The sequence below is a fragment of the Eretmochelys imbricata genome, chromosome 6 (assembly GCF_965152235.1).
Source record: "Eretmochelys imbricata isolate rEreImb1 chromosome 6, rEreImb1.hap1, whole genome shotgun sequence".
NCBI lineage: Eukaryota > Metazoa > Chordata > Testudines > Cheloniidae > Eretmochelys > Eretmochelys imbricata.
Window position 1 is genome coordinate 380303 of NC_135577.1, and position 71098 is coordinate 451400.

Sequence of the window (71098 nt, forward strand, 5' to 3'; positions counted from 1 at the left end):
CCAGTGGGGTAGGCAGCGAGCTCCCTGCTTTCCTCACTGCATCAGAGCCAGCGGGAGCCCCCTCTCCGGTGTGCAAGGGGGGCGGGGAGCATCTCTCAGTCCCACCCAGCACCAGGGGTCTGGTTACAGGCAGGCAGGTAGCCTGAGCCTAGCCGCTCCTCCCTGCTGCCAGCCAGGTCATCTGCATTTTCACTGACCATTTCCCTCTCCGCCGATTGGTTCCCTGGATTCAAATTCAAACCCTCGGCCATTTCAGGAGCAGGGCCTGGATCCTGTCCCAAAGAGACACAGTCACCCCACAACAGGGTCTCGCAGCTCGTATCCTGGAGAACCCAAACGACCAGCCGGCCCCACCCCTCCTGGGTCTGCACAGGGATCTGGGCCATAGGCAGGGCGAGGGGCTTCGTCCCTGGGACCCTCACCCAGCTCACACAGCCCCTCGGCACCTGAAGCTGCACCACCCAGGGCCTGACACCAGTTCTCTCTGTCCCAGGATCTCGCCACCCCAGGAACGTCTCCCCATTGACCATCCCCTTCCGCTCCCACTGGGGGTCCGAGGGGCCTGACCGCAGGAAACTCCACCCAGACATATAGGTTGGGACCAGGAGTGGGAGCCTGTCCACCTCCCCACCCATCTGGCTGACGGAGTCTATGGCCTTGGGACCCAGCAAGGGAGCTAGACACTGGGGCTTTTCCGCAGGGTCCCCCTGGTTCAAATCACCACCCTGCTCAAAGGCAGTGAGGTGGCATCCACATCCCCCCCCTCCTTAACCAGGGGCAGCAATTTAGTCTCAAGGTTCCCTGCGGAACTGGCCCCCCGGGGTCTATCCTCACTCACCCCGGGTAGGTCCCCTAGGCCTCTCCGCTCCCCCACCGCCAGTTCATGCTGCTGCTGCTTCTGCAGCTCTTTCTCGGGCTCTCGCTGTCTCCCACGGTCCTCTTGCTCTCTCGGACTCAGCTCCAATCCCGTCCGTCTCCGATCCCCCGATGGGGAACCGATAGTGAAGACCCTCATCTGGTCGGGGACAGGAGTCTTGGCGATGCCTGGCTCCCACTCCAGCTGCTCCCAGATCCTGCTGTAGCCCCATTTGGGGTCAGGAATCTGTTCCTTAGAGCGGTCATCCTCCTCCAGCTGCACGATTAACTGTGCTTTGGTGAACTTTCCTCTGCTCAACCCTCTCTTTCTGCACCGGGTTACAATGTCCTTCTTAAGGAGACGGGGACAGGCCATCGCTCCGCTCTTCCCAAGTTGTTGTGGACTCACAGGCCTGTGTGCTCTCAGCTCCCCACGGTTTCCAGGGAGAACCCCTAGTGTGCCAGCCCTTCTCGAGGTCACCACCTCTTTGCCAGGGTCGAGCTGCAGACTCCTCCGCCCCTGGGACCGCTCGCTGCAATCCCCCGGGGGACCCTATTACTGCAAAAGTGCTTCTCGCTGGTCACACACTCCCAGGGGTTAACCGCCCCCCGAAACCGCTGCTCTCTGAGCCTTCAGCACACCTGGTCCTCGTCAATCCCACTTCGTTTTACTGCTCCCCAGTCACTTACTGCAGGAAGCGCCATCCACGGGGTGCAGTAGATCCCACCGCTACCACCAGTTGTCACGGAGTCCCCGGGCGATGCTCTGGAACTGCTCCCTACGAAGCCAGTCAGGACTCTGGGGCAGTTGCCTTTCTGTGAGCAGCCTGTCTGCAGGACACACAGCTCACCCGGCTTCCACCTTCCTGGGTCTGACCTCGGAGCATTCAGCATCCTCTGCCCCTCCGTGCGCTTTCCCCAGCGAGTCCACCCAGGCAGGCTCCTGGGGAAGCCAGAGGGTCCTGCACCCCAACTTCACAGTCAGACGTGACTCTCAGCCAGCCAGTAAAACAGAGGTTTATTAGACGACAGGGACATGGTGTAAAACAGAGCTTGTAGGTGCAGAGAACAGGACCCCTCAGCTGGGTTCATTTTGGGGGGACAGTGAGCCAGACAACCACGTCTGCTCTTCACTCCTTGTCCCCAGCCAGCCCCAAACTGACTCTCTCCAGTGCCTCATCCTCTGGGCTTTGTCCCTTTCCCGGGCCAGGAGGTCACCTTATTCCTTTGTCCTCCAACCCTTTAGCTCTCACCTTGCATGGGGGGGAAGGGCCAGGCCATTAGTTGCCAGGAAACAGGGTGTCGGCCATTCTCTGTGTCCAGACCCCTGCACACACCTGCCCTCTAGGGCTCTGCAATGATCATGCACCCTTATCCCACCACCGAGATACTTAAGAACTGCATCAGGGAAACTGAGGCACCTCCACTATACTCAGAGGAAACATTAAGCACAGTCCTGCTCCGTCACATTAATATCACTGTGAAATGTCTGTATTTAAACTACAGGAAGAATTATGGATACTCACTGATATGCTTTAAAGTGTATGTTGAAAGAAAGGGAGAAACAGGTCTCTCTCAGACAAGAGGGAAGGCAGCTATCTACCTGTCTCCAATGTACATGAAAACAATGGAAGCCCCGTTTACATAGGAATCAGCAGTGGGGTGGGAAGTTAACAGGAAGGGGAGAACAGGAGGGGATCATCCTGACTCTGGGGACAAAACGATGAGTTTTGGGAAACATAAGCAGAAGCAAAAAAACATTTTGGCATCTCTTACTGAGGCACCATGAGGTACAACACCCTGCAAGCCAATGAAGGTTGGGTCCCCTGGTCTGGAGCACTAGAGATCCTGATAACTTGATGTAAGTTAGGAAATTGCTTAGGCCAAGATTGTAACTTGCTCGAATTAAGTTTTAGTCACTTGCAAGTGTGTCTTGTTTTGTTTGTAACCAGACCCAGCCAGCTGGGCTGTCAAAGAAGTATCCGAGACACAGCAGAGAACATGAGTCTTTGTTGGCTGTGGCCATGCACGTTGCTCCATCCACACAGCAGGAAATTTGCCAGGTTGGTCAAGAGCTGCACTGAGACCAATCAAGTGAGCACTTCTTTGGGAAGCTGTCTCGCCTTGTTCCATCAGACATGGGGAGATATCGCCACCAACGAACGGGTGCTAGATGTCGTCACCCACGGCTAGATCATCCAGTTCATCTCGCTCCCCCTTCATCCCTCTTCAGGGGCCCTTCTCCCAGGAGCCTTTTACAAACAGAAATGGACTCGCTGCTCCAGCTGGGAGCCATGGAGGTGCTGGCTCAGGAAATCAGAGGAAGGGGTTTCTACTCCTAGTGTCTCCTCATCCCGAAGAAGAAAGCGGCGGGGTGGGGGGTCTTCAAGCCATCCTAGACCTGAGGAAACTCAACCAATACACGCACTTCCTCAGGTTCAGGACGGAAACGTTTGCCTCCACCAGTCCGTCTCCCTCCAGGCTGGATCGTGGCTCTCGACTGGCAGACGCCTGCTTTCCTATCCGCCATCCACCCGGCCCACAGCAAGTATCAGATTCATGGGGGCGTGTGAGCAGCCAGCCATCCAAGTACAGGTAGCCGTGAAGTCCCAGCTTCCTTAGATGCCCTGCCACCAGGCACTTCGTGAACACCCCTGCTGCCGCGGAGAGTCCAAAGGGCAGTAACCTGTACCGGTAATGGCTGAGCTCCCCTGTGGGTCTTCCTAGTTGCCTTCACGCTGGCATGCAGAGTCAGTGAGATCCAGGCCCTCACGGCTGGGTTGCTCTACACGTCACCCCACAGGGACAAGGTGGTGATGAGACCAACTCATCTCCCGGGTGGTCTCAGGATTCCCCTTGAATTCTTCCCAGAGCCGCACCTTTCTCCGGGGGAAAGAAGCTTCACACTCGAGATGTCTCCAGAACCTGCTCTACCCCCCGGACAGTGCGACAGATATTGCAACGCCAGGCCGTATCTTGGGGAACCACGCTAGGAAATCTATGACTGGTTTGTATGATTATCTTCTGCTCCATGGGGGAGGTTAACGGCTCCTCCAGGAACTAACACCAGTGTGGGGTGGTGATTACCCCGGGATTGTTAACAGCTCCAGAGAGCCACCACCCGCCGGAGAGGCTTGTATGGGCTGGCTCAGGCTAGGTTTTCCAGAGACTGAAGGCTTTTGTTATACAAGGCTGAGTTTATCCAGCCTGGTGGCCTCTTTCTGATCCAGCAAACGGACAGGACTTTTGGTCCAACAGGCCCAAGTAGTCTGAGGAAGGGTTGGGATTTTAGCCTCCCTGGTTGGGGGATTTCCGGTACATACAGTGTGCCTGTAAATCCATTTCTTGTCTCCGTGTTTTCCCTGGAGGCTTTTCTCCTGAAGAAGTGAGCTTGCTTTGGAGACACCGTCTGGGTCACTGGTCAATCGCTTGTCATGTCTGTGGAGAGTAACCACGGCACAGGTGCTGGCCTGATGGCAGACCGGCTGCTGGGGATATCCCAGTGAACTACAGGGGGCCACAGCCAAAAACCTCCGGTCAGACGGGAGTGGGTCACGGGCCCCTGCCCAGAGAGAGCTGACAGCTGGAGGCCTGAGACCCAAACAGGCATTTCTACAGCAGGCCACGGAGCGGATCAAAGGTGCAGTTACCCTGAGACTGTGCCAGACGGGACCCAGCTCTTCAGACTTTCTCCTCACCTCCTTTCACCCCAGAGACGCTCCAAGGGGATTGCTTGGCATGTCTCCAACTGTGACAACTGTACGCGAAGTGACTATTCCTTCTGGTTTTCAGCTCAGAAATTTCAGTTTAGATTTTTTTTCCCAAAATGTCAAAATATTCCACAGGAAAAATCCACCAATTTCTGACCAGCTCCATCAAAAACCCTTTTACCTGCCTAACACTTTGGAGAATTCTGGCCTTAAGTTTTTCCCTCTTCAGAGTCCAGAGATAAGATCAAGGCTGGGCCAAGAAGGAAAAATTAAAAGGGGATTTTTATGGGCACAGTAGCATTCGTGAAAGTGAAAGTGGATGAGAGTTGCAGCTTGTTAAATAGCCAGATTGTGAGATAACTACTGTCAAGATTTATTGACCACAAACTACCAAATATGGTATTGCTTGAATATTTTCCATGGTCTCGTGACTACGTGATTTGAGACGGGAGGTAGTGGGGTGGTTAGTTCGCTGATAGCCAATGAGGTAGCCGGGCTGGGACTTTCCACACTCAGTATAAGTACCGACAGACTGAACAGCGACATCAAACCTGGACCAGCCCCAGCGCTTCCGATCTTTACTCAGTCCTGCAGCTGCAGAATAGCCCTTGGCTCTCGGCGACTAAGGGCCTGGTTCTCGGCGGGTAAGTCAGTCCTCCTCCATGGGGGTGACCAGTCGCTAGATGAGAGAACGGGCCATGAGGGAGCAGCGTTGGCTAGTGACTAGAGCAGGAATGAAATATCTTGGGTTTCTCTTGGCTTTGACTTTAACTCGCTGGAGGAGTTTGGGCAAGTCGTCCTTGGGCCGGGGGCCGCTGGAAGAAAAGTTTGCCCTCGCGTCTGATGAGTGAACTTGGGCTGAACCTTGCCCCCTCCCCGCGCCCCCAGCCAGCCGGGGGCACCCAGCCACAGCCACAGGCAAGCGGGGCTTCCGTGCAGCCCGGCCCCGGGTGCGAGGAGGGAGATAGGAGGCGAGCGGCGGGTGGGGGAGGGAGGAGGGAGACAGGAAGTGGGTGGGGGAGGGAGGAGGGAGACAGGAGGCGAGTGGTGGGTGGGGGAGGGAGGAGGGAGACAGGAAGTGGGTGGGGGAGGGAGGAGGGAGACAGGAGGCGAGCGGTGGGTGGGGGAGGGAGGAGGGAGACAGGAAGTGGGTGGGGGAGGGAGGAGGGAGACAGGAAGTGGGTGGGGGAGGGAGGAGGGAGACAGGAGGGGGGCAGGAGGTGAGGACGTGAGCGGTGGGTGCATGGACAGCGGGTGGAGTCCCCCTTTTGGGATGCTAGCCCCGACTGCATCCCTTCCACCTGTGCTCCCACCCCTGGCAGCTGGAGCCCTGAGACCCCCTGCACCTGGAGCCGTAAGCCCCCAACCCAGAGAAGCCCTGAGTGTCTCCACCCCCCACGGCCGGAGGGACCCAGGGCTGGTCGAAGTCCTGAGACCTGCCCCCCGCACAGCTGCCCGGAGGAGCCCCAGGCCAGCCGCAGCCCTGCCTCCCTTCCCATCCCCTCCCCAGACCCAAGCCACCCAGATCCGCTTTTCATTAGTATTTGGACTTCTATTATGTCAAAGCATTTTTAAATGTACTTCAGAATTGTTATGCAGACAACCACGTTTACCGAAAAAGCAAAAGAAACAATAGTAAAAAAGACAAGAACGTGCAGAGCACCTGATCTGCATTTCTATTCTGTTAGGTCCAGTAAAGAATAGAGAGAACTGTGTGTGATTTTTATGATTGAGTCTGCAAAAAAAACCCCCCCAAATCTTACATAAATAAATCACAATGGTTTGGAGGTATATATGTGCATATTACTTTATTAACTTTAGGAAAATTAAATAATTTTAGGAAAAAGAGTTGGTGGCCGCACTCTGAGGCCACCAAAAAATTTGTTGCACGAACCCCTGGCCTAAGTTCCTGTTCACGCATCTTGGTGCAAAATTTGTGCCCTAATAGGTACAAATCTGCCCCCTGCCAGAGAGCTGTAAATCCCCTCCAAGGCCAAGTGCCCCTTAATCTACAGGCCCATCCTCTGCTCCTCCCCAGCCATCCTTTGTCATCGCTGCACACGGCAACTCTCCACCCCTCACCTCTCCCTGCAATGGGACCCGGCCAGTTACTGCTGTCGGCAAGTGGTTGTGTAACCCGCGGGCAAATAATGTGAGTGTGTGTGGGGGTGTGTACCCAGCACTGCCCCCTGCAGGCATCGGGGCTGTGTGTGTGTTTGGGTGTCTGCTTGCACAGTGCTGCCCCGTGGGAATTGATGGGGTGCACGTGGAATGCAGCCCCCTGGGAGAGGGAATCGGGCCGCGTGTGAGTGTTTCACATCCCCCTTTGTGGTCTACACAGAGGAGTAACAGTCACTCTTGTTACTGCACAAGTCACAGAAGGGGTTTGAAGATCTAGAGTTCAGACCCTGCTGACCACGTCACCGAAATGGGGCCAGACGGTGGCTTCAGCCCCAGGGGAAATAATGAGAAATGGCCGGTGACTTTTCTAGCCCTCTCCTGCCCCAGTGACGTGGCCACCTGTACTGAGACCAACAGCACAAGTCCCCACAGGGAGTTATGGGAAACGGTGCTTTTTGAGGAAGGGAAAATTGTGAATATACTGGGAAAGTTAGGGGACAAAGACAATGGACATACGCAGGGTGAAGGACGGAAGGCAGACACTTGTTGGTGTAAAAATCAGACCGAGTATTCTGGAAAAGTCCTACATTAAAACACACTTGAACTCCTAAACGAAGGAACGGATTACACTGAAACACCCAGACAGATCAGCCTCCCCCACAGTGATGTGCTGTGACCGGAGGGAAGATGTGCTGGGTTCTCAGGCCAAAAGAAGACGTTTCCCTGCCTGCCCTGAATAGTGACGCGAATCCCTTGGCCGAGGGGCTGGATCAGCCCCAGCGGGCAGTCAGATGCTGTCACAGAGTGTGGGGGAGTCAGGGCCCTACACCCCCCACTTCCTGCGATTCACCGGGACTCTCAGCCAGCCAGGAACATGGAAGGTTTATTAGGCGGCAGGAACATGGTCTAACATAGAGCTTGTAAGTGCAGGGAACAGGACCCGTCAGCCGGATCTGTCTTGGGGGGCGCGGAGCCCAGACCCTGATTCTGGGCCTCCCTCCGATTCCCCAGCCATCTCCAAACTGACATTCTCCATCCCCTGTGACCTTTCTCTCTGTCCCGGGCCAGGAGGCCGCCTGATCTCTTTGCTCACCAGCCCCTTCAGTTGGCACCTTGCAGGGGAGGGGACCAGGCCACCAGGAGACAGGGTGTCGGCCATTCTCTGTGCAGACACCATCACACTGGCCCTCTTGGGCTCTGCAACAATCTCACCCCCTGATCCCACTACCTGGATCCTTAAGAAATGCCTGGGGGAAACTGAGGCACACACACAGTATTCAGAGAAAACCTTAAGAACATTTCCACTTCGTCACATACGCCCACAGACGCCCCTCTGGTTCTCACTCCGCTCCTCTCTCCCCCCAGCACAATGCGGCGCTTTCCATGGGGGCACTGGGCCGCATTCCTGATCTCCGCAATCCAGGCCACCCTGGCCAGTGCCCAGGGTGCTGAGAGAGGAGGGGTAAGTACCCAATACCCCCCTGCTCCATCCCCACGCCACCCCACTGCTCCTCTCCGCCCTCCCTCCCTGCCCCTCCCCCCTGCTCCATCCCCCCCTCCCCACTGCTCCTCTCTGCCCCCTGTCCTGGGTCCTGCCCCCTCCCCCCTCTTCTCTTATCCAGACCCCCAGATCCCTCCCTCTCTTCATGGGCACCATGAATTCTCTCATTTCGTAGCTTTCGAGGGCTGGACTCTGCAGCCCTAGAATTACGGCTTTCGGGGTTGTAAGAAGTGACACGAAGTGATAATTAAAAACGATCCTTCCCTGTCCCTGGCAGGGCCCCAGTGAGGAGCACGTGACAAACGCTGCGGTACCTTTGATCTACTTCGGCTCTGTACTTGTCATAGCCCTGCTGGTGGCGGTCTGCGTTGTCGTAAGTACCTACTCGCCGGTCCGGACTCTGCAGCGCCGAGCCGGACAGATGAGGCTGAAAGTATCTGAGACAGCCCAGCCTCCACCCCGACCCCCACCCCCCGCCAGCCCAGCCCTACCCCCCCAGCTCTGCCGGTGCCCCTCACTCCCGAGCCGCAGCCCCCCGCTAGCCCAGCCCTGCCCCCTCCCCAGCCCTGCTGGTGCCCCCCACTCCCGACCGGCAGCCCTCTGTCCCCCCTCTCTAGGCTTTTCTCAGGGCTAATCTCCCAGGGCTTTTGTCTCTGTGTCTGGTACCTCCTTGTTCCTGAATGTCTCAGGTTCTGTCTCCGGATTGAAACTTTTCCCAGCAGTGTGTCAGTGTGAACGCAGCCCCATTCAGAGCTCTCTGACCCCGGCTAAATCTGTCCTCTTCCTATGCGGCAAACGGTCCTGGTTTTCACTGTGAAAATCTGGTCACCCTGCCACAGAGGGAAGAAGAAACTTTGTCAGCCCAATTGCAGAGTCTTCCATGAGAATAAAACACTAAAGATGATGGAAAATGTCATTTTACTTTTGCTAATGGAATTCCTCTCTCTTCCTCTGCCCGCCACGCCAACGGGGTGTGAATTCAAGAATTCCACGAACAGCCAAAGTCATGGAAACAGGTCCCAAAATCCACCTCCACACTCTAACCGTAGTGTCAACTCTGACCCTCCCCGAGACTCATCCAGCTCTGGCAATAGTCAAGTTCGAAACAGAAAAAAGAATTCACAGGCGGAGAGAAAGTTGGAAAAGGAAACTACGGAAGAGGAAAAGGCAGCTGCGGTAAGGGCTTTGTTTTATAGGTTCGAAGTAACAGCACATCCCTGGGCAGGTTAATCAGCAATGCCCTCAGCTGCCTCTCTAATGGTGGTCTGTTGCTTCTTCCCTCCCCCTGCTCCAATTCCAGTTTGCCAGATGATGGCAGATGCAATATAAGCCCCTGCCTAGATCTCTGGCTCCTGGAGTCATGTGATGACATTGGAAACTCAACCCTCATTAAAAATGACTCACTGTCCAAAAAACTTGGTGAAGGCAGAGTTAAGGTGGCCCAGTGCTGCCTCGTGTCCTTCGCAAACATGGGGAGTGGCTGAATTTAAACCTCTGGAAACCAGGAAATGTAAAGTGTGACACCCTTAACTCTGCCCCTCTCACAGCCCCCCATGTAGGAACAGGGATATGCAGGGGTCTTGCCCTTTCTGGGGGGAGGTCTGAGCCCCTCTCCTTTCTCCCCATGTGAGCCTGGATCTGGGGAAGCCCTGCTCTTCTGGGGGCCGGGGGGAGCCGAGAACAGGCCTGCTGGGAGCATGCCGCAAGAACAAACTGCTGAGACTGGGGTGGGGAGCTGAGAACGGGCAACTTGACCCACATCACAGGCTCTCCCGCACTGGGGAGGGGAACACCACTGCAGGGATTGGAGCGGTTCACACATCTCAGAGCCGTTGTTTCAGGCTGTATCATCTCCTTGGGTTGTTGCAACCCCTCCCAGCTTGGTATTGTCTGCAAACTTTAACAGTGTACTCTCTATGCCATTGTCTAAATCAGTGATGAATATCGTGACCAGAACCAGACCCAGAACTGATCCCTGTGGGACCCCCATTCGATTTGCCCTTCCAGCCTGACTGCAAACCATTGAAAACTACTCTCTGGGAGCGGTTTTCCAGCTATTTTTGCACCCACCTTACAGTAGCTCCATCTAGGTTGCATTTCCCTAGTTTGTTTATGAGATGGTCATGGGAGACAGTATCAAAAGCCTTACTAAAGTCAAGATAGACCACGTCTACTGCTTTCCCCCATCCACAAGGCTTGTTACCCTGTCAAAGAAAGCTGTCATGACTTGTTCTTGACAAATCCTTGCTCACTGTTACCTATCACCTTATTATCTTCTAGGTGTTTGCAAATTGATTGCTTAATTGTTTGCTCCATTATCTTTCCGGGTACAGAAGTTAAGGTGACTAGTCTGTAATTCCTGGGTTGTCCTTATTTCCCTGTTTATAGATGGGCACTAGTGTCCCGGGGTCCCGGGCGATGCTCTGGGACGGCTCCCTACAGAGCCAGTCAGGACTCTGGGGGAGTCTCCTTTCTGTGAGCAGCCTGTCTGCAGGACACACAGCTCACCCGGCTTCCCCTTCCTGGCTCTGACCTCGGAGCATTCAGCATCCTCTGCCCCTCCCTGCGCTTCCCACAGCGAGTCCACCCAGGCGGGGTCCTGGGGGGGCCAGAGGGTCCTGCACCCCAACTCCGCAGTCAGACAGGACTCTCAGCCAGCCAGGGAAACAGAGGTTTATTAGACGACAGGAACACGGTCTAACACAGAGCTTGTAGGTGCAGAGAACCAGACCCTGGGGGGCAGTGAGCCAGACAACCACGTCTGCCCTTCACTCCATGTCCCCAGCCAGCCCCAAACTAAAACTCCCTCTAGCCCCTCCTCCTCTGGGCTTTGTCCCTTTCCCGGGCCAGGAGGGCACCGGATTCCTTTGTTCTCCAACCCTTTAGCTCTCACCTGGCAGGGGGAAGGGCCCAGGCCATCAGTGGCCAGGAAACAGGGTGTCGCCCATCCTCTGTGTCCAGACCCCTGCACATACCTGCCCTCTAGGGCTCTGCAATGATCATACACCCTTATCCCACCCCCTAGATACTTAAGAACTGCATAGGGGAAACTGAGGCACCCCCACAATATTCAGAGGAAACATTAAGAACAGTCCCGCTCCGTCACATCTCTCCCCCCTTCGAGACCGAACTGAGCGGGGTCACTTTTGCCGGTGACCTGGGGAACTTCGAAGCCACCAACGTTCCCATGGATGCCCCAGCATCTTTCCCATTCCTTGGTAGGAGTTACACCAGGCCCTTCCAGTTTCACGCCCTCCCTTAGGTCGGGGGTGGTCAATAGCATTCGCAGGCCACATGTGGGAAGGTTAATGCGGCCCGTGCCCTTTGGCCACCCCAAAACCCCCGGGGGTCAAACTGTGATCGGGTCTTCTCCCAGCGCTCCAGTCTGGAGAGCTGCAATTCGGGTTCTCTTGGTTAAGAGCCCCATCTTCCCCCATCTTGACCTGGGCCACATACTGTTCACTTACAGAATCAGCATGGAGACATCCCTTTCTCCACAACCTTGTCACCCCAACAAGCTGGCCAAACACAGCCACTTGGTTAGAGGACTGTTTAACTTTCTTAACAGCTTTCACTCCATCTGAGACCTTCTCAAAGCTCTCCACGCTGGATCCTTCAACAGGAAAGTCAGTGGATCCATTCACAAACAAAAATTTCTGGCTGTTAGGAACTGAAACTTTCTTGATTAAATCACTTTCACACCCTTCAGTTGCAGTAAACTGCTTGCAAAGACTCCATGAGGAGGGAGAGCAATACAGTGGTGCATAGACAATCCAGGAAGTTTTTGGAAAGCGTAGGGGACAATTTCCTGGCGCAAGTGCTAGAGGAGCCAACTAGGGGGCGCGCTTTTCTTGACCTGCTGCTCACAAACCGGGTAGAATTAGTGGGGGAAGCAAAAGTGGATGGGAATCTGGGAGGCAGTGACCATGAGTTGGTTGAGTTCAGGATCCTGACGCAGGGAAGAAAGGTAAGCAGCAGGATACGGACCCTGGACTTCAGGAAAGCAGACTTCGACTCCCTCAGGGAACGGATGGCCAGGATCCCCTGGGGGACTAACTTGAAGGGGAAAGGAGTCCAGGAGAGCTGGCTGTATTTCGAGGAATCCCTGTTGAGGTTACAGGGACAAACCATCCCGATGAGTCGAAAGAATAGTAAATATGGCAGGCGACCAGCTTGGCTTAATGGTGAAATCCTAGCGGATCTTAAACATAAAAAAGAAGCTTACAAGAAGTGGAAGGTTGGACATATGACCAGGGAAGAGTATAAAAATATTGCTCGGGCATGTAGGAATGATATCAGGAGGGCCAAATCGCACTTGGAGCTGCAGCTAGCAAGAGATGTCAAGAGTAACAAGAAGGGTTTCTTCAGGTATGTTGGTAACAAGAAGAAAGCCAAGGAAAGTGTGGGCCCCTTACTGAATGAGGGAGGCAACCTAGTGACAGAGGATGTGGAAAAAGCTAATGTACTCAATGCTTTTTTTGCCTCTGTCTTCATGAACAAGGTCAGCTCCCAGATTGCTGCGCTGGGCATCCCAAAATGGGGAAGAGATGGCCAGCCCTCTGTGGAGATAGAGGTGGTTAGGGACTATTTAGAAAAGCTGGACGTGCACAAGTCCATGGGGCCGGACAAGTTGCATCCGAGAGTGCTGAGGGAATTGGCGGCTGTGATTGCAGAGCCATTGGCCATTATCTTTGAAAACTCGTGGCGAACCGGGGAAGTCCCGGATGACTGGAAAAAGGCTAATGTAGTGCCAATCTTTAAAAAAGGGAAGAAGGAGGATTCTGGGAACTACAGGCCAGTCAGCCTCACCTCAGTCCCTGGAAAAGGAGGACTTTAGTCATGGAGCAGGTCCTCAAAGAATCAATCCTGATGCACTTGCATGAGAGGAAAGTGATCAGGAACAGCCAGCATGGATTCACCAAGGGAAGGTCATGCCTGACTAATCTAATCGCCTTTTATGATGAGATTACTGGTTCTGTGGACGAAGGGAAAGCAGTGGATGTATTGTTTCTTGACTTTAGCAAAGCTTTTGACACTGTCTCCCACAGTATTCTTGTCAGCAAGTTAAGGAAGTATGGGCTGGATGAATGCACTATAAGGTGGGTAGAAAGCTGGCTAGATTGTTGGGCTCAACGGGTAGTGATCAATGGCTCCATGTCTAGTTGGCAGCCGGTATCAAGTGGAGTGCCCCAAGGGTCGGTCCTGGGGCCGGTTTTGTTCAATATCTTCATAAATGATCTGGAGGATGGTGTGGATTGCACTCTCAGCAAATTTGCGGATGATACTAAACTGGGAGGAGTGGTAGATACGCTGGAGGGGAGGGATAGGATACAGAAGGACCTAGACAAATTGGAGGATTGGGCCAAAAGAAATCTGATGAGGTTCAATAAGGATAAGTGCGGGGTCCTTGCACTTAGGATGGAAGAATCCAATGCACCGCTAGAGACTAGGGACCGAATGGCTAGGCAGCAGTTCTGCGGAAAAGGACCTAGGCGTGACAGTGGACGAGAAGCTGAATATGAGTCAGCAGTGTGCCCTTGTTGCCAAGAAGGCCAATGGTATTTTGCGATGTATAAGTAGGGGCATAGCGAGCAGATCGAGGGACGTGATCGTTCCCCTCTATTCGACATTGGTGAGGCCTCATCTGGAGTACTGTGTCCAGTTTTGGGCCCCACACTACAAGAAGGATGTGGATAAATTGGAGAGAGTCCAGCGAAGGGCAACAAAAATGATTAGGGGTCTAGAACACATGACTTATGAGGAGAGGCTGAGGGAGCTGGGATTGTTTAGTCTGCAGAAGAGAAGAATGAGGGGGGATTTGATAGCTGCTTTCAACTACCTGAAAGGGGGTTCCAAAGAGGATGGCTCTAGACTGTTCTCAGTGGTAGCAGATGACAGAACGAGGAGTAATGGTCTCAAGTTGCAGTGGGGGAGGTTTAGATTGGATATTAGGAAAAACTTTTTCACTAAGAGGGTGGTGAAACACTGGAATGTGTTACCTAGGGAGATGGTAGAATCTCCTTCCTTAGAGGTTTTTAAGGTCAGGCTTGACAAAGCCCTGGCTGGGATGATTTAACTGGGAATTGGTCCTGCTTCGAGCAGGGGGTTGGACTAGATGACCTTCAGGGGTCCCTTCCAACCCTGATATTCTATGATTCTATGATTCTATGATTCCTTTCCCTAGGGCTTTTCTATGCAACAATTCACCCCTCACAGAAATTCTGCCCTTACCCTCTTCACCTAGGGCTTGCTCTAGAGGAACACTTTCCTGAGCAACAACAGACTCTTTCTGGGTCTCCCTTACATCCAGAATCACCTCTGGCCCATCTGGCGGATTCCTACACAATCCCCTTTGAGGCAAACTCACAGACTTCCTAGATAAAAGGTCAGAAGCATTCTCCTTCCCTTTGCCACACACAAGTTCAGGAATCTTTTCCTTCTTGCTACAGGTTTCCACACCCTCAGTAGGTAACACAATCAAATCACCTTTCTGCTCTCCTTGTGGCCTGGCTAGGATCTCACCCTGATTAGACAGAGTTGCTGCACCCTTTCCCAACAACACACTAGCAACGGGCAAAATACAAGCACCTGAATTGTCTGGTCTCTGGGATTTTACCCATAGACCCTAACTGGATGCGACCTAGTTACAGGGCCATTCTCCCGAGCAGACACAAACTTAGGACCATTCCCTTCCTGGGCTTTAGCTGAATCCAGAACCAGCTCTGAGACAACGGCACGACCCTCGGCCATCACAGGCTGAAAGGCCCCTTCTGCCTGCTCCACAGACCAAGAAGAGCCGGACACACTTTCTCCTTTCCCAGACACACAGCTTGGGATCTCATTCCCCTTGTCCCAGCACACAGGGCTGGTCACAGACAACTGCTTGGAGACCAGGGTTGCTCCCTCCATGGGCAAGTCAATACCCCTGACAGACACAGACACGTTTCCTTCCCTGTCCCAATTCTCCACCCAGCTAAGAGGTAAGGTCCAGGGACTCTCATCTTCCACTCTCCTCGCCTTCCCACCCTGCTGACTAGACACAGCCATCAGCTCACAAGGCTGCCTAGGCTCATCCAGGCTCCTTACCAAGCACCTTGCCACTCCCCACAGATCCCCTGCCCTGCCTGTGTCTCCCCCCACTCAGCTGGGGTCTCAGCTCCCACTGTGCTCAGCGCTGCCCTTGCTGTCCCAGTGGGGGTAGGCAGCGAGCTCCCTGCTTTCCTCACAGCATCAGAGCCAGCGTGAGCCCCCTCTCCGGTGTGCAAGGGGGCAGGGAGCATCTCTCTGTCCCACCCAGCCCCAGGGGTCTGGTTACAGGCAGGCAGGTAGCCTGAGCCTAGCTGCTCCTCCCCACCGCCAGCCAGGTCATCTGCATTTTCACGGACCATTTCCCTCTCCACCGATTGGTTCCCTGGATTCAAATTCAAACCCTCGGCTGTTACAGGAGCAGGGCCTGGATCCTGTCCAAAGAGACACAGTCACCCCACAACAGGGTCTCGCAGCTGATATGCTGGAGAAGCCCAACGACCAGCCAGCCCCACCCCTCCTGGGTCTGCACAGGGATCTGGGCCATAGGCAGGGCGAGGGGCTTCGTCCCTGGGACCCTCACCCAGCTCACACAGGCCCTCGGCATCTGAGGCTGCACCACCCAGGGCCTGACACCAGTTCTCTCTGTCCCAGGATCTCGCCACCCCAGGAACGTCTCCCCATTGACCATCACCTCCCGCTCCCACTGGGGGTCCGAGGGGCCTGGCCCCAGGAAACTCCACACAGACAGATAGGTTGGGACCAGGAGTGGGAGCTTGTCCACTTCCCCACCCATCTGGCTGACGGAGTCTGTGGCCTTGGGACCCAGCAAGGGAGCTAGACACCGGGGCTTTTCCGCAGGGTCCCCCGGTTCAAATCGCCAGCCTGCTCAAAGGCAGTGAGGTGGCATCTACATCCCCCCCTCCTTAACCAGGGGCAGCAATTTAGTCTCGAGGCTCCCTGCGGAACTGGCCCCCCGGGGTCTATCCCCACTCACCCCTGGGGGGTCCCCTAGGCCTCTCCACTCCCCCACTGCCAGTTCATGCTGCTGGTGCTTCTGCCGCTCTTTCTCGGGCTCTCGCTGTCTCCCACGGTCCTCTTGCTCTCTCGGACTCAGCTCCAATACCGTCTGTCTCCGATCCCCCGATGGGGAACCCGATCGTGAAGACCCTCGTCTGGTCGGGGACAGGAGTCCTGGCGATGCCTGGCTACTACTCCAGCTGCTCCCAGATCCTGCTGTAGCCCCATCTGGGGTCAGGAATCTGTTCCTTAGAGCGGTCATCCTCCTCCAGCTGCACGATGAACTGTGCTTTGGTGAACTTTCCAATGCTCAACCCTCTCTTTCTGCACAGGGTTACAATGTCCTTCTTAAGGAGACGGGGACAGGCCATCACTCCGCTCTTCCCAAGTTGTTGTGGACTCACAGGCCTGTGTGTTCTCAGCTCCCCACGGTTTCCAGGGAGAACCCCTAGCGTGCCAGCCCTTCTCGAGGTCACCCCCTCTTTGCCAGGGTCCAGCTGCAGACTCCTCCGCCCCTGGGACCGCTCGCTGCAATTCCCCGGGGGACCCTGTTACTGCCAAAGTCCTTCTCTCTCCCAGGGCCAAGCCACAGGCTCCTCCGCCCCTGAAACTGCTCACCGCAGTCCCCAGGGGGACCCCATTACTGCACAGTCCTTCTCGCTGGTCACACACTCCCAGGGGTTAACCGCCCCCCCCAAACCGCTCCTCTCTGAGCCTTCAGCACGCCTGGTCCTCGTCAATCCCCCTTCGTTTTACTGCTCCCCCGTCACTTACTGCAGGAAGCGCCATCCGCAGGGTGCAGTACATCCCACTTCTGCCACCAGTTGTCATGGAGTGCCTGGGTGATGCTCTGGAACCGCTCCCTACGAAGCCAGGCAGGACTCTGGGGAAGTCTCCTCTCGGGGAGCAGCCTGTCTGCAGGACACACAGCTCACAGAGCTTCCCCCTTCCTGGGTCTGACCTCGGAGCATTCAGCCTCCTCTGCCCCTCCGGGCGCTTCCCACAGCGAGTCCGCCCAGGCGGGGTCCTGGGGAAGCCAGAGGGTCCTGCACCCCAACTTCGCAGTCAGACGTGACTCTCAGCCAGCCAGTAAAACAGAAGGTTTATTAGACAACAGGAACATGGTCTAACACAGAGCTTGTAGGTGCAGAGAACAGGACCCCTCAGCCAAGTCCATTTTGGGGGGCAGCGAGCCAGACAACCCCGTCTGCCCTTCACTCCATGTCCCCAGCCAGCCCCAAACTGAAACTCCCTCCAGCCCCCCCTCCTCTGGGCTTTGTGCCTTTCCCGGGCCAGGAGGTCACCTGATTCCTTTGTTCTCCAACCCTTTAGCTCTCACCTTGCAGGGGGGAAGGGCCCAGGCCATCAGTGGCCAGGAAACAGGGTGTTGGCCATTGTCTGTGTCCAGACCCCTGCACACACCTGCCCTCTAGGGCTCTGCAACGATCATACACCCTTACCCCACCACCTAGATACTGAAGAACTGCATAGGGGAAACTGAGGCACCCCCACAATATTCAGAGGAAACATGAAGAACAGTCCCACTTCGTCATACATGTGCAACTAACGAGGTGGCACCCACTCCGGGCACTGACAGTCATATCAGCATTCAACTTTGGAGTTATTTAGCCAAAGGCTGGTACCACGTAAGCAAGAATCTTGCTGCAGGAATTTTTCAAAATTAATCAACAGCATCTAGGTTTGTACTCATACAATCAATCCACCTTTCATGTGGACTGTTGGCAGCTGGTGGCCCTCAGAGTCCACACAGGCTATCCTGAGGCCACAGCTGCTCCCTCAGTTCCATACAGACATGACGAAAAGGAAACACGGCAGAGTGGGCCCATCTCGGGACTGGCTGCTCCCATACTCCAGGCAAGGGAGATGCTCTCCTGATGGGCAGTGACCTCCGTGAAACGGTGGATCGCACTCCCTCTGATGGGACCCACCATCAGATAGAGGTACTAGGGCTGATCATATCACATGCCCTGAGGAAGCTGTTCCAGACAGACAGAGGGGGCTTCCGGATCTCAATATGGAGCTGAGAAGAGGTTGCAAAGAAGAGGCCTGTGTTGCCAACTCTGTTTTTCTGAAAGCCCCAGCTCATGGAGTCCTGTGATCATGGGAGAATCTCCCTTTCCTCCCACTCCCTAACTAAAAGCTACATTTCTTAGCCGTCCGAGATGTGGAGAAGGAATTGAAAACGTGACCCCGAAAGGCTCAAATTCCAGAAGGCAAATAGAAAGAACCCCAAATTTATTATTTTTTTAACCACTTGCTGTCAAGCCGATCTCATGACATTTGAGTTAGGTACAAGCTGAGATCACAGCGGGAAGTTTTGTTAACTCAACGAGGTGTCATGCCAAGGAGTTCAATAAACACACCCACAATAGTGGCTCAGAGCAAGGGGCTTTCAAAGTGCAGGGACTTGCACGAGTGTAAGTTCCCTTTCATAGATTCCAAGTCCAGAAGGGACCCTTCCCCCCATCCCCATGATCATCTAGTCTGAGCTCCTGGATCACACAGACCAGAGAACAGCTGTCCTTTAATTCCTGGCTGAACTGCAGCAGAGCTTTTAGAAAAATATCCCGTCTTGATTTAAAACCTGCCAGTGAAGGAGAATCCACCACAGCCCTTGGTAAGTTGTTCCAATGGTGAGTTCCCCTCACTGCTATAACTTTGTGCCTTATTCCCAGTCTGAATTTGTCTAGCTCCAACTTCCAGCCACTGGATCGTGTCAGACCTTTCCCTGCCAGATTGAAGAGCCCCCTATTATCAAATTCCTGTTCCCCATGCCAGTAATTATAGATGGGGATCAAATCATCCCTTAACCTTAAAGTAAATAGATCGAGCTCCTGGAGTCTCTCACTCTAAGGCAGGTTTCTAACCCTTTAATCGTTCTCGTGGCTCTTCTCTGACCCCTCTCCAGTTTACCAACAGCCTGCTTGACCTGTGGACACCAGAACTGGACTCAGGATTCCAGCAGCAGTCGCAAAAGGGCGAAATCCATAGGGAGAATCAGCTCTCTGCTCCTACTCGAGACGCCCCTGTTTAGTGGTTAAACCCCACCTGCGGCACCCTTGCACAGAAAGATCATCTCTCGTCCCTTCTCCCTCCCCTCCTCCTTCCCCCCTCCTGCCACGCCCGGCAGTGCCTTCCCTTTCACTTTCTCCTTACGGGAAGTCCCGGCATGAGGGGAATCATTAACTCTAGCAGGTCATTTCCCCCTCAGGCCTGACCGGGATGCCCTGTTGCCTGCAGCAGGGTCATTTTCTAGCCCATGGCCTAGGAGAGTTGGGCCCAGTGACTTTGGCTGGGTCCCACCGTGGGCTGAGGCCGACAGTCCTTGCTGAGTGCTGGTTCTACCCACGCCGCAGGCTCCTCTCTCCTCTTCACAGCCGTCCCACGCCCGGCCCTAGAGAGCCAGCGGAGACCCCTGTCGCCTCCTTGACATTCTCCTGCTTGCATCCCTACTTGCCCGGGGGGAGCCCCCGACTCGTGGCGGATCCGTTCCCCCTGCTGTCCCAGACTGGATCGCCCTGCCGAGGTTTTCTGAAGGCGTCTGATGAGGAGTCACTCGGACTCTCCCGGCACCCCTATTTCATACAAATGCCTGGCACCTTGGGGGTCCTCGGCCATGATTGGGTATTACCATATTACACCTACCGTGCTACACATAATATATACGGTCTGGCTCCGGGAGGGGGGTCAGGGCTGGGGTAGGGGTAGGGGGTGTAGGAGGGGGTCTGGGATGCTGGGTCTGGGAGGGGGGTGAGGGCTGGGGAATGGGTCTGGGATGTAGGAGGGGGTCTGGGGTGCCGGCTCGGGAAGGGGGGTCAGGGCTGGGGCAGGAGTATGGGGTGTAGGAGGGGGTTCAGACTGCTGGCTCTGGGAGGGGGGTCAGGGCTGGGAGCCTGCCCCGCCTCTGGAGATCCACGGGGAGCCAGTGTCTCGTGGGCCTTGCAACTAAGAACACAGCTCGAGGGGGCCATTGACCTGGGGTCAGTGATCGGTCCTTTGGGCTCAGGAGGAACCTGAATGTTTTTGTGATTTTGGGGACAGAGCGTCCATCACAAAGGCAGGCGTGTGTGGGTGACAAGATACAGCTGCGTGCCCAGAGGGACTGTCTGTGATGCCATGTGACGGCTGGTCTAACTGTAGCACCGGAGGAATTCACACTTGGCAGCTGGTCGGTGAGATCGCAATGTCGAACCGACAGCCAATTTGGGGGTTCTGTCCCGCTCGTTAGCAGTCTGCCCTGAGGTTGGTGCTCACGCTCTTGAGCCGCTCCAGACAGCCTGCCAATATGAACTAGGGTTAGGTTCAAACAAGAACGAATTCAGGACAGTCCACTGGCCTGTGTTATACAGGACTTTTCAGCAGATGATCACAGGGGTCCCTTCAGATTACTACGAGTCTGTGAGCCTGAGAGAAGTGGAAGTTGTCTCCTAATGACTCATGCTTTCACTATCCTATTATCATTTCCAGTAAGTCAGTTGTGAAAGGTGCTTCTGGTATAAATAGCTGGCAAACAGCCTCCCCCAGCAGCTCAGCCCCGGGCAGGAAACGGCCAGGTTTGCAGGTACCTTTACAGGAAGTGCAGAGCTGAACGACTAGAGTTTCCCCCAGTGCCTGAGGAGGGCTCAGCCCTGCCAGGAGCCACCTGGGCCCCGCGGGGATGTCTGGCGAATCCCAGGGTGGGGCCCGAGGGTCAGGAGAAATGGAAAAGAACGAGGCTTTCTATCATATCTCCTCCCAGGCGGCCGTTGTCTATCTCATATGGCAGGAGATAAGGAAGCCGGTTGATGCTCTGGTCAAGAGGATCATCGCTGAAGTGAGTAAGTCCCATAACCTGTTCACGGGGGAAGCCATCCTGGTGGGCAGCCGAGCCCAGGACCTCCATGTCCAGGCACAGTCCTGCAGCCTCGACTACGACTTCCTGGTCCCCATCCATTACAACACCAACCTGATCCTTACGAGCTGCCAGTTCTGCAAACTGGACACCCAGAAAGGTTGTCTGCCTGTCTGCCGGAGCTCTAAGACCCCGGTGCCGGCGAATCTCTGCGGGGACAAGGTGATGGTGCACCAGACGGTAAGTGAGATCATATAGGAAATTCAAAACCTCACTCCCTGCTAGCCCAGCCCACGACCCCAGAGCTGGACTGTCCAGCCCCCTGCTCAGAAGCCTGATGCTATAAGTTTATGACCCAGTCTGCCACTTCTACAAAGGAAAACGGACGTGAATCAGCCTTTGTAAACTGAGCTGAGATTTCCCAGGCACGTCAACCAAAGCCCATTGGTTTAGGTAAAATATAAAACAGATCTTCAGCTTCCTCTTGATTTGGATTAAAGCATCTAAAGATGTCTTATTTCACCCCTTTTCAGCCAGAGCCGGAGAATAGCCTTTGTCCACATTATGTAATGACAGAATTCTGCCGGTGTGTCCAGGAAGCTCTAGCTGACGGTAAGTTTCCTTGTGAATATTAATTCACTATTACTGCGTCAATTGGTTAAACCAATCAGGACGATGGTAAATACTGCCACAGATTTGCTGTTTTTTCTATAAACTTTTTATTACATTTAAAATACGTAAATATATAACAAACAGAAGCTATCAGTAACCTTTTGCTACCTAATCTTAACTACACTTGAAATATTAAATTATACGTAGTACGGATGGTTAAAATCAGTTATTTGTATTACAGCTTTCTTCAGCTTCCCATTAACATCCCTTAGGGTTAAAAGTACATGGTAAGCTTGTTAAACAATGTTATTTGCTGGGAAAAATGAACTCTTCAATTAAGTTCTGCCCCAAGCCTACAGGTGTAGGAACCTTACCCTGGCATTTGGGTTAAGTTAGCTGAATCTCAGAGCCGGCATTTATCTGACTTAGCGGCACGGGTTCTGAACAGCCGGAGAAGGGTCCAGTGCATCCACTACACGATTTTCTGATGGATTAATCTTAACCGGGGCCCAAGGAGCAGTTTAGGGCACTTTGTTTGTTTCCATTGGTTAGCAGAGAATAATTGGCCTAGTTCCTCCTTCTATTTCTTTTTTAGGGAATCTGTTTAATTCGAATTTGTTGGCCAAACATCTCATGTTGCCGTAGGTCTTGGCATTCTGGGTAATATGTGGAGAAATGAAAGCAGTTCAGGTGGGTCAGGGCATCTGGGGAGACAGCTGGGAGGCGGCATGTTTGAGTTGAATGTATTGCTACTCCTTCTTAGTCCCCAGACCGGACCTTTCTTTTAATATTGTAAGAGAGGAAGGTGCCGTTTTCAATAACTTGACTGATGGTCAAAATCCAATCTGGCCAAATGATGGGGTTGCCCATTAGAGAGAGTTTTGAGGTACCTCAGATAGAGACCTTTCTATTTTTGAGAGGGTGATTTTTAAATGGAGTGGTCACCGTACGCCAAGGATGTCTGGCTGCCACAGTCGCTGGTAATTGTTCTTTAGGGGATCGGTAGTAATCTGAGTGCAGTGCATTGGAAAGGGGTAAAGAAACAACAATCCTGCTTCCCGCTGGAGCCAATCCGGGGGTCTACGGCATGGAGGGGATGAGCCACTGCGCTGCTTGGCTAAGAATTATTGCCAGGTGGTAACATTTAAAGTTAGGAGATCTAAAAGCACCTGTTTTGACAGGGAGCTGCAATCTGTGTAAGGGGATCCGGGGCTTGTTACCTGAACCCCACCAAGGGACCTGCACATGTTGTCGATTTGGTAAAAATAAAAGGGAGGAAGATGGCTAGGGAGAGAATTCCAAATAATAAGGCTCTGGGAAGGGCAGTCACTGTGAGTGTGTTTATTTCTCCCCAAAGGCAGGGAGGCACTGCCTGCCATCTCTTGAAATCTGCATGATCGATTGATGTTTTTAATTTCCTTAGGGAACAGGATGCCAAGATAGCCGAGGTTTGTAGGATATTGGAATAGGTTGATCTGGATTTGTAATAGACAGGAGGATGTTGTCTGCTTCGAGAAGGCTTTTTGTCTGCTGAGTCACTGATTTGATCCCTTGAAGACCTCGGTGTTCCCTAATTAGTACTGCAAGTGATTGTAATGCTGGATTGGACAGGAATGGGGGGAGGGGGCTTCCCTGTCTAGTCACCTCAGACAGATCCAAGAGGGGACGTTGTGCAGTTCGGTAGGGCAGGAGAGTTGGAATTGGAACATGACAGCTTTATCCAGGAAATAAAGGAGTTTTTGCCTCAACCCAAATTTATCCAGGGTATGAAAAGGCTTCTGCCAGCTCACTCTGTCATGGGCCGTCTCTGCACCCAGTGAAAGGGTTGCATGGGGATTGCTAGGGCTGATGAAATGCCGGAAGACGAGTCAACCGATGTGTGTGATCTTTTTCTATCTTTTTTAATAAATCCCACCTGACTGGAGTGAACCATCCCTCATGGCTCTGTCAAGCCTCTTAGCCCGTATTTTTGAAAGTATTTTTATAACCCTATTGATTAAAGAGATGGGTTTATGGGTCTTGCACTCTGGCACATCCTTACCTGTCTTGAGTAGTACAGTAATTGTTGCTACCACTGTTGTTTAATTGCTACAGAGCTGATACGAAGTGTATCGTGTAAGGTGTCTGTCGATGGAAAAGTTACGAGTCACTAAGTCTGAGAATCCCCTTTATAAGTATGTATCATCTCTGCACGGTGAGTTACAAAGATGGGTGGTATATTTGTATTTCAAACTCGTGCTGTGTTTCTGGGTGACACCCCCAGCTGGATTGGCATCAGCAATATCTAGCTTGCTTAATGGTCCATCAAGGGCAATCAGCTACATAATAAACCCAGGGAAAGAAGCCAGGGGCTTTGCCTAGGAGCTAGCAGGACACGTAGGGACAGGCCTGTGCACAGGGGACTGCGGGGCTTCTCCATGCCCCTGTGCCGTGAGCTTGTGTTGGGGACAGAGAACGTACAGACAGGGCCGCCCAGAGGATGCCGGGGGCCTGGGGTCTTCGGTGGCGGGGGTCCTTCTACTCCAGGTCTTCAGGGCACTTTGGCGGCGGGTCCTTCACTTGCTCCGGGTGTGTTTGGCGGCACTGAAGGACCCACTGCTGACGTGCCACCGAAAACTCTCGTGGGGGCCCCTGTGGGGCCCGGGGCCTGGGGCAAATTGCCCCACTTGCCCCCCCTGCCCCCCCGGGTGGCCCTGAATACAGGCCACATGGCAAAGGACATAAAAGGCAGCTGCAGTTTCTCCATTTTGTCTTCAATCCTACTTCCCACCTCTGGATTCACTTCTCTACACACTGAAGCTCTGAACAAAGGATTGACTGACCCATCTAAGCTTTGGATATGTTTCAGAGGGACTTTCAAGCTAGCAAACTCTGAAATCATATGTATGTATCTGACTGCCGTAACCATTTAACATCTCTCTTCTCTTTCTTTTCTTTTATAATAAACATTTAATGTTAGACACTAAAGGACTGGCCGGCAGGTTGGTATTTTGGGTAAGATCCAAACTAATATCGACCTGGCAATGTGGCTGGCCCTTTGGGGATCCAAAGAACATTTTATATAGTGAGCAGCAGTGTTCCCTCTAATTTTCTACGTCCATGTGCGGAATGAATTTTATATGCACCAGTATGGAGGTGATGGGTGGCTGGGGTGGGTTCGGGGTGGGCTGAGGGGTTTGGCGTGTGGGAGGGGCTCAGGGCTGAGGCAGGGGGTTGGGGTGCGGTGGGTGAGAGCTCTCACTGGGGGGTGTGGGCTCTGGGGTGGGGCTGGAGATGAGGAGTTTGGGAGGGGCTCAGGGCTGGGGCAGAGAGTTGGGAGGGGTGCTGGGAGGGGTGCGGGTTCTGGGGCGGGGGACGGGGGTGTGGGGTTTGGGGTGCAGGCTGCCCCAGAGCTGAGGCGGGGAGAGAGGACTCCCCCCCAGCCCTCTCTCGCTGCAGCAGCTCGGGGGTGGGTGAGAGGTGCCTCTCCCAGGCCTCAGCAGCTCTGGCGGGACAGGGCTGGACATATTTGCTGGTCGGGAGCCAGAGAACTGGAATGCAATAAGGGGGCTGTCCTAAAACGAAGCATCTTGTTTTCCCTTTTAATTTTGAAAGCATCCGGGAAGGAAACGAAGCCATCCAAACCCAACCCTTTGGCTAGGGCTCTTGATCTACTGAATTTATGCCTCTTTTCCACCGTGTCCTTGCTGTAATCTGGCGAAATCATCAACCTTCTATTTATTTCAAAAATTGTACAATTATGGCCAGGGTTTTGCATTTGGAGGGGGTTTTGGTGCAAGGGTGCAGTGGGCTCTGTCAGTGTCCAAGTTCTGATCGGGGGGTACAGACAAAAGTCTCCCTTTTTCCAGCCACTCTAGGAGACCCACAAATCTCAGATTGTTTCTCCTTGATCTTCCCTCAAGATCATTAACCTTCTCCTGCTGTGCTTTCATGGCCCTTTCCTGTTGCTCTTAGATTATATTCATAATCACTGTGTCTTCTAACAAAGAGATTCTGTTCTCTGCCTCCTCAAGTCTTGATGCCAATCCTTGCAAATCAGCTCAAAGTGTACTGGTCATATTTTTTTATCTCAGTTATACCTTTAGCTATTTTTCTCCAGACAGTCTGTTCACTTGAGACTTGTTTTAGCAAGTCCATAATTTCATCAGTTCTCAGAAAGGCAGCCTCTCCTGGTCAGCTTGTTAGGATTTTGTAGAAAGTATGGCAATGGAGCAACATCCATAATGGTATGAAATTAAAAGAAAAGAGTTGTAGAATATAAAAACCGCCATTCAGTTGCTGATGGCTATGGATTTTAAGAGGTGGGGAAGGGAGATGTAAAGTTATGGAGCCCCCATCCCTTTAGCGGCTCCCGGAAGCCAATACTGCCGTAGGGTTAACCACCACCCTTCATTTAAGATAGTTGTAAGATAGTCAAGCACATGTCACTGCCCAAAACAAAGGGATATGTGAATGTGGTCAGGAATTTGAACAACATGGGTGAAGGGGCTTTGCTGGCCATTGTTTTGGCTAAGGTTTGTGTGCGTATGAGTGACACAGCACAAGGAGGGAAATTGAGAGCTTGGAAAGGAAGCTGGTGACAGTATTGTGAGAAACGCCGAGAGAGCGAGCTTTTGGGCACTGTGCTGTCTGAAAGATTCTTGGGGCTCTGAGCAAGGAAACTGTCTCCGGTTGTTTGGTTCCTCTTGAGTTCAGTGGAACGGGACTTGGTACATTCCCAAAAATACCAGATTCCATCATCAATTTCTGCTCCAAACTGGAGCAACCCGCAGGACCCCGAATTTTGGCTAAGTGCTGTGGCAAAAGGGGGAACAACACTGGTTATTATCATTATTATTTATAAATGTGGCTGCAGCATTTTCCTTGCTACAGACTTTTGCCAGGAGATATTTGGTGTTTTGCAAAATACTTGGGAATGTTTCCACCAGCCATGGTCTATACATTTAGGGGAAATTCCTAGGGTTTAAGGCCAGAAGGGTCCAGTAGCTCATGTAGTCTGACCTCCTGTAGAACCCAGGCCAGAGAATTTCACCCAGTTCCTCTTGTACTGAGCCCCAATAACTTGTGTTTGGCTAACGCATCTTCCAAAAAGGCAGCCAGGCCTGGCTGGAAGCCATCAAGAGATGGAGAATCCACCACTGCCCTGTGGAGTCTGTTCTGTGGTTAATGACCCTCACTGTTAACAATTGGTGCCTTATTTCTTATTTGACTTGGTCTGTCTTTAACTTCCAGCCATTGGGTCTTGTTCTGCTTCTCTCTGCTACATTGAAGAGCCTGTTAGTACCTGGGATTTTCTCCCCATGAAGGTCCCTCTCCAGCCTCCTCCAGCAAAGCACACAGGCAGGGCCACCCAGGGCCATCCCTAGACATTGTGGTGCCCTACGCAGCCCCTCTCCCCCCCCATGGGGGTGGGGGCTGCGCCCAAGGTCTGTGGGGGGCAGGAGCAGGCTTGGGGGGCAGGGGGAGGAAACTGCCCCCCCAGCACGAGCCAGGGGCGCGGGTTGGGGCTGGGTTGCTCCACTTCTCCCAGCCCGGTGAGTGCAGGGCGGGCCTGACACGTGCTGGAGGCCCCCAGGACATAGCTCAGGGGAAGGGGTGGAGTGGGGGCGGGGCAGGCGTGGAGCAGGGGTGGGAAGAGGCGGAGCAGGGACCGCTTTCCTGGCCAACTCAGCCGGCCAGGGGATCGGGTTGGCCGCTGGAGCAACATGCAGCTGCGTAGGGCACCAGGACATTTTGGGGAATTTGGTGCCCCACATTTCCTGGTTCCCGACGCAGCTGCGTACTTTGCGTATGGGTAAGGATGGCCCTGGGGCCACTGCTAGCTGCAGAAGATACAGACACTGAGATCAGCTCTGGGAATGCTCAGCTTAAAGGACTTACCACAGCACCCAGATGTTCCCCCCCCGGGGGTACAAACCCAGAGTTATATGAAGTTTGCCTCCTTCCTCAATGTGAAGGAAGGTATGCACAGCTCCCCGCCTCCCCTCCCCCCAGTTAGAAATTACTACAGAAATTGGCTACAACGAATATTTCTCACCCTAAATATTGCTCCAGGCAGAATCTTTCACAGGCCAGACAAATCTTTCCAGCCTGGGTCAGCAGCGGTTCCCTCCCTCAGTCCAGTCTTTTGTTCCCCGGTGTTTTCCAGTGTCTCTTGGGTAGGGAGGCAGGGGTGAAGACAATGATTGTTTTTCTCCCCCGCCTTATATAGAATTTCCATAGGGCGGGAACCCTTTGTTTGATTCATAGAATCATCGAATATCAGGGTTGGAAGGGACCTCAGGAGGTCATCTAGTCCCACCCCCTGCTCAAAGCAGAACCAAGCCCCAACTAAATCATCTCAGCCAGGGCTTTATCAAGCCTGATCTTAAAAACCTCTAAGGAAGGAGATTCCACCACATCCCTAGGTAACACATTCCAGTGTTTCACCACCCTCCTAGTGAAATAGTGTTTCCTAATATCCAACCTAGACCTCCCCCACTGCAACTTGAGACCATTACTCCTTGTTCTGTCATCTGCTACCACTGAGCCAGCCGAGCTCCATCCTCTTGGGAACCCCCCTTCAGGCAGTTGAAGGCTGCTATCAAATCCCCCCTCACTCTTCTCTTCTGCAGACTAAATAACCCCAGTTCCCTCAGCCTCTCCTCATAAGTCATGTGCCCCAACCCCCTGATCATTTTCGTTGCCTTCTGCTGGACTCTCTCCAATTTGTCCACATCCCTTCTGTAGTGGGGGGACCAAAACCGGACACAATACTCCAGGTGCGGCCTCACCAGTGCTGAATAGAGGGGAACGGTCACGTCCCTTGATCTGCTGGCAGTGCTCCTACTAATACAGCCCGATATGCCGTTGGCCTTCTTGGCAACAAGGGCACCCTGCTGACTCATATCCAGCTTCTCATCCAAGGTAATCCCCAGGTCCTTTTCTGCAGAACTGCTGCTTAGCCAGTCAGTCCCCAGCCTGTAGTGGTGCATGGGATTCTTCCATCCTGAGTGCAGGACTCTGCACTTGTCCTTGTTGAACCTCATCAGATTTCTTTTGGCCCAATCCTCTAATTTGTCTAGGTCACTCTGGACCCTATCCCTACCCTCCAGCGTATCTACCTCTCCCACCAGCTTAGTGTCATCCGCGAACTTGCTGAGGGTGCAATCCATCCCATCCTCCAGATCACTAATAAAGATGTTGAAGAAAACTGGCCCCAGGACCGACTCTTGGAGCACTCCACTTGATACCGGCTGCCAACTAGACATGGAGCCGTTGATCACTACCCATTGAGCCCGACAATCTAACCAGCTTTCTATCCACCTTATTGTCCATTCATCCAGCCCATACTTCTTTAACTTGCTGGGGGGATTCCCCCCACTCCTCAGGGAAAAGTACAGCAGACCACAGTATTGGTTAGTATAACTGTCATTCATGAGTCAGTAGCAGTATGCAACGTCCACAAGGCCAAGCCTTTCCACACTCCATTGTCTTTGCTGACAGCCCATAGCGCTGTCTGGCTTTTCCATTGTTATACCTGAAATGTTAGCAGTGGGAGAGACCCAAAGCAGCAAATATGAAATACAGATACACAGGCCAATATTCCTAACTCCAGATACGAAAACGATACATTCATACAGATAGGATAATCATATTCAGTAACTCGTAACTTTTCCAATGATATCTTACATAAACCATCTCGCACAAAGCATATCTCAGTTATAGCATATTCATATTCTTAACCATATTTTCATACATCGGGGGGAGCCGTGTTAGTCTGTATCCACAAAAACAACGAGGAGTCCGGTGGCACCTTAAAGACTAACCGATTTATTAGGGCATAAGCTTTCGTGGGTAAAAACCCCACTTCTTCAGATGCATATCAAGGGCAACGTCACAACCTCTTAATCTTCTTTTTGATAAAGTAAACAGACTGAGGTCTGTACAGTCCTGTCTACACTTAAAAGTGTAGCTTAAATAGCTGTGGCACTCAGGGGTCTGAATACTCCGTACCTGTTGTGACCCGGGGTGCCCGGGTTAGCCCTCACTGGAAATGCCAAGGTCAGGGCAGGCTGCAAAAGGCAGAGCAGATACTCCCCAAAATGGTGGGTAACACTGAAGTTAAACCTCCCAACCAGTCACAAACTGAGCTTCTGATTCCGCCCCCCCACCCCGCACCCCCGACACTGGTTATCGAGAAGTAAAAAAATAAAAATAAAAAGCAATACACTGCATCCCAGTTCTCTGGCTCCCAATCAGCACCGAGGTCCAGTAAGGTGAGAAGTTATCTAAAAACTCTGCTCACATCTACAAAATGTTCTTCCGACCCCAAAGGGCCAGCCACGCTGCCAGGCTGATATTAGTTTGGATCTTACCCAAAATACCAACCTGCCGGCCAGTCCTTCAGTGTCTAAAACTAAATGTTTATTATAAAAAGAACAGGAAGAGCGATGTGATATGGTAAAGCCCTCAGATACATACAGAGATTTCCAAGTCCATAGATCAGATTCTTTGCAGCACTGGGGAGTTTGCTGGCTAGAAAGTCCCTCTGGAATCACCCACTGCTGGGATGGGTCAGTCAGTCCTTTGTTCAGAGCTTCATTTGTAGCAAAGTCCCTCCAGAGGTAAGAAGTAGGAATGAAGACAAAATGGAGAAGATGGGGCTGCCTTTTATATTCCTTTTGCCATGTGGCCTGTACTTCCTGTGTCCCAAACACAAGCTGCCCAGCACATGGCTTGGAGGCCTTAGAGTTCTGTCCATAGGCCTGTCCCTGCCTGCCTTGCTGAGTCATAGGTGTATCCCCGGCTCCTTTCAATGGGTCCATGGTACAGCTGACGACCCTGGATGGGCCATCAAACAGTCCAGACACGGCTGGTGCCAATCTGTCTGGGGGTGTCACCCTGACCCACAGCACAGATTTGGAAATACAGATCTACCCCACCTATCTATAACTCATAATACAAAGGTGATACAAACGTATAAACAAGATTATCATACTTGGCAAATTATAATATTTTCACTGATACCTTACATGGCATATCTGGTCAGATTCCTTGCAATTTTATAACACTGTATTGGTAATAACATCCTAAAATGTCTCCCATATTTCATACAGCGTCACACCCATGAGTGCCGTAGCTATGGCGAACTAAACCCCGGCAGATCTATTGGTGAACATTTTTTAGGTTTTTTTCTTTTTTCCACCTGCTGTTGTGTCACTGGCCAGAAACTCTTTCTGAGACAAACTTCAGATAAAGGGAAACTCATTCTTTAACTTCCCAAGCAGTTTGCCAAAGAGGTGCACCCGAGCGACCTTGGTAAAGGGCATAACACCACCTTGCACTGGGTAACCGTTGTGCTTTTATATCCATGTCCTGAGGATGTTCTTAATTCCATTTCCACCGGGCTTGTGTTGCTGTAGCTCCAGTCAATTCCTTGCCAAGCGCGACAGCCCTTTAATATTGGTAGAACAGCACCCATCCGAGCAGGGGTTGTAAGGATTTTCCTATACTGGCAGAGGCAGATTTACAATGAAACACACAAGTGCCCTTGCACGGGGCCCCCCAACCACAGGGGGCCCAGGGCCAGGCAGCCCAGCACCCCCTGCCGGGGGGGGCGCTGTGTGGGAGAGCAGGAAGGGAGCCATTTAAGAGCCGTGCTGGAGGCGTGGCGTGCGGTGTGCTCTCCCAGCCGGTGAGCCGGGATCCTGCTGGCTCCCGAGACTCCTGCTACAGGCTGGCGCTGGCAGCCAGGTGAGGCAGGCAGGTGACGGGCCGGCTGGGGGTGTGCTCCCCTGGTGGGGCGTCCGTCCGTGCCTGTCCTGCTGCCCTGCTCCTCTGGACGCCGGGCAGCGCAGGTGCCATAGGTGCCGACTCCGTGGGTGCTCTGGGGTTAGAGCACCCACGGGGAAGAATTAGTGAGTGCTCTGCACCCACCGGCAGCCAAGCTCCCCTCCTCTGAGTGCACCGTGTCCCTGCTCCTCTGCCTACCTCCCAGCGCTTCCCACCCGGCAGCCGCCAAACAGCTGTTTGGCAGCGTTAGCACGCTCCGGGAGGGAGAGGGAGGAGCAGGAACACGGCGCGCTCAGGGGAGAAGGCAGGGCCGGGGCGGGGATTTGGGGAAGGGGTTGGAATGGGGGCGGGGCAGGGGTGGGGCCTCATGGAAGGGGTGGAGTGGGGGCAGGGCCAGGGGCAGAGGAGGGGGCGAGCACCCAGGGGAAAGTGGGGAAGTCGGCACCTATGGAAGGTGCAGTCCCAGCCCCTAGAAAAAAGCCAGGGGAAGGACGCGGCAGGCCAGGGGGGGTCTCAACTCTCACCTGCTGCCTCCACAGATCCCTTTGGCAGAGAACAGGAGCAGTGGCAGGACAGGGACGTGTCCACCAGCCAGTCAGGTAAGGGAACCCAGCGGCCGCAACTGGGACTGCCCCAGCCCCAAGCCCCCCCCCACTCCCCACGCACTGCCCCCTACACACACATACCCCAGCCCCCTTCCCTGACTCCTGTACCCCCCACCCACACCCAGCCCCACCCGCACCCCCTGCCCTGACTCCTGCACCCCCCATCCCCACCTGCACCCCTCACACCAAACAGAAGCTGCCCCAGGTGAGCGCTCCGCAGCGCAACCCTCTGCCCCAGCCCTGAGCCCCTTCCCTCACCCTAACTCCTGTCAAGACCCTGCACCCCAACCCCCAGCCTGCTCCTGCACCCTAACTCTCTCCCAGACCCCACCCCCAACCCTGAGCCCCCTCCCACATCCTAACTCCTGTCAAGACCCTGCACCCCAACCCCCAGTCTGCTCCTGCACCCTAACTCTCTCCCAGACCCCACCCCCAGCCCTGAGCCCCCTCCCACATCCTAACTCCTGTCAAGACCCTGCACCCCAACCCCCAGTCTGCTCCTGCACCCTAACTCTCTCCCAGACCCCACCCCCAACCCTGAGCCCCCTCCCACATCCTAACTCCTGTCAAGACCCTGCACCCCAACCCCCAGCCTGCTCCTGCACCCTAACTCTCTCCTAGACCCCACCCCCAACCCTGAGCCCCCTCCCACATCCTAACTCCTGTCAAGACCCTGCACCCCAACCCCCAGTCTGCTCCTGCACCCTAACTCTCTCCCAGACCCCACCCCCAACCCTGAGCCCCCTCCCACATCCTAACTCCTGGCCAGACCCTGCACCCCAATGTTTTTTTACTTTTTTTTTTAATAAAGCGCTCTTATCCAGAGCACTTTACAATCGTTAGCTACCGGTACAAACAGTATTTGGAAAGATCAGTAAGTGGTCCTCCGAGACCCTCTGCGGTTTTCAAGTGGTCTGTAGAAAAAGAGTTAGACAATGAAAACAATGAAGGTACCTCACTTTATTTCCATTTACTTCCTATTGCTTATAATACAGGAGGAGGATGAAGAAAAAAAGAAGGAAAACCAGGGATGGGGGAGATAAGAGCGAATGTTCTTTTTCTTGGCTGGGTCCCCAGGGGGGCCCCAAAAATGAAGCTGAGCACAGGGCCCCACTAACTCTAAATCTGCCACTGTATACTGCGATAAAAATCATCCCCATAAGTGAAACAGTGGAACAGTCGAGAGTGGAACAGGGCTAACTGATCGTATTTCCAGTGTGTGTTGATTTCAGCACTTCCAACACCCATAGTTCTTACTATGAGTTAGCCAAGGCCTTATTAATATAGACACAGAGAAATCCGACTTCTTCCAACTCTCTTGCAAACTGATCATTTTCTTCCAGATTTGTCTGTTTGGTCAGTGTTATATACAAGAATTGGAGTGTCATAGATTTTAACTAACATTTCCTTGCCCCATCTCTGTTTTTAGAGAGAAGAAAATTTGTTCCCGGAGTTAGTAAGTAGAAATTACATCCATTAAGGGATTCTGTAAGTGGAGAAATTATAAGCACGAGGGAAATACAGAAGGGAAAACTGTTAAATTGCATAGGGTAAAATAGTAAATACATTGAAAAGGGGGCTGTGGGTCGGGTTTGAGGGGCATGACAGAGCTGTGGGGATGGGGGAGCCCCTGTCTGGGATAGTACGGGCTGCTGGTTGGGGGTTAGGGGCACCAGCAGAGCTGTGTGTTCGGGAAGCCCACAGCTGAGATAGCGGGGGGCTGCAGGTTGGGACTGAGGGGCATTGGCAGAGCTAAGGGGTGAGAAATTTTTCACTGTTCCTTCATAATCTCTCCCGCACAATGGAGTTCCCAAAGTTAGGGGTTAGGGAGTCAGGATTCCTGGTTTCTATTCTCAGTTCTTCCACTAACTCACCACGTGCCCATGGAGATGAAGTTAGTCACACAATGTCACAGACACTCAGAGCTAGAACCCAGGAGTCCTGGTTCCCAGCCCTTCCCCTGCTCTAATCATTAGACCCTGCTCATCTCCCAGAGCTGTGGAGAGAACCAGGAGTCCTGACTCCCAGCCCTGGTGCTCTAATCACTAGACTCTGGTCCCTTCCCAGAGCTGGGAGAGAACCCAGGCATCCTGGGATCTTGGCCCTCATTCCCTTGACCTTTGCCCTTCCATCATCTCAGATCTGCAAAGCTTTGACCTATGTCAGCTGTTTGCTTTTAACTCCGACTCCTCTGTCTTGCCCTCTCCAAGGCAATGTTAAACTGAGGGACATGAATAATAAACCAAAGTGTTCAGCCGTGCAGCTCAGTGCAGAGGTGAATGGCCGACCTGTGTCTATAGACCTGGTGCCCACCATCCGGAATAAAGTGGAGGTGTCCAAGGATTGGCTGAAGCTGGATCTGAGCTGGCTTTCCGACTGGTGGGACTGGGAGCAGGGTGCTAAGCAGAGAAAACCCACCTGGAATATCACGGAAATTGACAAAACTGGGACCGATCTGGTGGCCAAGGGTTCATTCTGGAGGTAAAAATGCAAATCTCATTTGTTCCCGCAGAAGGCAACACAAATACACACAGAGCAGGGCTCATCCCCTCCAGCAGGAAGGGATGGACAGACACACACAGACATCCCGGGGCAGGTTTGGGATGGGGGCCTGTCTGACCCTGTACTCCCATTCAGCCCTGCCCCATTTCCCTCCACCTCACTCCAGGCTGACCTTCTCCCTGGCTGAGACCCAGCTCCTCAAGGACATTGACGCCGATGGTGGGTGCAGGTGGCTGGCGTTGCGGCAGCTAAAGAAAATCAACATGAAGCAGTGGATACCACGCTACGGCAAAGTCCTGACCTCCTACCACCTGAAGGTCACTCAGACGGGGCAGCCAGGGAGGGAAGGGTGATGCGAGCATCCACAGTTGTAGGGGAGAAAGATCTAGTGGGTTGGGGGAGTGGGGGGCTGGGAGCCAGGATTCCACAGTTCTCTCCCCAGCTCTGGGAGGGGAGGGGGTTAGGGGAGGGGGGCCAGGAGCCAGGACTCCTGGGTTCTAGCCCTTGTTGTGGGAGGGTAGCAGTCTCTAGTGGTTAGAGCTGCATGTTTCTTTTGCAGACGGTTCTTTTTTGGGCTTCCTACCTCAACCCAGAGACAGAGAACTGGGCTACGGAGCTGGATGCTCTGGGGACCCTGCTAAAACTGCTGGAGTTCAGCCTGGAGAAGAGACACCTGCCCAGCTACTTCCTGCATTCGGTTAATTTATTCGACTGGTGCCTGACTGAGGAAGAGAATTCCCTGAAGAACCGGGTGCTGGAGGTGCTCAGATGGGAGGTGAGGCTGACGAGATGCAGCCCAGAACCGTACCTCCAGCTGACCGACAAGCCCGAAGTCTTGGGACCCTTCATCTAACGGGCGTGGGAGCTCAACGAGTTTAGAGGGGAGCATCAGAAAGACATTGATGAGTTGGACAGATTTAGACTTGAAATAAGGTGCATATTTTTAAACAGTGTTGGTAATTAACTATTGGATCAATTTAGAGATTCTTAGATTTGAAAAACAGAAGGGACCACTGTGATCATCTGAAGGCCTGAAAGCCTGACTTTGAAAATTGTTTTAAATGATCATTATTTTACATAGTAATATTTGTATTAATTTTTGTTAGTATAACGTGTTTTGGAATTAGTAAGAAGAAACAGTTTTTGGTCTTATTTTATTTTTAGTAGCAGTAAGAAGGAACTGTTTTATTAAGGATTGTTTAGCTCTGCTTTGCTCTGTAAGAAGTCTTGTTTTTGAAACTGTTCTGTGTGAGTGGAGGAATGTACGGTGTTAGGATACAGATATTCAGGCCTCTCTGTAAAGGCCCAGACTCTAAGAATTTAGGTGTATTCTTATCACTTGGCTAGTTCTAAAGGTATAAAAGAAAGAGAATCAAAATCACTGTCTGCCGGTGTAAGAGCATCCGATGAAGTGAGCTGGAGCTCACAAAAGCTTATGCTCAAATAAATTTGTTAGTCTCTAAGGTGCCACAAGTCCTCCTTTTCTTTTTTCTCTCATTGTGACAGTCTGAGGCCCTGTGCTTAGGCTCAGGCCTTTGGCTAAGCGACAGAGGCAGCCATAAGCTGGGAAGCGACCGGTCACCTCCTCACATTCCAAACTGGTCACATCGAAAGAAGGTGCCATTGGGCTGTTAGGATACAATCCTGTCCTGATAGTGCCCATCGCCTCCAGAGAAAGGGAAGTGCCTAGAAGATGTAAAAGGAAACTTAGTTTGATAGTTTTCTGTTCAGTAAGAACTCACTTATCAATAGACACAGCTGGGAAACCCTTATTTCTTTATAGATGTAGTTGCGAAATCCTCACTTCTGTAATGCTTTGTCATTATAGTTCCCACTTTGCTATTGTTTGTCTGTATAATCTCGGTCTGGTTCTGTGATTGTTCCTGTCTGCTGCATAATTAATTTTGCTGGGTGTAAACTAATTAAGGTGGTGGGATGTAATTGGTTACATAATCATGTTACAATACGTTAGGATTGGTTAGTTAAATTTCAGGAAAACGATTGGTTAAGGTATAGCTAAGCTGAACTCAAGTTTTACTATATAGTCTGCAGTCAATCAGTGTGTGGGGGGGTGGGGAAATGGGAACAAGGAATGGGGGTGGGGAAATTGGAATCATGTTTTGCTAAGGGGGGGAATGAGAACAGGGACACAGGTATAAGGCTCTGTGGTGTCAGAGCTGGGAAGGAGGACACTAAGGAAGGAAATTGGAATCGTGCTTGCTGGAAGTTCACCCCAATAAACATCGAATTGTTTGCACCTTCAGGTATTGTTGCTCTCTGTTCATGCGAGAAGGACCAGGGAAGTAAGCGGGTGAGGAATAAGCCCCCTAACATATGGTATGCTAATAGATAAGAGATAGGAGGCCCCAGTACCAGATGGACCGAACGGTCAAGAGGGGAATAAAGGAATGAGAGGCGCAGAATCTCTCTGATGGCTTGTGACCGTGGTCCTGGTAGGAGCCAGCTGAGGTCTCTCAATTAGGGTGAATTGCAAACAGACCGGGGGGACAATACCCAAAGCTGGCGGATATTCCAATATTTAGATTTACCAAGCCAGCATGAAACAGCTTCTGTATTACCTCACTGGTTACCCAGAAGTCCAAACAGCACAGTTCCCTTAAAGTACCCAGCCTCAGGCCTCCATCCAGGTATCCATGTCAAATATGATGACGATTACTGAAAATCTCTTATTCCCTCATATAAAAGAAAAGGTTCTTTTCATCCCAAAGGATCAGCCACACATCCAGGTCAATATATAACTTAAATCTTACCCAAAATACACGCATATAGCCAATTCTTATTAACTAAACTAAAATTTATTAAAAAAGAAAAGAGAGACAGAGTATGGTGAGAAGATCAATATACAGACAGACATGAGTTCAGTTCTTGAGGTTCAGATCCATAGCAGAGATGGTGAGCTTGTAGCAGACCTGTCTGTGTGCTCTCTCTCTTTTTAGGCAGCGAACTTAATAATTTCTAGGAGTGTCCAGTGGGAGGGTGAGAGTCTCTGGGGAGCTCTGGGCTTCGCTGCATGTTACCGGCAAGGCAAGGTTTGGGCTGGCAGAGTCCTGAGGAGTTTTTTGGGGCTGGCTGACAGGCTGGGGTGGCCGGGAGCGGACCAGCAAAGCGCTCTCTCTTGCTGAGGCAGAGGGCTCACGGGCTGAGGGTTCTGGGCTCCCTGAGGAGAGCATCGCTCCCGTTGTCCTGTGTCTCTGTTCCTGGTGTCCCAACGACAGCTTGGATAATCACGTCTTTTAAACACCTTTTCCTATTTCACCCAGATGTGTCCAGGACCGCAGCTGCTGCATTTTCAGCCCATCCAGTGCCCTTAACCATGCCCATTTGAACATAGCAGAGTCTAAAAACCGTTTAATTTATTTCCCCCTACTTGCTGTTGCAGCTTCAAGAACTTCCTTTGTTTTTCCTGGAAGCACGCTTAGCAAATCAATGATATTTTACCCCAAACTACCCCCCCTTCAAGATCAGGTCAGGGATCAAGTTCCTAGCAATGTTCAGCTAGTCTCGGAGGTGCCCTGCGCTGTCGTTTGGACCTCAGGGCTACCCCGAGACATCAGCACCATTGCTCTCAGGAGGCAGCAGGCCCATGTGTTCTGGTTTTACCCTGTCCTGCGGCTCTGTTGTCTCATTCTCTTGTATTTGTTGCCTGTCTGAGACCCTCTCAGGCAAGACGGCTGCTTTGATGCCCCTTATCTCCCTCCTTCCCTGGGATTTGGAGGTGTTGCCTATTCTTCTGTAGTATGTCTCCACCTGGGGTGACAGCCTCAAATGACCCCAGGGCAACCACTGCATCATTGTGAAGTGGATCCGAAATCATGCTGATTGCTTTGTTCTGCCTCGTCTGTCGGCAAGTCCCCACTGTCTTGCTGATGTCCGTGTCTGGCAGTGAAAGGATTTTTCTTCTCCGTTTTCTGTTGATCAGAATGGCAGCAGGGGACACCCCCTGCATCCCGGGGGCCAGTCTGTAATTTCATAGGGCTAAATACAGACCAGAGTCTGACTCGGCAGTCCTTTTCAGTCGTGGCTTTAGACTTTTGACACTGTTCTCCACCATCCTGTTTGATGGGGGATAGCATGGACGAGTGGCTACGTTCTAAACCCAAATTTCACTGCAAACTGCGTAACCTCATGGCCACCGAACTGCAGCCCCTGTCAGACATTACCGTGACAGGTAGACCATGTCTAGCAAAAACAGGTTTGATATGCGCCATCACCCGTTTAGCCCTAGTGTCTTCTCGTAGGGTTATCTCGGGGAGGTGAGAACTATAGTCTAGGACAAGTACGCTGTTTTCTCCTGCCTGTGTAAACAAATCTAGGCTTCCTTTGCCCCGGGGGCCAATCTTTTCCGGTTAACTACCTATAACCGTGCCTTTGTGGGTCACAACTGAGAATACCAAATCCTGGACAAACTGCTGAGCAAAGGGGCAGAGCCACCGCAAAACTGGTGGTTATTCTCCTATGAGATACACCAACGCAGCAACCAAAGTAAACTTCTGCTTCACCACACTGGCTAACAAGAAGGCATAAAAGCAGTTTCCTGAGGCATTCCAGACCTTGTATTACCCCCCAAAATGCTGGATTTAAAGATGAGCGGTTCTTTACAACCAGTCTCATCAACCAAAGGGTTCTTCTGTTCCCAAAGGATCAGCCACGCACCCAGGTCAATATAAAAGTCAGATCTTACCCAACAACCACGCCAATCCTTTAGTGTCTACTATCTAAAGGTTTATTTATAAAAGGAAAGAAAGAAAGGTGAAAATTAGTTAAACAAATCAAATACATACAGCAATGGCAAAGTTCTTGGTTCAGGCTTGTAGCAGTGACGGAATAAACTCCTGGCTTAAGTCAAGTCTCTGGCAGCTTCCAAATCATTGGACGGACCTCAGTCCCTGGGTTAGAATGTTTCCATTCGTCTAAGTCCAGAGATTTGAGCAAGAAAGAGGCCAAATGCAGATGTTTCCAGGGCCTTCTATAGCTTCTGCCATGTGGAGGGAAGCCCATTGTTCTCACTGTGGAAAATTACAGGTAAAGATGGAGTATGGAGGCCAGGGCCGGCGCAAGCTCTAGAGCACCAGGATTTCGGGGTTGGCATTTTGGGTCCCTCGGCGGCGTTTCGGCAGCGACGCTCCGACCTTCGGCTGCCCGGGTCCTCGGCGGTGTTTCAGCGGCAGCTTCCGTCCTTCACACCGCCTGGGGCACCGCGAAAGCTGGCGCTGTTCCTGATGGAGGCACATGGGCAAGTCACACGTCCATGCCTAATTTTCCTTCGTCACAGCAGTGGCCATTTCAGTTGGAACGTCCACAGGAAAGTCCATTCAGTGTATCACGGGCATCTCCCATAGTCCACTGTGAACTAAGTGTCCCTTGATGAACCACTTAATTTGACTAGTTCCTTTGAGATGTGCTGGCTCGCTACTTTGTGGGTGTTACCCCAGGAGCAAACATTTGAAATCCAGGTATACAGCCAATACTTCAAATATAAAAAGGATACATGTGTACAGAGAGCATAATCATAACCAGCAAATCATCACCTTGCCATGGACCCCTCACTTGCCACATTTTGTACAAGATTTGCAGTAAATATATAACAGTGGTTATAACAATGATCTATAGGATCATATTTTAATCAGATAACATCACACCACTAACAGGGGCTCTTTTGCGTGAGTTGGCCTGTATTTTTGGCATATATGGAACCCTCGACAGCTTTCTCAACGTCGCTGTTCATGTGAGGCCAGCATAAAAGGGCTCTGGACGTTCTCTGAGGGTATGTCTACACTACAAAATTAGGTCGAATTTATAGAAGTCGTTTTTTTAGAAATTGTTTTTAGATAGTTGATTTGTGTGTGTCCCCACACAAAATGCTCTAAGTGCATTAAGTGCATTAACTTGGCGGAGTGCTTCCACCGTACTGAGGCTAGTGTTGACTTCCAGAGTGTTGCACTGTGGGTAGCTTTCCCACAGTTCCCGCAGTCTCCGCTGCCCATTGGAATTCTGGGTTGAGATCCCAATGCCTGATGGGGCAAAAAACATTGTCACGGGTGGTTCTGGGTACATATCGTCAGGACCCCATTCCCTCCCTCCTTCCGTGAAAGCAATGGCAGACAATCGTTTCGCGCCTTTTTTCCTGAGTTACCTGTGCAGACGCCGTACCACGGCAAGCATGGAGCCCGCTCAGCTCACGGTCACCATATGTCTCCTGCGTGCCGGCAGACGCGGTACGGCATTGCTACACAGCAGCAGCAACCCATTGCCTTGTGGCAGCAGATGGTACAATAGTACTGGTAACCATCATTGTCATGCCCGAGGTGCTCCTGGCCACGTCAGCTGGGAGCACCTGGGCAGACATGGGTGCAGGGACTACATTAGAAGTGACTCGACCAGGTCACTCTCTTTAGTCCTGCAACCAGTCCTATTCTACCATCTTTTGGTGAGCAGACAGGCAATATGGATGGCTCGCAGTCCTATTGTACCATCTTTTGCCGGGCAGGCAGGAGATGTGGATGGCTTGCAGTCCTGCACCGTCTGCTGCCAGCCAAAGATGTAAAAGATAGATGGAGTGGATCAAAACAAGAAATAGACCAGATTTGTTTTGTACTCATTTGCTCCCCCCCGCATCCCTCCGTGAAGTCCTGCCTGAAATACTCCTTGATGTAAAGCCACCCCCTTTGTTGATTTTAATTCCCTGTAAGCCAATCCTGTAAGCCATGTCATCAGTCGCCCCTCCCTCCGTCAGAGCAAAGGCAGACAATCGTTCTGCACCTTTTTCCTGTGTGGACGCCATATCACGGCAAGCATGGAGCCCGCTCAGCTCACATTGGCAATTAGGAGCACATTAAACACCACACACATTATCCAGCAGTATATGGAGCACCAGAACCTGGCAGAGCCATACCGGGCGAGTAGACGACGTCAGCGCAGTGACGGGAGTGATGAGGACATGGACACAGACTTCTCTCAAAGCATGGACCCTGCCAATGTGGGCATCATGGTGCTAATGGGGCAGGTTCATGCCGTGGAATGCCGATTCTGGGCCCGGGAAACAAGCACAGACTGGTGGGACCGCATAGTGTTGCAGGTCTGGGACGATTCCCAGTGGCTGCGAAACTTTCGCATGTGTAAAGGCACTTTCATGGAACTTTGTGACTTGCTTTTCCCTGCCCTGAAGCGCAAGAATACCAAGATGAGAGCAGCCCTCACCATTGAGACGTGAGTGGCAATAGCCCTGTGGAAGCTTGCAACACCAGACAGCTACCGGTCAGTCAGGAATCAATTTGGAGTGGGCAAATCTACTGTGGGGGCTGCTGTGATGCAAGTAGCCCATGCAATCAAAGATCTGCTGATATTAAGGGTAGTGACCCTGGGAAATGTGCAGGTCATAGTGGATGGCTTTGCTGCAATGGGATTGCCTAACTGTGCTGGGGCCATAGCGGGAACCCATATTCCTATCTTGGCACCGGAGCACCAAGCCGGCGAGCACATAAACTGCAAGGGGTACTTTTCAATAGTGCTGAAAGCTCTGGTGGATCACAAGGCACATTTCACCAACATCAATGTGGGATGGCCGGGAAAGGTACATGATGCTTGCATTTTCAGGAACTTTGGTCTGTTTCAAAAGCGGTAGGAAGGGACTTTCTTCCCAGACCAGAAAATAACCGTTGGGGATGTTGAAATGCCTATAATTATCCTTGGGGACCCAGCCTACCCCTTAATGCCATGGCTCATGAAGCCGTACACAGGCAGCCTGGACGGTAGTCAGGAGCTGTTCAACTACAGGCTGAGCAAGTGCAGAATGGTGGTAGAATGTGCATTTGGACGTTTAAAAGCGCGCTGGTGCAGTTTACTGACTCGCTTAGACCTCAGCAAAACCAATATTCCCACTGTTATTACTGCTTGCTGTGTGCTCCACAATATCTGTGAGAGTAAGGGGGAGACGTTTATGGCGGGGTGGGAGGTTGAGGCAAATCGCCTGGCTGCTGGTTTCAAAGAGCCAGACACCAGGGTGGTTAGAAGAGCACAGGAGGGCGCAGTGCGCATCAGAGAAGCTTTGAAAACCAGTTTCATGACTGGACAGGCTACGGTGTGAAAGTTCTGTTTGTTTCTCCTTCATGAAACCCCCCGCCCCTTGGCTCACTCTGCTTCCCTGTAAGCTAACCACCCACCCCACCACCCTTCGATCACCACTTGCAGAGGCAATAAAGTCATTGTTGCTTCACATTCATGCATTCTTTATTCATTCATCACACAAATAGGGGGATAACTACCAAGGTAGCCCAGGAGGGGTGGTGGAGGAGAGAAACACCAGGAGGGGTGGTGGAGGAGGGAAGGACAAGGCCACACAGCACTTCAAAAGTTTACAACTTTAAAACTTATTGAATGCCAGCCTTCTGTTGCTTGGGCAATCCTCTGTGGTGGAGTGGCTGGTTGGCCGGAGGCCCCCCCACCGCGTTCTTGGGCATCTGGGTGTGGAGGCTATGGAACTTGGGGAGGAGGGCGGCTGGTTACACAAGGGCTGTAGCAGTGGTCTGTGCTCCTGCTGCCTTTGCTGCAGCTCAACCATATGATGGAGCATATTGGTTTGATCCTCCAGCAGCCTCAGCATTGAATCCTGCCTCCTCTCATCACACTGCCACCACATTTGAGCTTCAGCCCTGTCTTCAGCCCGCCACTTACTCTCTTCAGCCCGCCACTTACTCTCTTCAGCCCACCACCTCTCCTCCCGGTCATTTTCTGCACTTTGACATTGTCTGCCTCCATGCATTCGTCTGTGCTCTGTCAGTGTGGGCGGACAGCATGAGCTCGGAGAACATTTCATCACGAGTGCATTTTTTTCTCTTTCTAATCTTCACTAGCCTCTGGGAAGGAGAAGATCCTGTGATCCTTGAAACAGATGCAGCTGGTGGAGAAAAAAAAAGGGACAGTGGTATTTAAAAAGACACATTTTATAGAACAATGGGTACACTCTTTCATGGTAAACCTTGCTGTTAACATTACATACACAGCACATGTGCTTTCATTCCAAGGTCGCATTTTGCCTCCCCCCACCGTGTGGCTAAACCCTCATCCCCCCACCCTCCCCGTGGCTAACAGCGGAGAACATTTGTGTTCAGCCACAGGCAAACAGCCCAGCAGGAACGGGCTCCTCTGAGTGTCCCTGAAGAAAAGCACCCTATTTCAACCAGGTGACCATGAATGATATCTCACTCTTCTGAGGATAACACAGAGAGATAAAGAACGGATGTTGTTTGAACGCCAGCAAACATACACTGCAATGCTTTATTGTACAATGATTCCCGAGTATGTGCTACTGGCCTGGAGTGGTAAAGTGTCCTACCATGGAGGACGCAATAAGGCTGCCCTCCCCAGAAACCTTTTGCTAAGGCTTTGGGAGTACATCCAGGAGAGCCGCGAATGCCAGGGCAAATTACTCATTAAACACACTTGATTTTAAACCATGTATAGTATTTTAAAAGGTACACTCACCGGAGGTCCCTTCTCCGCCTGTCAGGTCCAGGAGGCAGCCTTGGATGGGTTTGGGGGGTACTGGCTCCAGGTCCAGGGTGAGAAACAGTTCCTGCCTGTCGGGAAAACCGGTTTCTCCACTTGCTTGCTGTGAGCTATCTATAACCTCCTCCTCCTCATCTTCCTCATCCCCAAAACCTGCTTCCGTGTTGCCTCGATCTCCATTGAAGGAGTCAAACAACACGGCTGGGGTAGTAGTGGCTGAACCCCCTAAAATGGCATGCAGCTCATCATAGAAGCGGCATGTTTGGGGCTCTGACCCAGAGCGGCCGTTCGCCTCTCTGCTGGTAGGCTTGCCTCAGCTCCTTAAGTTTCACGCGGCACTGCTTCAGGTCCCTGTTATGGCCTCTCTCCTTCATGCCCTGGGAGATTTTGACAAATGTTTTGGCATTTCGAAAACTGGAACAGAGTTCTGATAGCATGGATTCCTCTCCCCATACAGCGATCAGATCCCGTACCTCCCATTCGGTCCATGCTGGAGCTCTTTTGCGATTCTGGGACTCCATCATGCTCACCTCTGCTGATGAGCTCTGCATGGTCACGTCTGCTGATGAGCTCTGCATGGTTACCTGTAGCTTGCCATGCTGGCCAAACAGGAAATTTAAATTCAAAAGTTCGCAGGCCTTTTCCTGTCTACCTGGCCAGTGCATCTGAGTTGAGAGTGCTGTCCAGAGCAGTCACAATGGAGCACTCTGGGATAGCTCCCGGAGGCCAATACCATCTAATTGTGTCCACAGTACCCCAAATGCAACCCGGCAAGGCTAATTTAAGCTCTAATCCACTTGTCAGGGGTGGAATAAGGAAATCGATTTTAAGAGTCCTTTAAGTAGAAAAAAAGGGCTTCATAGTGTTGTCGGGTGCAGATTTACATCGATTTAACGCTGCTAAATTCAGCCTAAACTCCTAGTGTAGACCAGGGCTGAGGTTTTTCAATCCCCGACTGATCTTCATGACTCCTTTCTAATGTATTTTTCTGTAACCCCTTGGGGATCGCCCTCCTGTGGCTTTAAACAAAATGCCATCTAGTGCTGAGAGCTCCCCTTGTATTGACAATAGGGGCTGGGAATCTGCTCTCCCAGCCACCCTGTGCTAACAGCCTCAGTTACTTTCTGCAGGCTTTCATCCCGAGCAGGAGCTCTGGCAATCCCGGTCCGCATTTTGCCTGAGACCGGAAGGGATTTTTAAAATTCTGAGCAACGTACAAAATCTAGCTCTGAACTTTGCTCCACCGCACTTGTGTCCAGTGCTCCAGCGAGTGTGTTTGCAACCAGCCAACCAGCCAGCCAGCCTCTCCCAGGTTTGGGAGCAATGGGCAAAGGATGCATTTGGAACTGAACATCTAGCCTCTGTATTCTGGGGGGAAGCGGGAGCTGGGAGTGGCAATGAGTGTCTTATGGTCAGTTTCAGCTACAGGGTCTTCCCATAAATAAAGATGTGAAACTCTTTTATGCCCACGGACTAGGCCCAAAGCCTCCTGCTGTATTTGAGTGTATTGGCACCCAGTTTTTGTGAGTACCCATGGCACACAAGTCACTGGTCTCCAGTTGGGACCTTGGTGCTGTAAGAGCCAGAATGGGAAGAGGGGCTTTGTGGGATAGCGCTCTACATCTGCAAGTGTAGCCAAGCCCTGAGAAAAAAACACTTACGACGTCTTAACAGCATCATCTGGTGGCTCCTGCCCTAACAACATTGAACCTGTTTCCCTGAACTATTGAGGGTTTTCCCAGCCAGTCCTTCAGAAGACCCTCCCTTCCAAACATCATCCCTGTGTAAGCCCTGGTCTACACTAGGACTTTAGGTCGAAATTAGCAGCGTTAAATCGATGTAAACCTGCACCCGTCCACACAATGAAGCCCTTTATTTCGACTTAAAGGGCTCTTAAAATCGATTTCCTTACTCCACCCCTGACAAGTGGATTAGCGCTTAAATCGACGTTGCCGGCTCGAATTTGGGCTACTGTGGACACAATTCGATGGTATTGGCCTCCGGGAGCTATCCCAGAGTGCTCCATTATGACCGCTCTGGACAGCACTCTCAACTCAGATGCACTGGCCAGGTAGACAGGAAAAGAACTGCGAACTTTTGAATCTCATTTCCTGTTTGGCCAGCGTGGCAAGCTGCAGGTGACCATGCAGAGCTCATCAGCAGACGTGACCATGATGGAGTCCCAGAATCGCAAAAGAGCTCCAGCATGGGCCGAACGGGAGGTACGGGATCTGATCACTGTTTGGGGAAAGGAATCCGTGCTATCAGAACTCCGTTCCAGTTTTCAAAATGCCAAAACCTTTGTGAAAATCTCTCAGGGCATGAAGGACAGAGGCCATAACAGGGACCCGAAGCAGTGCTGCATGAAACTGAAGGAGCTGAGGCAAGCCTACCAGAAAACCAGAGAGGCGAACGGCTGCTCCAGGTCAGAGCCCCAAACACGCCGCTTCTATGATGAGCTGCATGCCATTTTAGGGGGTTCAGCCACCACTACCCCAGCCGTGTTGTTTGACTCCTTCAATGGAGATGGAGGCAATACGGAAGCAGGTTTTGGGGACGAAGAAGATGATGCTGATGAGGAGGTTGTAGATAGCTCACAGCAAGCAAGCGGAGAAACCGGTTTTCCCGACAGGCAGGAACTGTTTCTCACCCTGGACCTGGAGCCAGTACCCCCCGAACCCACCCAAGGCTGCCTCCTGGACCCAGCAGGTGGAGAAGGGACCTCTGGTGAGTGTACCTTTTAAAATACTATACATGGTTTAAAAGCAAGCATGTGAAAGGATTACTTTGCCCTGGCATTTGCGGTTCTCCTAGATGTAGTCCTAAAGCCTTTGCAAAAGGTTTCTGGGGAGGGCAGCCTTATTGCGTCCTTCATGGTAGGACACTTTACCACTCCAGGCCAGTAACACGTACTCGGGAATCATTGTAGAACAAAGCATTGCAGTGTATGTTTGCTGGCATTCAAACAACATCCGTTCTTTATCTCTCTGTGTTATCCTCAGGAGAGTGAGATATAATTCATGGTCACCTGGTTGAAATAGAGTGCTTTTCTTCAGGGGACACTCAGAGGAGCCCATTCCTGCTGGGCTGTTTGCCTGTGGCTAAACAGAAATGTTCCCCGCTGTTAGCCACAGGGAGGGGGGAAGGTTGAGGGGGTAGCCACGCTGTGGGGGGAGGCAAAATGCGACCTTGTAACGAAAGCACATGTGCTATGTATGTAATGTTAACAGCAAGGTTTACCCTGAAAGAGTGTAGTCACAGTTTTATAAAATGTGTCTTTTAAAATACCGCTGTCCCTTTTTTTTTCTCCACCAGCTGCATGTGTTTCAATGATCACAGGATCTTCTCCGTCCCAGAGGCTAGTGAAGCTTAGAAAGAAAAAAAAATGCACTCGCGATGAAATGTTCTCCGAGCTCATGCTGTCCTCCCACACTGACAGAGCACAGACGAATGCGTGGAGGCAAATAATGTCAGAGTGCAGGAAAGCACAAAATGACCGGGAGGAGAGGTGGCGGGCTGAAGAGAGTAAGTGGCGGGCTGAAGAGAGTAAGTGGCGGGCGGAAGACAGGGCTGAAGCTCAAATGTGGCGGCAGCATGATGAGAGGAGGCAGGATTCAATGCTGAGGCTGCTGCAGGACCAAACCAGTATGCTCCAGTGTATGGTTGAGCTGCAGCAAAGGCAGCTGGAGCACAGACTGCCACTGCTGCCCCTCTGTAACCAACCGCCCTCCTCCCCAAGTTCCATAGCCTCCACACCCAGACGCCCAAGAACGTGGTGGGGGGGCCTCCGGCCAACCAGCCACTCCACCACAGAGGATTGCCCAAAAAAAAGAAGGCTGTCATTCAATAAATTTTAAAGTTGTAAACTTTTAAAGTGCTGTGCTTAAAGTGCTGTGTGGCATTTTCCTTCCCTCCTCCCCCACCCCTCCTGGGCTACCTTGGTAGTCATCCCCCTATTTGTGTGATGAATGAATAAAGAATGCATGAATGTGAAGCAACAATGACTTTATTGCCTCTGCAAGCGGTGATTGAAGGGAGGAGGGGCGGGTGGTTAGCTTACAGGGAAGTAGAGTGAACCAAGGGGCAGGGGGTTTCATCAAGGAGAAACAAACAGAACTTTCACACCGTAGCCTGGCCAGTCATGAAATTGGTTTTCAAAGCTTCTCTGATGCGTACCGCGTCCTCCTGTGCTCTTCTAACCGCCCTGGTGTCTGGCTGCGTGTAACCAGCAGCCAGGCGATTTGCCTCAACCTCCCACCCCGCCATAAACGTCTCCCCCTTACTCTCACAGATATTGTGGAGCACACAGCAAGCAGTAATAACAGTGGGAATATTGGTTTCGCTGAGGTCTAAGCGAGTCAGTAAACTGCGCCAGCGCCCCTTTAAACGTCCAAATGCACATTCTACCACCATTCTGCACTTGCTCAGCCTGTAGTTGAACAGCTCCTGACTACTGTCCAGGCTGCCTGTGTACGGCTTCATGAGCCATGGCATTAAGGGGTAGGCTGGGTCCCCAAGGATAATTATAGGCATTTCAACATCCCCAACAGTTATTTTCTGGTCTGGAAATAAAGTCCCTTCCTGCAGCTTTTGAAACAGACCAGAGTTCCTGAAGATGCGAGCATCATGCACCTTTCCCGGCCATCCCACGTTGATGTTGGTGAAACGTCCCTTGTGATCCACCAGAGCTTGCAGCACTATCGAAAAGTACCCCTTGCGGTTTATGTACTCGGCGGCTTGGTGCTCCGGTGCCAAGATAGGGATATGGGTTCCGTCTATGGCCCCAGCACAGTTAGGCAATCCCATTGCAGCAAAGCCATCCACTATGACCTGCATATTTCCCAGGGTCACTACCCTTGATATCAGGAGATCTTTGATTGCGTGGGCTACTTGCATCACAGCAGCCCCCACAGTAGATTTGCCCACTCCAAATTGATTCCCAACTGACCAGTAGCTGTCTGGCGTTGCAAGCTTCCACAGGGCTATCTCCACTCGCTTCTCAACTGTGAGGGCTGCTCTCATCTTGGTATTCATGCGCTTCAGGGCAGGGGAAAGCAAGTCACAAAGTTCCATGAAAGTGCCCTTACGCATGCGAAAGTTTCACAGCCACTGGGAATCGTCCCAGACCTGCAACACTATGCGGTCCCACCAGTCTGTGCTTGTTTCCCGAGCCCAGAATCAGCGTTCCACGGCATGAACCTGCCCCATTAGCACCATGATGCATGCATTGGCAGGGCCCATGCTTTCAGAGAAGTCTGTGTCCATGTCCTCATCACTCCCGTCACCGCGCTGACGTCGCCTACTCGCCCGGTATGGCTATGCCAGGTTCTGGTGCTGCATATACTGCTGGATAATGCGTGTGGTGTTTAATGTGCTCCTAATTACCCAAGTGAGCTGAGTGGCCTCCATGCTTGCCTTGGTATGGTGTCCGCACAGAAAAAAGGCGCGGAACGATTGTCTGCCATTGCTCTGATGGAGGGAGGGGCGACTGACGACACGGCTTACAGGGTTGGCTTCAGGGAGCTAAAATCAACAAAGGGGGTGTCTTTACATCAAGGAGTATTTCAGGCAGGACTTCACGGAGGGTTCCAATAAGAAATGGTGCACCTAAGTTATCGTTCTTATTGGAACAAGGAGGTTAGCCTGGCCTCTGATTGACACATGGCTAGATTTACCCCGCTGCACCTTCTCTGTGAGTGACTGCAGTGTGACCTAGAGGAATGAGTCCCCTAGACAGGGGAGGAGGCAAATGAGTACAAAACAAATCTGGTCTATTTCTTGTTCTGACCCACTCCATCTATCTTTTACATCTCTGGCTGGCAGCAGACGGTGCAGAAGGACTGCATGCCATCCACATCTCAGGGCTGCTCGACAGAAGATGGTACAGTACGACTGCTAGCAGTCTGTATCGCCTGCCCGCTCACCATAAGACGGTTCAATAGGACTGACTGCAGGACTAAAGAGAATGACCTGGTCAAGTCACTCCAAATTTAGTCCCTGCACCCATGTCTGCCCAGGCGCTCCCAGCTGACGTTGCCAGGAGCACCTCGGACACGACGATGACGGCTACCAGTTGGACTGTACCGTCTGCTGCCAGAAGGCAATGGGTTGCTGCTACTGTGTAGCAATGCCGTACCGCGTCTGCCAGCACCCAGGAGACATAGGGTGACGGTTACCTGAGCGGGCTCCATGCTTGCCGTGGTATGGCGTCTGCACAGGTAACTCAGGAAAAAAGGCGCGAAACGATTGTCTGCCCTTGCTTTCACGGAGGGAGGGAGGGAACGGGGGCCTGACGATATGTACCCAGAACCACCCGCGACAATGTTTTAGCCCCATCAGGCATTGGGATCTCAACCCAGAATTCCAATGGGCAGCGGAGACTGCGGGAACTGTGGGATAGCTACCCACAGTGCAACGCTCCGGCAGTCGACGCTAGCCTCGGTACTGTGGAAGCACTCCGCCGAGTTAATGCACTTAATGCACTTAGAGCATTTTCTGTGGGGACACACACACTCGACTATATAAAACCGATTTCTAAAAAACCGACTTCTATAAATTCGACCTTATTCCGTAGTGTAGACATACCCTAAGTCACTGTCAGGGTATTTCATTGTCTCAGCTCTCTGCATTTTGCTGGTGAATTCGAGCCCGAGGGGGAGACATGACCAAAGAGCGCTCAACACCACGGTGATGGGCATGGGATAAAAACCAGAACACACTAGAAAAAGAGGAGCGAACAGACCGTCCCCAACCTTCCGTTGCCCGGCATTTCTTGCTACAGGACCTGCACCAGACCCCCTATAACACAGAGACCAGGGCTAGGGTTTTCCAAAGCGATGAGTGATTTGGGGTGCCCAAATGGAGAGAGCTGATTTGCTGAGCACTTTCTGAAATCCCAGCACCGTAACTTACTTGTCAAAATCTTGGCCTAATTGTGAGCGGGATCCCAGGCCCCCCAGGAAAATGTCACATTTTGGGGGGTCAATTCAGGGTGGTGTCACCACCCTCCTTGTAATCCTGAGTGTCTCAAGTGCTTCTTTGCTGTCCCAGCCCAGAAACCCACAGCCAGCCGATGGGTGTGTAGTTCCCCGAGTGCCGTGCAGCCCTCTCCCTGCCCAGAGAGAGCTGACAGCTGGAGGCCTGAGACCCAAACAGGCATTTCTACAGCAGGCCACGGAGCGGATTAAAGGTGCAGTTACCCTGAGACTGTGCCAGACGGGACCCAGCCCTTCAGACTTTCTCCTCACCTCCTTTCACCCCAGAGACGCTCCAAGTGGGTTACTCGGCATATCTCCACCTGGGACCAGCTGTATGCTAAGTGACTGTTCTTTTTGGTTTTCAGCTCAGAAATTTCAGGTTTCCATTTTTTTTCCCAAAAAGTCAAAAATATTCCACAGAAACAATCCCCCGGTGTCTGAGCAGCTCCTTTAAAACCCTTTTACCTGCTGTTGGACATTTGGATCCTTTTCTATGAATAAGGCTCTGAATTGACATTTAGCCGAAAGCATGTTTCTTTCCGAAAGGCTGCTCTGCTTGGCCAGAGTAATACATCACATATGTGCTATTAAGCATAACTATAAACCCAACAACACATGATATAAACCAGGGGTCTCAAAGTCCTGGCCCGCGGGGCATCTGCGGCCCGAGAACCGCCCAACTGTGGCCCACGGAGGAGAGACTCATGGAGCCACGCTGCGGTCAATGTCTGCTGCAGGTGCCTTCCCCCGCAGCTCCCATTGGCTGGGGGAGAGGGACAGAGATACCATCACTAGTCGCCGGGCAGAGTCAGCCATGGAGGGGGGGTCACTTTTTCCCACAATGAATATAAACAAGTCAAAATCCCGAACACAACTGTCTGAAGCCCACCTTGATGCAAGCCTGAAGGTTTCAACTGCTCAGTCACTGAGGCCAAACATCAACGAAACACTGAAAACTCTCAGGCAGGCGAAGAATTGTATCAAGTTTTATGACAGTTTTACTATTTCTGAGAAATTTCAAATAAAAAAATACAATATAAACGTTTTCTTTTCTGAACACTTCTTCAGTGACATGATTGGCCCGCTGGGAGGATTTGAGGAGTGGAGCTGGCCCTAAGGTAAATGGAGTTTGAGACCCCTGATATAAACTAACAGCTGATTACTTAAAGTAGCGCTAAGAGAGGACCCACCATATTTACTAGGTGTTCTGTCATCTTGGGCTACCGACGGACCTGCTCAGCGAAAACTTCCTGCTTTTCATCCTGTTCGCATTGTGTGCCTTGGGGCACTTGTTTGTCAGCAAGGAACTGCTTCTCTCGTCTATTTCCTCTCAGCAGTTTCACTAGCTCAAACCAGGTCTGTGGTTTTAACTAGCAAGAAAACAACCCCTTCTATCTTACACAGACACCTTTAATCTGCCTAAAACGCCAAAGCTAATCATAACAAACTGGACTAATAACTAATTACCTGATTACTCTTATAGCAAACACCAGTTTGAATGATCTAGGCCATGTCTACACTACAAAATTATGTTGACCTATGTTATACCAAGAAACAGCCGCCACAGTAATTAAATTGCTTTTGCGTGTCCACACTGTGTTCCATGGATCGACGGTGCGCGTCCTCAGAGAGCAGTGCACCATAGCTAGCTATCCCACTATGCAACTCGGCACCATCTAGTGCAGGGTGCTTTGGGAAGGTTTTCCAATGCCTCATGGGGCCAAACAAGTCACACAGGAATGACTGGGAACATGATTTTAACGTCCCATAATGCAGTGCTCTCCATCCCATCATTTCATCTGCATCCCATAATGTTTCACACCTCTTTTCAAAACTCCCTGCACACCTGCATGTCCCTCCTTGCTGTCCGCCATCTGCGTGAGAAGCCTGGATCCCCCACAGCTATGTACTATTGGGGTAAGCCTTGTGAGCACGGGGCTCCTGACCCTGCTGTATTTGCAGAGCCGCCCGAGGAGCTGCGGGGAACATGACGATTCCTTGGAGGACAGGTTGCTGCAGGACATAGAAAGAAACAATTCAAAGTTGGTGGTGGTGTTCACGGAGCAGCTGCAGATGGCAGATCATCAGCTCTGGGCCCGAGAAAAATGACTGACTGATGGGATCGCATCTTCAGGCACGTTTGGGATGACGAGCGGTGACGGCAGAACATTTGGATGCACAAGGCCACATTCCTAGATCTGTGTGCAGAGCTCGCCCCAGCCCTCTGGCACAGGGACACCAAACTGAGAGCTGCCGCGACAGTGGAGAAGCAAGTGACGATCACTCTGTGGAAACTTGCAACTTGCAGACTCTCTCCGGGAACGTTTCATCGGGATCTCAGTGGAGGAATCACGGGACATCCCTGTGCACATAAACAAAGTGTTCCGTGTGGTGCCCGCTGCCTAACTCTGCAGGGGAACGAGAAGCAGAGAGCTGCTCTGCCGCTACTGGTGGTTTCACTACCTCTCGTAGCCTGAGTAAGAAAGAGTAAATCAACAGACGTGTCCTGCTACTTGGGGGGTTCCATCCCTGAAAATTTCAAAGCAAACTCTCATATTTACCAGAAGTTCCTGCCCCAGCAGCAGGTTCACCCATGCTGGACCATAAGGACTGGCTGGAGTGCCCAGGAGTTAAAAACATGTCCTGGCTCACGGCACCTCTGGATCCCTGTCCCCTATGCTCCTCCTCCTCTTCCATTGCCTCCTCCTCGCTGTTCACATGCCTGTGACTCGTGCTCCCCCGAAGTACCCAGGGGGCTCTTGGGGGTGGTGGTGAGGTCTCCATGGAGGATGGCAGCAGCTCCGCAGCTCCACACCGGAGCGATGGTTGGCCTCCCCTGCCCTCTGGTACACCTGCCGCAGCTCCTTGGCTTTCACGCGGCACCGCTGCGGGTCCCTCTTGTATCTTCTCCCCCATGCCCCAAGCCGTCTGCCTGTAGATGTCAACGTTTCTACAGCTGGATCACAGCTCTGCGTGCACAGCCTCTTCTCCCCACAGACGTCTGCAGCGTGGAGCCGGCGTGCTCAGCTGGGCAGGTGCTAGGTGTGCTCGAGAGTGGCTAGGCGGAGCTCTCCACACTGGGCAAACAGGAAATGCAATTTCAAAATTTCATGGCGCTTTAAATGGGCAGGGGCACGTTCCTGCGTACCTGGGGGTTAAAGTAACTTAAATTTCTTACGGGTACTGTCCACTTTGCAAGTTTGGGGGAGCTCAGCGCTGGTGAGGGTGGCAAGGACCACGCTGCCCGGCTGCCAGATCCTCGGGGCTGGAGCCTGGGTGTGCTGTGGCCGCGCTGCCCAGGGGCTGTGGGTGCTGGCTCGGGCCCACCCGTGTACAGTGGCCAGCAGCATCCAGAGCCCCGCCCCCAGCTGGCTACTCTCTTACCGGGGCGCCACACCAGGGCGCACTGGCTTAGTTTCACCTTTGTGCGTACCTGGCCGCTGGGCAGTGAAGATCAAAACTGTGATCAGAGCGGTCAAGGTGGGGCATTGTGGGACACCTCCTGGAGGCCACGAAAGTCGATGTAAGTAACACAGTGTCTACACGGACACTGCCTCGATCTAGCTACGTCGACTAAACTCCACATTGCTCGTGGAGGTAGAGTTATCAAGTCAGTGTAGCGGGTGAGTTACATCAGCAGGAGCAAAACTGTAGTGTAGACATTTGTTTAGTGAGGTCAACATAAGCTGGCTTGCATCAACCTAACTCTAGTGTAGACCAGGCCCTATATTCGTTCACCTGCCCAAAGCTTTTGAAAAATTTGGCCCTACGTTCTTCCCTCTGTAGTATCTAGAAGTAAGAAAAAGACTGGATCAAGAGAGAAAAGTTAAAAGAGGATTTTTATAGGCAGGGTAGAATTAGTAAAAGTGAAAGTAAATGAGAATTAGTAGAACAAAATGGCCCAGGAAACCCCTCTGAGCTGCTTCTTAAATAACCACATTGTGAACTAAAGACACCCCAAGAAAACCACTGTCAAGATGTATTGGCTGTAAACTACCAAATACCTAACCTTCACCTGTCTGGGTTTCAATATTTTCTGGTGACTACGTAACTTAAGGCAGAGGGATGGCTCATTCTGGCGACAGCCAATGAAATGGCAGGGATCTGCCTGCTGTACAGCATTCCTGTGTTCCTACTGGCTGAGCCTTGAGAGTCAATATAATTACAGACAGACTGAACATCTACATGAAATCCGTAGAAGCCCCAGCTCTTCAGATGTTCAATCAAACCTGTAGCTGCCAAATGTGTGCTTCTCTGAGAGTAAGTCCTTCTCCACTGGTGTTAACGAAATCATTAGATGTGATAACTTGGCTTGAGGGAGCAGTGTTGGCAAGTGAATAATGTAGGAATGAAAGATCTTGGTTTTATTCTCTGCTTTTAGTTTAACTCCCTGTGAGAGTTTGGGTAAGTAATGGAATCTCTCTGTGCCTCAGTTTCCCTTTCTATAAAACAGGGATCAGGATACTGACCTCCGTTTGTAAGGCCTATCTGAGAGATTGACACTGCTTAGAATGTTTTTCAAACACATTTTTAAAATGTCAGAAATTTCGCCTGTTTTGAAAAACAGAATTTTTGGTGAAAATGTTTAGAATTTTTTCAAAAATTTTCCTTAAAAAAAATTAGACAGAAACTTTCCATTAAAAACGCTGGTTGTTCTGCAAAATGGGTTTGCTCTTTGTTTTCAGTTCCCTTCTTTCCATGCTGTTTGTACCACCGCATTGTAACCGAGCATCAACTTTCCAACAGAAATGTTAAAATTAGTCTCACTGCAGGGACATGCAGCAGCACGTTGTTAAAGTGTCACTTAAAATATCATTATTCATATTGCATCACTTGTGATATCAGTGGGTGTTGAGGCATCTGCCACACACTGGCCCATAAGGGGTTAATAGAGCCCTAGGCAGGCTGCGCAGAAGGCAGCCAATCAGAGAGGGGGTGCGAGGAGCAGCCAATCAGGGCCCGGCTGGACTATATAAGAAGAGCTGCAGGGCAGAGCAGCTACAGTCACTTGCTGGAGCTTGAGGAGGGAGGAGAACTGGCTGCCTTGCAGGCTGAAGGCAACAAGCACCCTGGACACCATGGTTCTTGGAGCGACTTGGGTCCAGGAGCAGAAGTGCTGGTGGCAAGACATCACCGGAAGAGGGCACACTGCCGAACAGAGCTAATCCCCAGGACAGCCAGCAGGGGGCACCGCAGTGGTGAGTCGAACCCCGCCGCACGTGGTGGAGAATGCGGGCATTCGGTTGCCCCTGAGGGAAGGGGACTGTCCGAGACTGTCTGACAGCTACCCTGATACAAGGGGAATTTGAAAGACTGTTTGAGACACAGTAAGTGTGGAGAAAGAACAGAGCCGCAATATGTGGGAGCAAGTTTTTCTGAGGGCTTATATACCCTCCCGGACTGGACTGGGTGAATGTTATGCCTGTGGGCAACAGGGACATTGGAAGGGTGAATGCCCCTATCGGGATGGGGAACAGAAGCTTCACCCCCAAATATCACCCCCATATCTCTCCATTGCCTCCCCTTAGAAAGCCCATATCCCCTCAGTACCTCCCTAAGAGACCCCAAAAGGGGGCTATTGGGGGTCTTTGAGGGAGGATTGGGTGGGGATATTTAAACCAAAAATATCATTTAAATTTTCTCTATCCCTATCAAAAAACAATTCCTCTTTTGTCTACTGGGAGGAGCCTGAGCAGGTAAGGGAAACCGTTTCCCAGAGTTATGACCCAGACGGGGGCAGGGACCCGCTTTTCACACCATCTGCCACCAGGAAAAAGGCGTGAAAAAGTCCAGTTTCCACACCCCATTTCCCACACTTGGCAACTTGTTCCCAACTGGCAAAAATTTGAAGAGTCAGAAAGTGGCAGGGAAAATCTATGTTCTGATCCTTCCCCCTCAAAAAGTGGATTCATGCAAACCAAGCCTCCACCCTCCACTGCCCTTGCCTGCTTGGTCCCGAGGCATCCACCACAATATAAGTGTTAAATAATTAAGCGTTCGCCTCATGTTATTGCAGCAGTGCAGCCAGGGCAGGAGGACCAACCCCTGGCTCTGCCATCGCCCTTCCCAGTCCCACAGCTCACAGCACATTACAGTGGAGATCAGTGTCATTATCCCCACTCTACATAGAGGGAAACTGAGGCACGGTGACATGAAGCAACTTCCCCAAGTCACCCAGGAGGCGGGTGGAGGATCCAGAAAGAGACCCCAGGTCCAATGCTTTACCCATCCACACTGGGCAGTGAGGGGGAATGCTCCCAGTGCTGTTATCCAGGATGCCCAGTGCTGGACAAGGCTTGTCCCTGTGTGTGCTGGGACATGCTGCCATGAAAAGGGCCCCATGTGTATCTCTACCCTCCCCCTGCCAGCCAGCTCCCCATTCCAACAACAGCCAGGTCAACAAGGGCTCATTGGCACTCAGGGACTCATGAAGGAGCTTGTGGATACCCTATTAGCCATGGTGGAGAAATACCCCTGCCCTGCCCTGGGGGATTTCAACACAGCTAGTGACAAAGCTCCAGGGGCCCCTGCCCCTTGAGCCCTCCCGGACCCCTCCTTTCTGTACCCCGAGCTGGCTGTGTGAGTTGCAGCCGGTCCGATTTCGTATCTTCGCTGCGCCAGGCTGCATCCCCTCTTCCGGCTCCTCCAGAACCTCTCATTGCGGTTCTGGCTGCACTTTTCCCCGTACTTGTTTGCGTATGCACACCCCATCCATGGCCCCACGAAGTCCAGGGACCTCCTCGTCCACCTCCTCCTGGTCATGGCCAAGGTGGCCATTTATAACACCAGGGAGAGGCTGTTGGCTGAGGGGTCCCTGTGACTGTGGGGCCTGTTTTTTGTTCTTCCATCAGCTCACATATCCGGGCAGAGTTCCTCTGGCCGCATCCGCTGGCTCCTTGGATGCTTTCGAGGAGCAGTGGGTGCTGTCCGGGGCTCTCTGCTCAGTGTCCCCCTCAGGTTCCCTACTTTTGGGGAAGGTTTCAGAGTAACAGCCGTGTTAGTCTGTATTCGCAAAAAGAAAAGGAGGACTTGTGGCACCTTAGAGACTAACCAATTTATTTGAGCATAAGCTTTTGTGAGCTACAGCTCACTTCATTGGATGCATTCAGTGGAAAATACAGAAGATGTTTTTATACACACAGACCATGAAAAAATGGGTGTTTATCACTACAAAAGGTTTTCTCTCCCCCCACCCCACTCTCCTGCTGGTAATAGCTTATCTAAAGTAATCACTCTCCTCACAATGTGTATGATAATCAAGGTGGGCCATTTCCAGCACAAATCCAGGGTTTAACAAGAACGTCTGAGGAACAGTGGGGGGAGGGGTGGAAGGAATAAACAAGGGGAAATAGGTTACTTTTTATAATGAATCAACCATTCCCAGTCTCTATTCAAGCCTAAGTTAATTGTATCCAATTTGCAAATTAATTCCAATTCAGCAGTCTCTCGTTGGAGTCTGTTTTCAAAGTTTTTTTTGTTGAAGTATAGTCACTTTGAGATCAGAAATTGAGTGACCAGAGAGACTGAAGTGTTCTCCGACTGGTTTACGAATGTTATAGTTCTTGACATCTGATTTATGTCCATTTATTCTTTTACGTAGAGACTGTCCAGTTTGACTAATGTACATGGCAGAGGGGCATTGCTGGCACATGATGGCATATATCATATTGGTAGATGTGCAGGTGAACGAGCCTCTGATAGTGTGGCTGATGTGATTAGGCCCTATGATGGTGTCCTCTGAATAGATATGTGGGCACAGTTGGCAACGGGCTTTGTTGCAAGGATAGGTTCCTGGGTTAGTGGTTCTGTTGTGTGGTGTGTGGTTGCTGGTGAGTATTTGCTTCAGGTTGGGGGGCTGTCTGTAGGTAAGGACTGGCCTGTCTCCCAAGATTTGTGAGAGTGATGGGTCGTCCTTCAGCATAGGTTGTAGATCCTTGATAATGCGTTGGAAAGGTTTTAGTCGGGGGCTGTAGGTGATGGCTAGTGGCGTTCTGTTATTTTCTTTGTTAGGCCTGTCCTTTAGTAGGTGACTTCTGGGAACACTTCTGGCTCTGTCAATCTGTTTCTTCACTTCAGCAGGTGGGTATTGTAGTTGTAAGAATGCTTGATAGAGATCTTGTAGGTGTTTGTCTCTGTCTGAGGGGTTGGAGCAAATGCGGTTGTATCGCAGAGCTTGGCTTTAGACAATGGATCAACACCACTTTCTACAAGCCATTACCCTCTGATCCCACTGAGCATTACCAAAATAAACTGCAGCATTTGCTCAAGAAACTCCCTGAAAAAGCACAAGATCAAATCCGCACAGACACACCCCTGGAACCCCGACCTGGGATATTCTATCTGCTACCCAAGATCCATAAACCTGGAACTCCTGGGCGCCCCATCATCTCAGGCATTGGCACCCTGACAGCAGGATTGTCTGGCTATGTAGACTCCCTCCTCAGGCCCTACGCTACCAGCACTCCCAGCTACCTTCGAGACACCACTGACTTCCTGAGGAAACTACAATCCATCGGTGATCTTCCTGATAACACCATCCTGGCCACTATGGATGTAGAAGCCCTCTACACCAACATTCCACACAAAGATGGACTACAAGCCGTCAGGAACACTATCCCCGATAATGTCACGGCTAACCTGGTGGCTGAACTTTGTGACTTTGTCCTTACCCATAACTATTTCACATTTGGGGACAATGTATACCTTCAGATCAGCGGCACTGCTATGGGTACCCGCAGGGCCCCACAGGATGCCAACATTTTTATGGCTGACTTAGAACAACACTTCCTCAGCTCTCGTCCCCTAATGCCCCTACTCTACTTGCGCTATATTGATGACATCTTCATCATCTGGGCCCATGGAAAAGAAGCCCTTGAGGAATTCCACCATGATTTCAACAATTTCCATCCCACCATCAACCTCAGCCTGGACCAGCCCACACAAGAGATCCACTTCCTGGACCCTACAGTGCTAATAAATGATAGTCACATAAACACCACCCTATACCAGAAACGTACTGACCGCTATTCCTACCTACATGCCTCCAGCTTTCACCCTGACCACACCACACGATCCAATGTTTACAATAGAAACGGGGACACGGCATGCTCAGGGGAGAAGGTGGAGGGGAGGTGGGGTAGTGGGGAAGGAAGCTCGGCTGCTGGTGGATGCAGAGCACCCACTAATTTTTCCTCATGAGTGCTCCTGCCCCAGAGCACCCACGGAGTCGGTGCCTAGGCACACACACAAAACAAAAAGAAACAAAAACACACCAGGGTAGAGCTGTTAATACCAGGACAGCATGAGAAAAGCAGCCTGTCATGGTTTAAATTTCAAACTCTGTCCAAAGTCTGTTTTATCCAGCAGATTTGTGTTTTTTTTCTGAACAAATGCATTGCTTTTCTCCCCGAGGGGGAAGTAAAACTGATGAGAACAACACTACATTACAAAACAGGGAATCCTGCCACAGCCATCACCGGAAACCTGCTGATCCGCAGCACAGCAGAGCCGTGGGGAGGCCAGGGGTGGTGGGTAATGGAGACTGGGGCAGGCTAAGCCTCCCCAAACTGCTGCTAATGGTCCCCACCGTTGCCCCAGGGCCAGGCCGTGGCGGGATATAGAGCTCCTCTGGGCGTCTCGGGCTCAGCTCAGGCCTGGGCTCCTTCAGTGGGCCAGCTGGTGAGAGCAGGTGGGTGGGGGGCAGAGTGGGGGCAGGGCCTTGGGTGGAAGAGGCGGGGCCAGGGCTAGCTTCCCCGAATGGGGGGTGCACACGCCATGCATGGGGGAGGAGATCCCAGGGCTGGGCTAGCAGGGGCTGCGGCTCAGGAGTGAGGGGCACCGGCAGAGTTTAGATGAGGTGGGTTTGGGAAGTTTCCATATCAACTGCACTCGCCAAGCATCAATCTATCCCTTGTTTGTTAAAGACTAAACTCCCTATTTTACGTGCTGTTTGTTGTTAACCCAGATGCCCAATGCAGGGCAGGACGTAGGATCCTCCATTCTCAGCATTGTCCCCCTGATGCGGGAGCTGCTGTGGGTCCTGCCTCCGGCCCCTTGCTCACTGGGGTGAGGGGTAACGGGGGCGACTGGAGACACCTCAGTTCCGTGTCTGGCCCAGCAGAGTTGAGGCTGAAAACAACGGGCTGCCTTACCTTCAGAAAGGGCAGCTTCCTCAGCGAGCTCTGGAAAACGGGCTCAGTTTATATTTCCCTGGTGAGTTTTCTTCCACCTCAAAATCTGTTTTTGAAACCCCTTGAATTCCCTGGGTGAGACTGAACATCAAGAGTCACTGGGAACAGGTGTCTTAATGTCGCGACCGCAATTTCAATAATGATCAGTTACTGAATGAAGTGTCTGATTTCAGCATCTCCAGCCTTGTCCACACACAAACTTGCATCAGTTCAGTCAAACCAGTGGAGACCCCTGTGTGGACGCACCTTCTTTCAGTTCACCCTAAACCCATTCGGAGCAGATCGAAGGTAAACCATAATACGTGGCTCTTAAACCAGAATGAGACCTTCCCCCCAGGGGGTTGCACTGGTTTAACCATCATTAGTAACTCTGAGAGGTGTGAACTGCCCACCTGTGAGCGATGGAATAGTCCTGCTCTTGTGGGGAACTTTCCTGGCTTCTGCACCACCCCAGTGAAGTGGGTAGCGAAAGGATCTGAGTCCTCGCTCCCACTTCCTTTACCCAGTGGCCTCCTTGCCCTTGAGGACTCCCCTTCCACTCTCCTGCCTGGCAGAGTCCTCGTAACCCTGACAAGGCTGGGCCCAGGATTCCTGGGGGGCTCGACCCCCAACCCTGCTGTGGTCACCTAGGACAGGGGCTAGGGTGTCCCCACTCCGGGGCACTCTCTCTGCACTGGGCACTTCACTGACCATTACATACAATTTCTGGTACCCATGGGTTAGGTAAAAAGAGAGCTGTAATCTTGTGCAAGGTTGAGTGGCCAGCACTAACAACTCAAACACCTCTTGAATGGCCACCGGATGGGTCCTTTGCTGGGGAAAAATTAACAGCGCTTCGGAAAAGCCTGGAGGACAAAGCTCCAGCCCAGATGGATTACTGGTATGTATGGGACAACTGGGCTTATGCGCGTGCAAAAGGACGTCCTCTTTCCTCCTCCTTCTTATTCATCTCAGGGGTCTCCAGCCCCGCTCTGTGCTATGCCTGCTTCTGACCCTCCTCCGGCTTACCCTAGGCTTTCTGACCTGTGCCCAGGACCAGTTGCAAGTCCTGCTCACAACACATCCCAGAAGGATGCTGCCTTTTTTTGCGACAGCGTTACACTGTTGACTCATATTTAGCTTGTGATCCACGATGACCCCCCGATCCCTGTCTGCAGCTCTCCTTCCTAGGCCGTCCTTGCCCATTGTGTGTGTGCAACTTCCTAAGTTGAGTTCTTTGCATTTGTCCTTATTGAATTTCATCCTATTTACCTCCAACCATTTCTCCCGTTTGACCAGATAGTTTTGAATTTCCATCCTGTCCTCCAAAGCACTTGCAACCCCTCCCCGCTTGGTGTCGTCCGCAAACTTTATCAGTGCGCTCTCTGTGCAGTAACAGACTAAACAGCTGGAAAATTTCCCCTGCTTTCGAGGAAATCCCGTGTTCAGCCTGCCAGTTCTGGCCAAACGCCAGCTGCAAATCACTTTGGAAAAGATCCCAGAGGGGCTTTTGTTAGTGCCTCCCTCTACCCCACCCCATCGCTACCCACCCAGGGACCCTGGGAGCTGGACCCAATCCCTCACTCAGCCCCCCTCACCCTGATGTCTCTCCGTACCCTCCTGCCAGGTCCCTACTGATCACCGGAGCGTGGGCCAGATCTGGGCTCCCTGCAGCTATTACCCTCCCTCTCCGCCTCCGCATCCTCACAAATCTAATTAATAACCACTCGTAAATGACACCAGTGTCCGTGAGAATGAACTCACCCAGCTCCGGTGGGGAACAGAAGAGGGAGGTGGAGGGAGTGTGTGGGGACAAGTAAAACTCCCCCCTTTCTTCCAAATCACAGACACAGCCCTCCCTGCATTGGGTCCCTCCCCGCCCCCATCTACACCCCACCTGTGTTGTGATGCCCCAACCCTCCCCTACCCTGGGCAAAGGTATCCATGAAAACCTCCTCAGATGCCCCCGAGAAACACCCCCAACAGCCCCCTGATATCCTCCTCAGAGCCCACCAATATCTCCCCAACCTCCCCTCTCAGAGGCCCCAATATCTTCCCAGCCTCCCCCCTCAGAGATCCCCAATATCTGACCTCAGAAACCCTCTGATGTCCCCACTCAGAAATCCCCAATATCTCTCCAACCTCCCACCTCAGGGAACTGCGACACCCCCCTCAGAGGCCCCCAATATCTTCCCAATCTCCCCCCTCAGAGATCCAAATACCCCCCTCAGACCTCCAATATCCCCCCGACCTCCCCCCTCAGAGCCCCCCAATCTCCCCCCTCAGAGACCGCCAACCTCCCTCCTCAGCAACCCCAATATCCCCCCTCAGAGATCCCCAGTATCTGACCCCAGAAAGCCCCTGACATCCCCCATCAGAAACTCCCAATATCTCCTCAACCTCCTCTTCAGACCCCCCAATATCTTCCCTGGAGGTAGGCAGAGGAGCAGGGAGCAGCACGTGGATGTGGGGGGAAGTGGGGAGCTTAGCGACTGCCGCAAAGAACTCTGTGGGCCACACGTTTGAGAGCCCTGGACTAGACCATCACAACGGTCCCTTCGAGCCTTGAAATCTATGAGCGGAGCTAACGCCACTGGGAGGCACCGGCACCAGGGATAGGCTCCACTCCTGGCTGTTGGTTTTCTGGAAGAGGAGCCCCCATGGGCCAAGGGGATCAAGCCCAGAGAGGGGCAGATGATGCTTCAGTAGCGCTGGATTTTGGTTCCAGTTTTGCATTCTGTGGAGAGGCCCAGGGAGAAGCCCTGAGCCTGGCTGCTCTGAAAAGACAGTGCTGTGTTGAGGACTGTGTTGGAATTGCAAGCTATCACCTTAAGTGAGTGGGATTTCCTGGCCCCGCTTGTAGGACAGGGGCCTTGTAGGGAAGCATGAGATGAGAATCAGTGGGCAAAGAGCCAGCTAGAGGAAGGTAGGATGAGTTGTACCTCGCTGCCTTTGGGAGCAGCCTGGTTTGTCTCTCTCTGGTTTTGAATTCTTGTGTGTTCTCATTCTGAATTCTAAAGCGGTGCCACATTCCAGCAAGAGGAGACTATGTTTTTATCCCACTTCTCTGCACGTGTGCACATAACAAAGACCATAGAATCATAGAATATCAGGTTTGGAAGGGACCTCAGGAGGTCATCTAGTCCAACCCCCTGATCAAAGCAGGACTGATCCCCGACTAAATCATCCCAGCCAGGGCTTTGTCAAGCCTGACCTTAAAAACTTCCAGGGAAGGAGATTCCACCACCTCCCTAGGTAACGCATTCCAGTGTTTCACCATCCTCCTTGTGAAAAAGTTTTTCCTAATATCCAACCTAAACCTCCCTCACTGCAACTTGAGACCATTACTCCTTGTTCTGTCATCTGCTACCATTGAGAACAGTCTAGAGCCATCCTCTTTAGAACCCCCTTTCAGGTAGTTGAAAGCAGCTATCAAATCCCCCCTCATTCTTCTCTTCCGCAGACTAAACAATCCCAGTTCCCTCAGCCTCTCCTCATAAGTCATGTGCTCCAGCCCCCTAATCATTTTTGTTGTCCTCCGCTGGACGCTTTCCAATTTGTCCACATCCTTCTTGTAGTGTGAGGCCCAAAACTGGACACAGTACTCCAGATGAGGCCTCACCAATGTCGAATAGAGGGGAACGATCATGTCCCTCGATCTGCTGGCAATGCCCCTACGTATACATCCCAAAATGCCATTGGCCTTCTTGGCAACAAGGGCACACTGTTGACTCATATCCAACTTCTCGTCCACTGTAACCCCTAGGTCCTTTTCCGCAGAACTGCTGCCGAGCCATTCGGTCCCTAGTCTCTAGCGGTGCATTGGATTCTTCCGTCCTAAGTGCAGGACTCTGCACTTGTCCTTGTTGAACCTCATCAGATTTCTTTTGGCCCAATCCTCCAATTTGTCTAGGTCCCTCTGTATCCTATCCCTACCCTCCAGCGTATCTACCACTCCTCCCAGTTTAGTGTCATCTGCAAATTGCTGAGGGTGCAATCCACACCATCCTCCAGATCACTTATGAAGATATTGAACAAAACCGGCCCCAGGACCGACCCCTGGGGCACTCTACTTGATACCGGCTGCCGACTAGACATGGAGCCATTGATCACTACCCGTTGAGCCCGACAATCTAGCCAGCTTTCTATCCACCGTATAGTCCATTCATCCAGCCCATACTTCTTTAACTTGTTGACAAGAATACTGTCGGAGACCGTGTCAAAAGCTTTGCTAAAGTCAAGGAACAACACGTCTACTGCTTTCCCTTCATCCACAGAGCCAGTTATCTCGTCATAGAAGGCAATTAGATTAGTCAGGCATGACTTGCCCTTGGTGAATCCATGCTGACTGTTCCTGGTCACTTTCCTCTCCTCTAAGTGCTTCAGAATTGATTCCTTGAGGACCTGCTCCATGATTTTTCCAGGGACTGAGGTGAGGCTGACTGGCCTGTAGTTCCCAGGATCCTCCTGCTTCCCTTTTTAAAGATTGGCACTACATTAGCCTTTTTTCAGTCATCCGGGACTTCCCCCGATCGCCATGAGTTTTCAAAGATAATGGCCAATGGCTCTGCAATCACATCCGCCAACTCCTTTAGCACTCTCAGATGCAACTCGTCCGGCCCCATGGACTTGTGCACGTCCAGCTTTTCTAAATAGTCCCGAACCACTTCTTTCTCCACAGAGGGCTGGTCACCTCCTCCCCATGCTGTGCTGCCCAGTGCAGCAGTCTGGGAGCTGACCTTGTTCGTGAAGACAGAGGCAAAAAAAGCATTGAGTACATTAGCTTTTTCCACATCCTCTGTCATTAGGTTGCCTCCCTCATTCAGTAAGGGGCCCACACTTTCCTTGACTTTCTTCTTGTTGCCAACATACCTGAAGAAACCCTTCTTGTTACTCTTAACATCTCTTGCTAGCTGCAACTCCAGGTGTGATTTGGCCTTCCTGATTTCACTCATGCATGCCCGAGCAATATTTTTATACTCATCCCTGGTCATTTGTCCAATCTTCCACTTGTAAGCTTCTTTCTTGTATTTAAGATCAGCAAGGATTTCACTGTTAAGCCAAGCTGGTCGCCTGCCATATTTACTATTCTTTCTACACATCGAGATGGTTTGTCCCTGTAACCTCAATAAGGATTCTTTAAAATACAGCCAGCTCTCCTGGACTCCTTTCCCCCTCATGTTGTTCTCCCAGGGGATCCTACCCATCAGTTCCCTGAGGGAGTCAAAGTCTGCTTTTTCTGAAGTCCAGGGTCTGTATTCTGCTGCTCTCCTTTCTTCCTTGTGTTAGGATCCTGAACTCGACCATTTCATGGTCACTGCCTCCCAGGTTCCCATCCACTTTTGCTTCCCCTACTAATTCTTCTCGGTTTGTGAGCAGCTGGTCAAGAAGAGCTCTGCCCCAGTTGGTTCCTCCAGCACTTGCACCAGGAAATTGTCCCCTACATTTTCCAGTAACTTCCTGGATTGTCTGTGCATGGCTGTATTGCTCTCCCAGTAGATATCAGGGTGATTGAAGTCTCCCATGAGAACCAGGGCCTGCCATCTAGTAACTACTGTGAGTTGCCAGAAAGCCTCATCCGCCTCATCCCCCTGGCCCGGTGGTCTACAGCAGACTCCCACCATGACATCACCCTTGTTGCTCACACTTCTAAACCTAGTCCAGAGACTCTGAGGTTTTTCTGCAGTTTCATACTTGAGCTCTGAGCAGTCATACTTCTCCCTTACATACAGTGCAACTCCCCCACCTTTTCTGCCCTTCCTGTCCTTCCTGAACAGCTTATATCCATCCATGACAGTACTCCAGTCATGTGAGTTATCCCACCAAGTCTCTGTTATTCCAATCACATCATAATTCCTTGACTTTGCCAGGACTTCCAGTTCTCCCTGCTTGTTTCTCAGGCTTCTTGCATTTGTGTATAGGCACTTGAGATAACCCGGTGATTGCCCCTCTTTCTCAGTATGAGGCAGGAGCCCTCCCCTCTCACGCACTCCTCCTCGTGCCTCCTCCCGGTGTCCCACTTCCCCACTTACCTCAGGGCTTTGGTCTCCTTCCCCCAGTGAACCTAGTTTAAAGCCCTCCTCACTAGGTTTGCCAGCCTGCTTGCGAAGATGCTCTTCCCTCTCTTCGTAAGATGGAGCCCGTCTCTGCCCAGCACTCCTCCTTCTTGGAACACCATCCCATGGTCAAAGAATCCAAAGCCTTCTCTCCGACACCACCTGCGTAGCCATTCATTGACTTCCACGATTCGACGGTCTCTACCCCGGCCTTTTCCTTCCACGGGGAGGATGGACGAGAAGACCACTTGCGCCTCAAACTCCTTTATCCTTCTTCCCAGAACCACGTAGTCTGCAGTGATCCATTCAAGGTCATTCTTGGCAGTATCATTGGTGCCCACATGGAGAAGCAGGAAGGGGTAGCAATCCGAGGGCTTGATGAGCCTTGGCAGTCTCTCTGTCACATCGCGAATTTTAGCTCCTGGCAAGCAGCAGACTTCTCAGTTTTCCTGGTCGGAGCAGCAGATAGATAACTCAGTCCCCCTGAGAAGAGAGTCCCCGACCACCAGCACCCACCTCCTTCTCTTGGGAGCGGTGGTCGTGGAACCCCCAATCCTAGGACAGCGCATCCCATGTCTTCCAATTGGCGGAGTCTCCTTCTGCTCCCTTCCCTCAGACGTATCATCTGGTCCACTCTCCGCATTAGTACCTGTGGAGAGAACGTGAAAACGGTTACTTACCTGTACCGGCGTTGCTGGTACATGGACGTTCCCCTTTCTTCTTCTGGAGGTCACATGATGCCAAATTTCTTCACCATCCTCCTGTCCCCGATGTGCAGCCTGCTCTGAATCTTCAGAACCTTGTGCCCGTAGAAGCACATCCTGACGTCTGTCCAGGAAATCTTCAGTTTCTCTTATGCAACGCAGGGTCGATACCTGTTGCTCCAGACCTTGAACCTTCTCTTCCACTATGGAGACCAGCTTGCACTTTGTACAGAGCAGTGCAGTTCTGGTCAGTTCTGTTGGAGTGAAGTTTTTAGATCAACACATAAATGCCCTCACCTGACAGTTGCAATGTAACATGACTTTATTTCTCCAGAACACACAGGAACCAAAAACAGAGACAAAAGCTGGCTGCTCCCTCTGGCAGTGAGGCCCACCTCACCCCACCTTTCTCCAGGCTGGCTCTCTGCAGACCCTGCTGCTAGACCCAGAGCCCACACATCCCTCCAGAGCCCCAGGCCTGGAAGCAGGACCCAAACTCTCCTCCTCTTGAAGCGATAGCTTGCAATTCCAACAGTCCTCAATACACCACACCTGCAAGAGGTTACATTTGTTGAGTGACTTGGTCAGAGAGCCAACCCACATCACTGTCACTGACCTGTGTGGGGAAGCTAAGGGGACCCACCTTGGAAAGGGAAACTGAGGCAGGGTTCCCTGCAGCAACATGTTTAACCAGAAGAGGGCACACTGGGGTGGCCAGGCCCTATCACAGTCTCTCTATGGGCTAAGAAAGGGGGGATAGCTCCTGACTCCCCTGAACTATTTGCATCTCTGTCTCCCCCTCCCCACTGGGGAGGTTCCCCAATTTCACTCTGGTTACTGTAAATCACGATCAAACTTTCACTGTCTGCCAAACTTTGGTGCATGTTATCATCCTTGCTAACAGCTCTTTCCCAGGCAAGGGAGAGTTAGGCGTCAGTCAGGGTGTTTGTGATGGGGGGAGGGAGTGCTCAGAAGAGGGATGGGATCGGGTTAGTGCCCTATTGAGGTGGAGAGACGGAACCGCTCCCCCCAGCTCGGGCCATCACCCAAAGCCCAGTACTTGAGCACGTGGGAGTTTTTCCATCAAAATATTTTTCTTCGTCCATGGTTTCCATTTTCTGCAGACGCCAAAAACCAGCAAATGGGCCGGTTTCCAGCCACACCGTTAGTTTGTTTCGCTTTGTCATAAAAAACTGCAACATTTTGGTGGGAAATTTCAAAAAGAGAAAAAAAATTTCAACATTTCCACAAGAAGAATAATTATTTTCCAGCTGGTTCTGCTAACCACCCCCCATTTCCTTATTCCACCTCCCGTCCTTCCTACGCAGTGTATCCAGGTCAGAGCCAGGCCCCCGACTCAGGGCTATATTTACGGTGACCGTCGCCTTCTGCACTGCAGTGAGAATTCCCCTCCTTTCTCAAGCTGCCCTGTGTCCCTGGGGGAGAGGACAGAGCTGGGGAGCTGCAAGGTAACGGACTCTCTTCTGTGTGGGAGAGGGGAGCACCAGTGCGGCTAGAGGTAAGGACTGTTTAAAGCCGGACTGCTCCATGTGCTCTCCAATCCGCATGGTTGCACGGTTCGCTTTGGCATTGGGGGTGCCTCTTGGGGGTGCAGGGGATGGTCAGAGAGCCAAATGTGGGGCCATTTGACCGTGGGGTTCCTGAGATACAGCACTCCCCAAAAGAAACATCTAAGTCACTTGCTGGTGACGCCCGGCATGTCCACAGCCTCCACTCGCCGTTTTGGGGAGCAAAATTCAGAATGGTTTTAACAAGAGTTTGCCATAAGCTGTAGTGAATGGCTAATGCGGGGGAAGGGTAATTGGGGCAGGGGAATAGGAGTTTTCCTTTCCCTCACTAGGTTCAACTGAAGGACAGAACTATTCAGCGTCCTAGATACAGAGGACTATGTATACGGAAAAACAACAGGGACGGGATTTTGGTTAGCCTATAAACGGGTTGTGAGAGTTTAACACCATCCCTTGTTAATATTGACTAACCTGTTGCAGCTGAGGCTCTGCAGCCAGGGCGTTGCCAGCCTGGACTCAGCATGGGGATGTTGGCAATCCGGGAGAAGGGGGCAGGGATTATGGGAGAGGACTTGAGTAGAAGGCCTCATTTACAGCTGTGTGTATGTGACAAGCGGGACCTCCAAATAGCACTCTGTAACCCCCATATTCATCACTTATATACGGTTGTGATATTTCATACAAAGCCATGTGCAATATCTTATGAAAGGTCATGATCTGCTGAAACCCGTTGTTCTGTCCAGATATGTATGTCATTAGTGTGTATGAAGTTATGAGATTTAATATGCTGTATGGTTGTTTCTGAAATACGTTGTAAATTTGAGAGTCTCTATTGCTAACCGCTCCCGGGAGGGTATTAACCGACCATTAATCAGCAGGGGAGTTGTGATCAAGGGGGTTACAATTCAATGAGAGCTGCCCAAGCACCAACACAGGGATTGCTCAACCCTTTGACTGAGTAACACAAGATCACCAGGGGGATTGTTCAACCCTGTGAGTCAGCAAAGCCCATCAGGACATGTCTGGACAAGTGTCTTCTAGGCCCGTGGACTGAGGGTATAAAATAGGGGACTGTGGCAGCATGCCTTGGCCTTTCTCCTCCCCTACCTACTCTGGAAGCAACAAGAACACTGAGAAGACGAAAACTTAAACTGAGGGGATTGGTCCCAGGCTTGAGAGAGAGGCCTGTGTATGAAGAACTGTAACATGCAGTGGGGTGAGAAAATCGCTTGATCCAAATACTGCCCAGTGTAATAAGGTTGAAGATTTAGAGGGTGCACTTAGCTTTTATTTTCTTTGGTAACTCTCGCTGACCTTTTGTGCTTGCCGCATATAATCACTTAAAGCCTGTCTTTCTGGAGTTAATTAATCTGTTTTATATTTTACCTAAAACAGTGTGTTTTGCGGGAAGTGCTTGGGAAATCTCAGCTCAGGTTCCCAGGGCCATCCTTACGCATACGCAAAGTACACAGCTGCATAGGGCACCAGGCAATTTGGGGCACCACATTTCCTGGTGCCCTGCGCAGCTGCCTGCTGCTCCAGCCCCTGCCCCCCCTCTTC

General features: G+C 51.8%; 1 protein-coding gene across 1 annotated transcript; it reads left to right on the top strand.

Annotated features, from left to right (window-relative positions):
- Positions 1 to 5132: 5132 nt before the first annotated feature.
- Positions 5133 to 36639, top strand: LOC144266887 (uncharacterized). Its single transcript, XM_077820440.1, has 11 exons — positions 5133 to 5209; positions 8052 to 8148; positions 8465 to 8560; positions 9172 to 9363; positions 20993 to 21325; positions 21619 to 21697; positions 32011 to 32070; positions 33506 to 33532; positions 34287 to 34557; positions 34745 to 34895; positions 35138 to 36639. The coding sequence occupies exons 2-11, from the start codon at positions 8056 to 8058 to the stop codon at positions 35429 to 35431; spliced, it is 1596 nt and encodes a 531-aa protein (XP_077676566.1). The 5' UTR covers positions 5133 to 5209; positions 8052 to 8055; the 3' UTR covers positions 35432 to 36639.
- The last annotated feature ends 34459 nt before the right edge of the window (positions 36640 to 71098 follow it).

Bases quoted from the DNA above. Each gene is read 5' to 3' on its own strand.
- LOC144266887 (XM_077820440.1), top strand. From the start codon at position 8,056: ATGCGGCGCTTTCCATGGGGGCACTGGGCCGCATTCCTGATCTCCGCA. The intron at 8,561-9,171 runs GTAAGTACCTAC...TGTGAATTCAAG, and splicing joins TGGTGGCGGTCTGCGTTGTC to AATTCCACGAACAGCCAAAG. The intron at 34,558-34,744 runs GTAAAAATGCAA...ACCTCACTCCAG, and splicing joins GCCAAGGGTTCATTCTGGAG to GCTGACCTTCTCCCTGGCTG.